We start from the raw sequence: 72,089 nt of genomic DNA, 5'->3' as shown, positions 1-72,089 counted from the left end.
ATATTATTTGAGCTTCTGGACTTTCAGTGGTAGAGTTTAAGTCAAAAAGTGAATTCATTTGTGCAATATAATATATTCAAGCAGTTTTGAGATGACGTTTATTCACTTTTGGTATATTCATGTCACTCTATGGCAGCTGGGATACCCGGAGCAGTGGTTCCCAAACCACAGCACATATTTCACATTAGAAAAATCACACGGCACACCACCAAACGAAAATGTCACAAAAAGCATATTGATCATTTTTCGCTGAGCACCAGGTATAGGTTTGTCTCCAGTGTACCTTTGTTGCTTTCTTCTGACCATGCTCGGCCTTCATCTCCAGGACTCAGGTCAGACTGACTACTTTTTCTTTTCAAATATTTATCTATTGCTATTAGGAACTGCGTCGTCTCACAGCATGACTATTACGTAATTTCTTTTTTGTCACCTTTTGTTTTACTGGTAGTTGGAAACCTGTTTAATTAGAGCAGGAAGTTGTACTGCCCTCTAGTGGACGATAATGTCCACTAGTGGGCATTATCTAGTGTTACTCACGCCGGTGGCTTAGAGTACTAATCAGGTGGAACCAGATAATCTTCCACGGCACACCTGATCATTTCTCACGGCACAGCTATGTGCCGCGGCACAGTGGTTGGGAAACACTGGCCTAGAGTCTATCACAGCTGCCATAACGCAAGTGTCTGTTGCAGACACAGCACTTCAGTCAGTTCTGATCTGGACCTTTGCAACATCTTGATTCTTTTCTCTTTTTTCAGATTTGCTGATGTGCCCGGGGTCATTGTCCTGTTGAGCCAATTTCAACCAAGTCTTAGCTGTCACTCCAAGGTGCTCAGGTACTGTGGCTGTAAAACAAGCCTAAACCATCACTGCACCATTAAAGCAGTGTGCAGCTGGTATGAGCTGTTTGTCCTGATATGCAGCGTTTTCGTCTGGTGTGCATTAAAGCCAAACACCTTGGTCTCGTCTGTCCAGACGACATTGCTCAAAAGTCTTGTGTTTTGTTCAGATTCAGCTTTGCAAATCTAAGCTGTACTGCATAGTACTCTATAGAGAAGTAGCCATACTTGTTCAAGCTTTTTCTAGTTGCACTGTCATGAACATGCTAACCAAGGCTCTGAGGTTTTCTGTGTCTCTGAGCATTGCCCGGTCAGGCCTTGGGATTCATTCTTAGGAAGATTGCTGCATGGTGTTAACACAGCAGGATGCTGCAGCAAACTGCCAGAGCTTTAGTTTTAATGAAAGTGCTCACACTTGACGATGATGAGTTAATCATGTACATTTTATTAGCAGCACTTGGCTGCTGCCTATTCTCTTAATTCATGTGGAAGCAGTAAGTGTGCACAGAGTCCTGTAAAAATCCTTCTTTTTCCACATCTTTACAAATTATATACACCATTTTATAACAAGTTTTAATTTTTAAAATCTATTTATTGTTGCAATGGTAGATGCTCATAAAGCTTCAAAGCACAAACACAAACAAATAACTGATAAGACATAAACATAGTTGGCAAATAGGTGGTGAACACAGTTGAACATTTAGCGGATTAGCAGAAGATTAAAATAGAAACCAAAAACAGAGCTTAAGGAAAGAGAGGACTTAAAAACCCCTAAAACACCTTATGTTGCTCCATAGCTCCTGGGTAGGTAAGATATAATATACAGTGTAAAATACCATCTGTGTCCTCTGCATTTTCTCTGTCCACTGCATTCATGGTTATACCAGACGTAGAAACGTTCTTAAAACGGCTCGTTCTCATTCATCATTTATACTGCTCATGCATATATGCACAAGTATAGCTATTCATAAAATATGCAAAATAACATTTATGACTTAATATTTTAATCATGTACCTAAATCAAATAATAAAGGCTGATTTGTATTAAATTCATGATTAAGGCAAGAACAAAGTGTGAGTCTAAACTGAGTACAAAATTGAAAATGGGGGGGGGGGGGGGGGGGGGAGGTATCAAAGTAGCATTTAGCCAGACACCAATATTAAAAAGAAAAAACAAGAACAGTTGTGTATGTAGAGAAGAAGTTCAGATGAAAATGAAACTGGTCTGGGCATAAAAGGAGGTTATTGGTGGATTTTCGCACACGCACTTTTTAGGCAGTTTTACCAGCTCAGCAGATTCCCATTTATCTCTTTTTTTTTTACATCCATGCATCAGCCTATCCCTAATCTCCTCATGAACAACATAGATTCTAACGCACATTTAACCGAAAACAACATCATGTAAAACGGGGGGACTCTAATCAGATATGATTAAGTGCTCCCAGAAGCTGGTAGTGCTATCTTGTAGTCATCTGTCCATTTCCCGCAGACATTCGATTAGATGAAACTTTCTGAGTTGTTGCAGCAGCAAAGATTTGGTTACTGTTTAAAAATAGAACAAATTCAGATAATTGAAGTCAGTGTATGAAAGAACTGCAAAAAAAATACAATAAATTAAAGGATGCTGCATCTTCTTTTCTCCTCAGGGAGTCTATTTATGATGAATGTATACATTGCTAAGTTGGCAGCTATACTAGCTCACATTAAACACACATACATGTGTTCTGTGACTACACTGGATGAGAGAACACATTGTCTTGAGAAATTCACTTTCATACCTCCTCTCTCAAACACACACACACATACATGCTTCCCCATAATCCCACCTCCCCTGAGTCTCTACAAACAGGTGACATCCTGTGCTGTTCCTGGTTTGAAATAATCTCATACAACAGATGGGTCTTTTTCCCCTAGCCTGCCAGCCAGCCCCACACGGCACCGCAGGCACTCATGGCAGTGAAAATACAAATGCTACCCACGCCAGCAGAGCGGTCCAATTCTCTGCCCACCATCACGGCAAACCACCGCATGCACTGCTCTGCCGGTACAGGTTTCTTTTCCTGAAACGTTTATTTCACTTCCTGTACCCTTTGTGGTGAGGCGTTAATGCCCGCAACTGTGATATTTAAATGTGGAATGGCCAGAGAAACGCAGAATTGGTAAGTGTGAAGCTGCAGCAACAGGTAGGTGGCCACAATAGCACAATGTATAAGTGGGCAAAAGGCCACAGCAGGAAGGGGACTGCACACAGGAATGTATGAGAAACACAGGTCTTTGAGGTGCTTGTTTCACCTTCCCTCTCAAGTTTCCCCAGTCAGCAAAGCCCCAGTCTGCCTTACACCAAAAGCTGCTAACATGTAAATGGAGCCATGAAAGCTTTTAAAGACAGATTTAACAGAGTGGTTTGATAAATTATGAAATCTATCATATTCATTTTCTGTCTGTATGAATGGGTAAGCATGTCCAAAACTGTTACTGTATATATTTCTTCTTGCTAAGAGTTAGATACCATTTAGCACCATCAAACATAAAGCTAAGGTCAGGGTTAGCTTAGCATGTTAGCTAGTTTAGCTTAGCATGAAAACCGCTGCTAGCTTGGCTCTGTGGAAAAGGTTAAGAATGCATATATTGACAGCTAATGGAGGTAGCAGGGAGTTTGGTAATCCCCAGCAGGATGTTAAAGGACATGTACCTGCTAAATGTGTTGTTAGCTATGGCGGTGCGGTCAGTGAAGATGACATTGAGCTCTATTAGAGTTGTGAATATTTGGATTAGCTCTTAAAGATGTGACTGTTAGCATGTTGATGGTAAAGTTAGCTGTGTGTAATAGAGATGTGCACAACTTGTTGGTTTTAGAAATACTAATTTGGTTAAATATATTATTCTTATTTTATTAATTCACAGTTAATTAATGTGCTGCTAATTAGCTGCTTTGCCATAGACTTTTATAGGTGGGAGTCTGCCAGTGGACAATGGAAAAAATGGAGGTTCAAGGCCTTTCCACGTTGCTTTGCTTTTTTAGACATGGAAGTTTTGACCATCTTTTATATTCCGGTCTGCTTCTGAACAGGCTAGCAGATCTTTTTTTACCTAGCCTAAGCTAACCACGTACGCTCTCTACCTTCATGTGTAACAGACAGATACTGTGACAGAGCGGTATAAATCAGCTCATCTTGATTTTGATATAAACACCATGCTGACTGTAGGTACAGCTGTGACCTTTTGATAAGCCTGTCCCGAAGTTTTCATTGTATCAGGCTGATACCCAGCTCTGAGAGCAGATTGATATTTGGCTTAAAAGGCCATCTTTCTACAAGTACTACATCCATTCAGATCCTGATGTGTGAGATTGTGCGTGTAAGCATGCTGACCAAAAAAGAGCTCGCTGCATCCTAAATGAATCCCGCTGCGTTAACATCTATGTGTTGTCTGCTGAGCCAGCTCTAAAGTTAGGAGTGAGTGTGAGAGACAGAAGAGGAATGCTAAGCAGCTTCCCAAACTCTTAGCATCACAAGAGAAACTTTGAGCGTTCACTTCTTTTATATCCGTCTTTGCTCCATGAACCATCGCCTCTCTCCACCTGCCTCACTTCCCCACCTGACCAACTTTTATATTTCTCTATCAGTCCCCTGTCCTCCTCCTCTTCATATCACATCTCTGTTACCACATTAATATTATCACAAGTCATCCCTCCTTCCCAATTTCCCCCCCACGTCCTCTTCCTCCAGTTCTTTTCTTACTCCCCCTTCCTCCGCCTGCGTCCTCCCCCATCGATGCCCTCTGAGCTCTGTTCTGTAACGGCTCAGCTGGTGACGGCGTGCCAGGAGACTGCTCCTTTTGTGCCCTGCTGAAAGGGACTCATAGCCTGTGAGAGCAAGTGGGAGAGAGAAAGTGTGTGTGTGCGTGTGAGCGTGAAGTGGGTGAGTGGGTCAGAACGATTGACATGGACATCCATCAACGGCAAGCGTGCAGCCCTGCCTTTCGCTATCACCGAGATTTCAGTCGAGCTTGTCCGCATCAATTATCTGTGGTAGATAACCACACACACACACACACACACACACACACACACACACACTGTTACCCTCTCCCACGCCAAATACCACCAACCAAACACTCCTAAAATTGTATTGATGCCAGCCCTCCTTTAACCACACACGCACACGCACACACACACACATAAAAAGCTAAACAACCTCAAACTCATCTCTCTTTCAGCGAGACACAAAAGAGGGGTGCATGTTTTGAAGCTCAGTAGAGCATGACGCAGGATAGAAGAAGTAGCCTTGTTAAAAGCTCGAGCAACTCTGTCTTCTTCTGTGTCTCCCACTAATGGATGGGTAAATTTAGAAATATAGTCAAAAGGGAAGACAAGAGAAGGGCGGAAATGGTTTCAGCCTAAGGAAGCTTCTTTTTTTTTTCAGTGGAGGATTGTAAAGAGCTTTCTTTAATACGCTGAAAAGGGGTTTAAAGACAACAACAATGCAACCAACCTGCACAAGGTTTTTTAATCCAGAGCCAGAAAAAAATAAGAAAAAAAACCTTCAATAGGGCATCTTCTTTTGTCAGGTCAAGAAAAAAGTAAGTTAAAAAGCATTTTGCAAAATGATGTTGTGCTGGTTAGCCATAAAATATGATAGGTTGAAAATGGCAGAAGAAAGAGAGGACCTGTGGGGGATGATATCATCATAATGACATTCATCCTAATGCACCATCTGGAGTAATGGCTTTGGGATGCTTCTTTGACCAAGTCTCAGGCTACAATGACTTAATGAGTTATTGACAGTAGTATGCCTTAAGGATATGCAGCTGAATAAAAGCGTGTAATCACGTCATTTTAAAATCATTATAATGTCTGTGGCTTGACTAGAATAGGTGGCACAAAAACTCCAAATGCCGATTTAGGACTGTCAGACTGTTTTATAATCCTTGTTGGCCGCGTATTGGTGTATTTTTATTTAGTATCTTATATAAATTCATTTATTCTGGTCAATAAATTCAGTTACTTTATGGTGGTTAACTCTGCTCCGCACGCAACTTCACAATAAATGTCACATTTTTATCAACTCAAGATTTTCTAATTTTCTTTTTAATATTCACAATATAAAAAAGAGTGAATTCAAAACAAATATATGCAGTGAAAATTTAACTATTTCAGCAGGATTAGGCCTCAGTCACACAGGTCTCGAGGCCGCTCACTGACCCCGGGGCATCTACAGGTCATGAAGGAAAAATCTTTTTTCCCTGAGTGGTTGCTGGAGTTTGCTGGCTGTCGCTGGGAGATATCAGACAGTGCTGCACATGAAAACATTCTTGCGTTTGCTTTGGTCACTAGCAGATTTACATGGGCGGCCATTATTTGCGTGCAAGACACCAGTTTTCATGCAAACATCAACTAGGAACAGAGTTGAGGTGAAACTTGAGAAAGTGCAACACAAACCAGAAATTGAGACCGTTTACGTTCAAAGTAAAAGGCGTCCCTTTTGAAATGTGTTGGTTTCAGACGTAAGGCACAACTTTTACTCTAAAGGTGAGCATTCTCCACTTCCAGTTTGCTTTGCACTCCTCACAGTTTCACAACCACTTAGCTGAAGTTCTCCAGAGGCCTGGTAACGAACTAATCATGTGATTCAGGTGTGTTGACCCAAGGTGAGATCTAAAACCTGCAGGACACCGGCCCTCGAGGCCTGGAATTGCCCACCCCTGTTATAGTCAATCCGGTCGTTTAGTCTGACGTCACTAGCCGTGTCTGGGCCTAAACTCCGCTGCAGGTCCATATATCAAACGATCACTATGGCATTACTGAGAGTTGAAAAAGTGTCTAAAGTCTTTCATCTTTAATAAAATGATCAGCGTTCTGCTCTACCAGGTGTAACAATTGAGTTTAGCATCCAGGCATCCATGAAAACGGAATTTATGACATTTAACGGAGTTAGAAGTTAGCAGGAAGTTAGCTCGCTAGCTTCTATCTAAATACAATATAGCATGTCCTGACTGCGGGGTTTTGGAAACAAATTCAAACGTACAGCTCTGTTATCACTTCCAACATAAATGAAGACAGAAAACTAAACAGTAGTGACGTTTGTAGGGTTACTGAAGTTTGGCTAGCTGGTATCTAATGATGTGCTACGTGACCGCTAGCGACACAGCTATGTTAGCATAACATAAACAAGCTAACCTTTTTTCCACTCGATAAAAGTTAACGTGAGTGTTCTTGGTGGTCAGGAACAAATGTAATCGCATGGCAGGATGCTGTAAAAGGACCAAACTTCAGCCAGGAGAACAACTGAGATAATCCATCCACAATACGAGGTTAGTCATTCATATACTGCTGCATGGGCTGGGCTGTAGCTACATGCTAAGGTTTTAAAAACTGAGCTTAAATAAATGATTAGCGGTAATAAAAGCCGAGGGAGGTCAACAGTGATCACTGACTGTTTTAGGAGCTTTTTGAGATTAAATAGAAGAAAATACAAAACATTAAACATGTTAACAACACAAAAGCCATATTAAACGCAGACTACTTTAGGCCCGGAAGTAGGATTCGTCACGTCATCACTTAACGACCGGATAGTAGTTGCCGGGTGGTTACCAACCAGTCTTGTGCCCTGTGTGACTGATTAGCTCTTGGCTAATCTGATTGATGGGGACAGATTTTTGAGTTTGTTTTGGTGTTTTAGTTTGCTAATTTGGTGGTCTGGACCACTGAGGAGTCCACGTCCTGAATAATAAACTTGTGTAAACCAGTTTTTGTTGCTCTAAGCTAAAGTTGAGAGTTATACAGTGACAGTGAGGGAGATTCTTATTCATATGACTGGTGATTGGTTCGTGGACTGGAGACCTGAAACTGCATGGTCCACATGTTGCTCCCAGTCTCATAGAGAAGGCCCTGGTCTAAGTAGAGCTGAATTCGTCAGTTAACCACAGGGAATCTGGGGCTTTCAGCTTGTAAAAGTTGGCCCAGCTGTTTAATTTGCTCTCACCCTCTTTGGTTTTTCAGACTTACATAAATCATTTTTGAATCTGTTTGCGTACCTTGAGCCACATTGTGTCAAATTCTGTAGAACTAAGGACCAGTGTGGGTGGGTCTGTAGTTAAGTATCCCTTGTTGGACGGATGGTTGCTGGTTGGAAAATTTTAATGTGACCTCCATGTTGATGCTTAAGCAAACCATATTCTGTGATAATAAAGACAATTTTGGTAAAGGATGCTTACGAGTAAATGCGTTTACTGTCAGAACAGCACAAGCTCAGCAACTTCTAGGGTTATAATGGAAGATACCCGCCACTCAAATCACGGGAAATCATTGAAAATTAGAGTTACTTGAGCCTCTTTGCTCATTGATTGAGGGCTGCGTAGCAGCATGGGTTCCATTCAAGGTGTGAACAGCAAATTGTCTTTTTGTCAATTTACACCTGGCTGATATCAGTTTCTGCACCAAAAATGAGTAGTTTAAGATTTTGTGAAATTAACTCACAAAGACTCAGATGAAGGGATCATTTTCTTGTTGGTACGTGCAGCCTAGAAACGCTCTGAATCAAAACTCAACAGTGAACATTTTATATCTTATTTGTCAAGTTATGAAGAATTACAAACATATGTTGGGATTCTGTAGAGATTATTATCTGACTTTCTTAGCTAAGAGAAATACCTCCTCAGTAAGTAACTGTTGTTAGCCAAAGGATAGCGCTTTTACACCACACACTGCCGCTGAGGTCTTCAGAAAAGCTGTATTCTTGACATTTTTCCTTCATTAGGCTTTGATATTTGGTATATACTTCAAATAACCAGAGTATTGGTTTAGAAGTTTCTAGAAAGACTGCTAGTGTGGGATTTTAAAGTTCAATTCAATTTTATGTATATAGCGCCAAATCGCAACAACAGTCACCTCAAGGCGCTTTATATTGTACAGTAGATCGTACAATAATAGATACAGAGAAAAACCCAACAATCATATGACCCCCTATGAGCAGCACTTTGGCGACAGTGGGAAGGAAAAACTCCCTTTTAACAGGAAGAAACCTCCAGCAGAACCAGGCTCAGGGAGGGGCGGGGCCATCTGCTGTGATTGGTTGGGGTGAGAGAAGGAAGACAGGATAAAGACATGCTGTGGAAGAGAGACAGAGATTAATAACAAGTGTGATTCAGTGCAGAGAGGTCTGTTAATACATAGTGAGTGAGAAAGGTGACTGGAAAGGAAAAACTCAATGCATCATGGGAATCCCCCGGCAGCCTACATCTATTGCAGCATAACTAAGGGAGGATTCAGGGTCACCTGGTCCAGCCCTAACTATATGCTTTAGCAAAAAGGAAAGTTTGAAGCCTAATCTTGAAAGTAGAGATAGTGTCTGTCTCCCGAATCCAAACTGGAAGCTGGTTCCACAGAAGAGGGGCCTGAAAACTGAAGGCTCTGCCTCCCATTCTACTTTTAAATACTCTAGGAACAACAAGTAGGCCTGCAGTGTGAGAGCGAAGTGCTCTAATAGGGTGATATGGTACTACAAGGTCATTAAGATAAGATGGGGCCTGATTATTTAAGACCTTGTATGTGAGGAGCAGGATTTTGAATTTAACAGGAAGCCAATGAAAAGAAGCCAATACAGGAGAAATCTGCTCTCTTTCTAGTCCCTGTCAGGACTCTTGCTGCAACATTTTGGATCAGCTGAAGGCTTTTCAGGGAGTTTTTAGGGCATCCTGATAATAATGAATTACAGTAGTCCAGCCTGGTCTCAGTGAGTAACTGAAAATACCAGACGTAGAAGTGGAATAAAGCTCCTCAAGCTACAATAGAGCAGTCCAAACTTTTCAGAAGCGATCTTATGAAGAAAAAGTGCACGGTTTGTCTGGCTGGGAGAAAAAAAATCATTGAACATATTCTGTCCACACAGAAACTCTTAAATGAAGTGCATGAGCTGCGAACTGCTACAATGGAGTTGCTTGAAGTCCACGGGGGCTGCAGCAGTTCCCAGGTGTGCTTAGTTCTGCCACTGAATATGCAGGACATGCTGAAAAAGAGCAGATGTGTTGTGCAAATGCACTGCAGGTTAACAGAGGCTTGAACAAGATGCCATTTGGGCATTTAGAGCACGTTTTCCACACTGTTTAGAAATCTGAAAAACAAGGCTGCCCTTTGTGTGCTCAATGCAAAAACTAAAAGATGTCACATCTCTGGAAAAGGTAAACGTGGCATGTTTCAAATCATGCCCAATGAAATGTTCCAGTGCAATTGCTATGGTTTCAGCAACAGCCTGCATGCACGTCTCCTGCCTGCCATAAGACACGCAGGCACAAAGACGCACGCCACAGCCATGCAAACAGGATTTTTACACTCTCAGACAAAATGAGATTATTTTTTGCCATTGAGATTATTCCAGGCAGGCACGCGTGTTGTGTCTCAGCCCCGCTCGAGCGTACAGCACACTTCTGCACATCTAAGAAAAAAGAAGGGGATAATATAATAAGAACAGGAGTCAATTGCCTGGTTTCACCTACGGGGCTGAGCGGGCTGGGCCAGGACTTGCTCATTATTCACATCATTCATCCTCCGCAGCAGAAATGAATCGTCTGATGGGCTTTAGTTTAAAATAAGCGAGCGGCTCTTTCAATTCTAAGTCGGAATGGTAAGCCCGGGCAATGGCCACTTAAGCCTGTGGTTGATAAGTGTTTATTGTGGGCTGAGATTGTGAATCAGAGGAGAAAACATCCCATCTTACCCAACCCCATCATAAACGCTACAATTCATCATCTTAACATCCCTCCTGTTGGGCACGACTAAATTAACCGCAGAGTGCTGTATGCTTTAACTTTGTTAACCTTTTTTTCCTCTTCATTATGTTTCCTGCACAGATTAAATCTCACACACTTTGCATTTTAACTCTTGAGATGCATCAATTGCCGCCGCGGGCGCTGTTGCAGACAGAAACACATTCTCAGCATGGTCGTCGGAAAATTGAAGTGTCAAAGTCTGGAAGCAAAATATAGTTCTGTGATTCTAAACTCTTTGATCTACGCTTTCTTTGGGCTGCTCTAATTAAAAGATCAACATCTAACAGGTATGCCTGGTGCAGACAGCAGCGCAGACGCTGTAGTAGTTAATTTCCCATACCACTCCTGTGTGGCTTCAAATTGCAGCAATTGGATTTTAATCTGTGTACCACTGATTAGTCATTTGGCTCCCCAGCCGCTGTGTAATTTGTTCCACAACAGAGAGCGGAACAGGGACGTGCACACGCACGCACACTGTACACGCAATCACCGGAGACCCAGACGCACGCAGGCAGGCAAGCATGCGAAGTAACACACGTGCAAAGAGAATGGCGGACACATGACAGAAGCAAAAAAGAAGTGAGAGAAAAACAAAAAGAAAAAAAGAAGGCTGGGGGGGCAAGAAAGAGCGCCATGCTAGTTTGTTCTGAGGGATTCGAGAGGATCTCAGCTCCCTCTCATGGCCGTGCAGCGCACCACACGAGGCTCAAAGATCTGACTGATTCGTCTACAGTGAGCGAGCGTACAGACGTCCAGACGGGATGGACAAGGTCGCTCACTTGAGTCAATCCGTTTGGACTGTCACAGTGAAGCTGGGCCTCCTCCAGCCATAGGTCAAGAGCATCGCAGGGAGACGAGGGAAGAGAGTCATTTTCACCTGACAGGTAATGAGCGTGGACCGTGTGTGTGACTGCGAGCACAGCTGTTGTCCTTTTCTCTCTGGGAAGGTTATCAAACCATGCGGTGACTTCAAAGTTACAGCATGCTATATATGATATCATTGTTTTTCTTTCAGCTTTTATTTTTGCAAACAGAACTTTATCGCAACCTGAAAGGTTTCGATTTTCTCCATCCAAAATAGCAGTTAAAAAAACAAAAAACTTGTTTTCTGGAAAGTGAAACTTTCTTTTAATGCTTTTTTTGCACTAAATTGTTTTGAAATTCTTCTAGAAGCTCTGAGAATAACTCATAACATGATCCCACAACTTGTTGAAGTGTGGTGCCATCATTGCACAGAGACTCGACTTTCAGCGACGCAGGAGATGCATCATATATTTAAAATATAATCTTCTTTTCAGTGACGGGCGAGTGTTGGGTTTCACTTCATTTCTTCTTCTGATTTTTTTCTTTTGGCTTCTCCCTGTAGTGGTCACCACAGCAGATCGTCTGCCACCTTCATGCCTAGCATGCTCTTCTGTCATGCCTTTGTAACTTCTCTAGCTTTGTCTCCAAACTGCTTAGCCTGAGCTGTCCCTCTGCTGTCCTCATGTCTAATCTTGTCCATTCTGGTTGCTTCCAACTTAAATCTTTGCATCTTTCAGTGCCATCTTCAGCCACTTAAACAGTCACTCTGACAAACAGTGCCAGTTTGACAGTGACAAAAAGGCCTCCTGCCTTTTTTGTCAGAGTGACTGTCTCCAAACAGAGCATTCTCATTCCCAACACGTAACATGCTGATGATTTGTCACGTCCCGAGACGTCTCATAGTAACGCGAAAGCTACCCTTCGAGTCCAATAGAATGATAGAATGCCGCTTGCGCCAGCCCTAACCTTAACCTTAACCTTATCCGATAGTGTTTTCCGAAGCGATTCATGATCAGAGTGTAAACCACATTTACATTTATAGATAAATTCCAAACGGCTCTCATACGTCCGAACACGTAACATACTGACGACTTGTCACATAGCGTCAGTATGCGACACGTTGGGGTGAGAACGTGTTACTCCAAACACATCAGGTCTCACTACCACCTTGTAAACCTTTCCTTTCACTCACATTCACCCAATCCTTTCCTCTGGATGGCTGACTCCGGGTATTTAACCTCATCTATGTCTTGTTTCTAGAGGATTTTGTTCCTCTCCTCTCCTGGGCACATCTCCACCTCTCTGGGCTCTCTTCCACCTGCTCCGTACTCTCACTAAAGATCACGAAAAGCAAACAACATCGTCCAAAGAACCTGCTGCACATCCTTTCCAGCTCTCTGTCTAGCCAATCGAGACAAGTTTTTATTTCTCCTTCCTTAACATCCAGCCTCATACATATCTCACCTTAGCCTTTGCCACCTGTCTCCTTGCTTTTTGCCTGCCCTCCTGTTCTCTTCTCTACTTTGTCTCTCTGCCGTTCCCCATTTTATCTTTGCCAACCTCTAGTATTAAATCCTGTATTTGTCTGCTTCCTCGTTCTGCTACCAAGTCTCCTCTGTCCATAGGATACACCAAATTTAATGGATGTATTATAAATACTATTAGACAAAATTATAGCTAAAAGCAGAGGATTTCTATTCAATATATCATAACTGAAGGGGAATTTAGGCAGTTATTGTGAGTGTACTTTACACCATATTCCACTAGATGGCAAGAGTAAACTGATAACTCTTGTCCTGTGCTGATTCACAGAAGGAAAGTGTTCACAGCTGCTGACAAGCGTTATGATACAGACTGTGATTCAAGGCTGAAACAAACCTAACCTCTCTCAGGGTTATACAGTGAACATGACAGTTAAAAGGAAAAGGATCACAGACTACACTGGCAGCTATTTAGAGTTGTTTCTCTCTGTTCTGGTCGTCACTAAATCCTAAATTTCGATGAATTGCTCACCACCTGCTGCCTGCCAATTCTGACTGTGTGTTATTTGGTGTTGGGCTACAAAATCGTTGATTTTTATAGTTTTTCCCTAAAAATGTGGCTGCTGTAAACAATAAGAGACAAAACAAACAAGAAAACTAAACTAAACACCTAATCAGTGAAGCTTAAAAGCAGAATCGTGAAAGGAGCCGACACATGGTGTGACTGCAGGATCCCACCCAGCTGGACGATCTGTGCCTGTGGGTTTATTACAACAGCTAAGCATTTTGCAGTGTTTGTTAATATAAGGAGCAGCTAATAATAAGGATCGTTTTCATTTTTGGATAGATGAGAATCCTTTTCCATCGATGACTACCTGACCTCATATCGTCTGTGTAGGCTCTCAGTCATCCAGCTAATCTGAGAAGCTTGGAAAGCAAAGTGACTGCACTTCTTGTTTCTTGAAGACATTTCTTCCTCTCCTCCCCAAAACTTCTTTACTTCTAAAACCAAATGGTGGTCTCAGGTATTTTAGGCCCCAGTGGGAGTTTTCCCTTAAGGTGATCGCTGACCTCCTATTGATCATGTGTCTCATCACATGAAGGTGTCTGAAAAAGGGTGCGGGTCATATTTAGGGATGGGTATTGTTTAGGTTTTATCCGATACCAGTACCAAACTGGTACTTTTGAAACGGTGCCGGTGTTTAAACGATGCTCAAACCGGTGCTTAAAGAATGGAGAACACAAACTTTGTCCAAAAACTTCTCATGTTCAGCTGTTTTTTTGTAAAAAGATAACAATGTTAGCCTTTTCTGCAGCTATGGGGCATATATGGTATCACTCTTGGCTGGAAGCAGCTTAATCAATGGAAAAAAAACAAACTTTGTCCAAAAACTTCTCATGTTTAGCTGTTTTTTTTGTAAAAAGATAACAATGTTAGCCTTTTCTGCAGCTATGGGGCATATATGGTATCACTCTTGGCTGGAAGCAGTGCTTAAACAATGGAAAAAACACAAACTTTGTCCAAAAACCTCTCATGTTTAGCTGTTTTCCACTTTTTCTTTGGTCATTTTAGCCTTTTTGGCCAGGGTGAAGGGAGTATCTGCCATCAAACAAGAAGACAGCTGCATGTAGCTATGATGGTGTTTGCTAGTTCACCTTACATGCATTAATGTAATAACGTGGTTAGCCTACTCAACGTAAATTACACACGAACAACATTAAGCTACTCACGCAGAGAAGAACGGCTGCTGCTGCATCATCATCCTCATCATTTCTGCTACACTGGCAGGGCTAGGGGCCAGGACTCTCCTCTTCGGGTTTTTGGGGGATGTTGCTAACTCCGGGTCGATAACAGGCACCACACCCGCAGTAGATGTGCTCGGTGTGAGGTCTCGCAGCAAGCTATCAAATACGGCGCATTTCTCTGCTTTTAAAAAAACGCTATGCGTCGCCAGGTGTTTCATCAGATTTGAGGTGTTACCTCCTTTGCACAGTATCAGCTTAAAGCACTTGTTGCAGGCTGCTGAGTTTGCATCTTTTGCTGTGCCATCATGGCACCTGATACCGGTACCCATCCCTAGTCATATTCAGCAGAGGTTCGGGTGAAACCATTGCGAGACCTTGCCTCACCGTATCTTCTTGAGATCGACTGATGCAATATGTGAGTGGGCCTTAAGGCGCCTGGGAAAGGAGCTCAAACTGGATAATAGGTGGCAGACGGTTGGTGTCGTGAGCCACAGCCACAGTAGACATAGATGGCTTCTTTCACTCATACATCCTGCACTTCAAACACAGCCACTCACTCAAACACTGGTTCATCCCAAGTCCTGCTATGAGCTGTTTCTCGCCGTCTCTGTGCTTCTTCTTACCATCATTTTGGTTCAAGCTCATCTTACTTTCATCTTTCCAAAGTTTTCTCTGGCAAGAGCAGTGCAGGCTCTTTAAGATGTTTTCCGGCTAATCAGCTCAGTGTAGCCAGTGGTTTGCATCTCATTGTAAACTCTGTATATCCATTCCTGAAGGTGATTGTAGACTTTGGTGATGATGCACATGGTTGGATGTTGAGGGAAAGATTTATGGCCAGTGCATTCCTCATAAAGCTCATAAAGCTTTCTGTCTGAAAGATTAATTTGGGGGTTTTCAGCCTAATAATGCAAGTTCAAAACTTGTCATTGGTCACAAAACAATACTACTTAAAAATGGGGTACTTAGTGTAAAAACAGCTGTAATTCCAAAACAGTTAATGCAAACCTTCTGTTAAACATCCTCAATTAACGTTATAAGTCTCTACTTCGACCAGATCATGATTGTTGGATTTAAAATCCAATGTTGCGGTATGGAAATGCAAAAGTACAAAAACATTAGCATAGTCCAAAAACCTGTGGACCTGCTTATGTGCAGTAAAGTAAAATCCAAAGACTTCAGTTTAAGAACAGCTTGGGTTTCAGAGTGTGTGTGTGTGTGTGTGTGTGTGTGTGTGTGTGTGTGTGTGTGTGTGAATTAGAAACACATTGTAAAGTGCTTTGTACAGCCTAGATAAAGGTTAAAAGTCACAATGTAAGCGCAGACCATTTACCATTTCAGCAGTCATGTGTTTCTAAGGAACAACATCAGCAGCTGTACTGTGTTTAATTATTGTCAGAAATAGATAAGGCACCATTAGTGTGAATGAATGAAGCTCTATTCAGCAGCCCTGCCACAGCGAGAACAAAGTCACTGATGACCGTTTAGTGTGTATCGCTTAGCTGCACTACACTATTATTAATTGTCTCTGTCACAGAAGCTGCCTAATATTCTGACTCATGTGGGAGTTACTAGTCGCATATAACAAGAGAGATCCTCATCATTGTTTAGCTCAAGGACGTCAAATAAGCATCGGAGACGAGGGATATCCTCACTGAACTGATGAGCATCAGCAGACATATTCAACTGTGAATATTAATTTCCTCTATATTAAAGAGAGTTTCTGGTGGATGTTGCAGACATGGAAGTTGAACTTCACCAGGAATGAACACAAAATTCATCCATCCAGTTTTCATCCCAGCTGAACTTATTATTAAGAGTTTATTGTCATTTAAAGATTTCCATCAAGTTTCATTGGAATTGGGAACAGTGGTACCTTGAAGCACATTTGACTTTACAATTTTGACCTTTAATTGCACAGCCATCATTAGGTATGTGCGAGGGAGCAAGTTTTTTTTGTCAGTCAGCGTTTGATGGGAAATTGGGCATTTTCAAAGATAGAGAATTTGACCTTTAATTATGGTGCACTGGCATTTTTAAAAGGCTGGAACACTTTACACTATAGGGTACAGGCTATCATTTTGGCCAAATACAGGGTGACCACAGATGTGAAGGACAGACAGACTGAGCCTGATAAATCAAAAATAAATTCAAATTCAAATTTTATTTGTCACATACACAGTACGATATGCAGTGAAATGCTTAGACAACTGCTCGTGACCTAAAGAAAAAAAGAAAAGGCTATGAATAAGATAGGAAATAAATATGAAAATTAAAAAGGGTAAATTTAACTAGGAAGGAATAAAATAAAATAAAATATAAAAATTTAGTTAAAAATGAGATAACTGTACAACACAAATTAGAATGAAGGGTAAATTTAACTGGGAAAGAATAAGATAAAATATATAAATTAAAGTTGAAAATAAAAGAACTGTACAACAAAATACACAGTATAGAAATATATAGGCAGTGTTGGGGAGTAACGGAATACATGTACCGCCGTTACGTATTTAAAATACAAAATATGAGTAACTGTATTCCGTTACAGTTACCGTTTAAAAAGGTGGTATTTAGAATACAGTTACTTTGTTGAAATAAATGGATTACACGGCGGTACTTCCCTGTTTCATATTGTCGCGGGTCAGGACTGTTTGGGTTTTGTTTGACAGCTACGCTCTGTTGTTCCAGGCGGCAGCGTTACGGTTGCCATGGTTACAGGGTGACGTTCTCGCTCTGCTTGTTTCCTGGGTGAGAGAGCGCCTTTTTGTTGTTGTTGTTGTTGTTGTTGTGCTAAGCTAATAGGCAGAATGCAGAATGTAGCATCATGGGCAGTGTAGTCCGTGCTGCAGGGAGAATGGACTACTATACTCGTTATGTGTCTGTGAGCGCGAGGTGGGAGAAAAAGGAGAGTCGAAAAGTACGAGCTGTCATCGAGCAAAAACGGGAGCTGGAAGCATGTAAATATAATAATAACCACTGCAGCCAAGAAGAGAGCCTGACGAGCCCAGTTGTAAGTAAGCTATTAAAACTCGACTGTACGCTTTGTTCGTGTTTTCCTCCGAAACAATAAGTTCCGTTGGAGCAGCCTTTCAACGCCTCTCTCTGTCTCTCGCAAGCAGAGTTGACCCAGAACAAAAAAGTAAAGCTATTTTTTCGGCTAGGAGCCCGACAAGGAACCCATATTAGTCAGAGGTCCCTTTACTACGGTTCGGAGCCGCGGAAATTCAGTAATAGTAATAAATAACACAGCAATAGTACATTCATGTAGTTGTAAAATGCATGATAATATGTTAAGTAATCCAAAGTATTCAGAATACGTTACTCTCATTGAGTAACGTAACGGAATACGTTACAGAATACATTTTAGGGCATGTATTCTGTAATCTGTAATGGAATACATTTTAAAAGTAACCTTCCCAACACTGTATATAAGAATGTATGAAGAAATATGAATATATAAATATATATATACACAATAACAGCAGCTGTACAAGTATTAACTGGAAATATAATGTCCAGTGTTGTGCAATCCACATTATTTAGTGTCTCGTGCAGTGCAAATATGCTTAAAGTGATTTAAGTGATGAAGTGAAAACAATGTCCAGAATGTCCAGTGTGTGTAGAACTATATGAACTATATGTGTGGGTCAGTACTGTGTGGTGGTGTGATTGAGAGACCGTATCACCTGCGGGAAGAAGCTCCTCCTCAGTCTCTCTAAACAAGTATCGCACAAATAATATATTACATATTGATTCTTTTCCGATTGTTTATCCCTCTAATGCAGCCTAAAATCATAGCAGCGGGAATGCTGAAGAATCTCCTCAAAAGTCTGTAATTGTTCTTTTCTCCAGTTCTTCATGTGTCTGCATGAATATATTTTGTATGTAATTTCCCCAGAGCCTCTGACGAGGGCTCACCTCTTGCTCTCTGTGATTGTTGAACACTTGGCATTGATCCTCGGGTCTTATAACCGATAGCCTGTGGTACCTACTTAACATGTTCCCCATGCTCCACCAGTGATCACATATCATATCTCTGCTGAACTGATAACATCAGAGTCTTTGTTGAAGCTAATGAAAACACAGAAGCTGACACAAGCTGTGTCCCAAAACGTTGGCTGCATCCTTCGGAGGACCTGGCCTTCGCGGTAAAAATCCCGGAGGAACCCACCCGATGGATTAATAAAGTTTTATTTAATCTAATAATATAATAACTTTGATCTCAGCCAAACCGATTTACTCCAGAACAAGTAAAACACCGAAAAAAGCCAAATAATTACATTGAGTGACTTATATATTATGTTTAACCTGAGTAGCGAAAGACCGCGGGGGTCTGAAAACGATGAAGCCGGGAGTCCGCTGCTCTCGCCGGCTCGAGTGACCATTGAACCCCCCGGATAGCGATCGAGCTGGTGGGTAACAGACGTCTCCGAAAACTTCGGAGCACTTTTGCAAATACGTGATGTCTTGATAAACCGAGCAGATATTTGAAGTTTACACAGCTGAAAATATGTTAAAAGTTTATTTTGTGACATAGGAAGATTAATAAGAGTAATATTTAAACTTAGTAGCGACCGACATTGTTGGAAACTGGAATTCTGACTTTTTTCTCAGAAGAAAAAAGAAGAAGAAAGAAAAGACGTGCCCAATCCTCTTCCGTAAAAAATGGAGGCTTGCCAAAACAATGACACATTTTAATCATACGATGCAGTCACGTGACCAATTCAACTAAGATGGCGGATGGCACTGTACAGCTGTTGTTTTGTTTGCTCTCAATTCTGACAGCCCTGTTAAAGATTAATATCAGTTTGTACTCTTGCAGCAACAACATTGTGAGTCCATTTAAAAAACTCGGTGCTTTTCCTCAACGTTTTGCCGCGACATTTCAAAGAGCCGGAAAGTAAATGAATGGAAATGACGCAGGTCAAATCGTCTTACGCTTCACGCAGGCGCAGTACAGGAACGTAAGTGTTTTCAGTGTGAAAAGGACTGAAAACGATGTGGAGTGTTTTTAGACGAAAACATCGTTTTCAAATGTATCCAGATTAGTGTAACTTTTAGATCGAGATTTGTTACAGTTGGTGCAAAGATTTCAATTTGCAACCTTTTAGACTCACCTAATCCACACAGTCACGCTCACTCGCCGAACAACGTTAAAGACAGAATACAATCAGTCACCACTGCCCGTCATTTGAGTAGCTTCAAAGATCTGTGGAGACACTTCAGACCCTGCGAGCCAATCATAAGCCTTGTTTTTCTCCCACAATGTGACAAGAAGATGTTAATGAGGCAGGCGGTTGAGATGGATGCCTAAAAATAGCACTGGCGTGGTGACACCGTTGACAAAATGTGCTGAACTCCTTCAGGAATAGAAATACAGGCTTCTAGGGGGGGAAGAAGAGCTAGATTGCACTTGTGGCTGGAATGTGAGCTGCTTTAAACAGTGCAATCACACACACACACACACACACACACACACACACACTCACACACACACACACACACACTCACACACACACACACACACACACACATTTCCATCTGCAATCTTTGGTCCTTGAGGGGCAGACTCATTTCTCCTGTATGGGAGTCATTCGTGCCAGCCTCTAAGCTCTCACTCTCTCATAACGATCACTTGTCATCTTTTGAAATTGGTTTCTCTTCATCTTGTTATCAGTTCTGTTTCTTCTCAGCTCGTTGCTAAATTTCCACTTTGAGTCCCGTAGTGCTCCGCAACTTACCGAACTGTTGAAGGTAACAAGCCAGCTGATGGATATTGCCAAAGAGCCAATTTATGTCTCACTGAGGCAAATTGATGGCAGCGGGAGTGGCGGGCATAAGCTTTTTTTCTGAACTAAAGGTATTACTTAACTGTGGAGCTGGGATTCAATTTAATATTCTCTCACATTCCTGGCACTTTCCTGCTCACCTGGCTTTACCCTAAAAGCCGCTGGCCATGACATCACTCCTACTTACACACAGATGCGTCTTCACCTCAGCTCGACCCCATCTTCGGCCCCTCCGTGGCTGCTGAACCTTCTACCCCAAGGTTGCCAGGGAACGGTGTCCCCTTGAATTTGCATAGTGGGTGGATGCATGGACGAGTGGAGCAGTGGATGGAGGAAGATGTGTGGGGTAGGGGAAGATTAAGGGCCTCCAGAACGCTACTCTTTACGCTACATTTCTCTTTGATCTTCTAACTGTCCTTCTTGGCAAGCCGATGCTGTTTGAGCCCAATTAGACTGTTACAGTAGCTCTCGCATGTCTTTGTTCTACGCACCACTACAGACACTAATGTTTCTCTTTGTACATATTCATGCTCTACTGAAGAGAATGGAGTTAATGAGTCACTTGGTGTATTGGCTGCGTCAGATGAAAAAAAAGAGAAAAAACTATGAAAGAGTATAAATAGTCTTGTTTATGTGAAGTCAGCAGACGTGACCTGTCTGAAAACAGTCCTTGCTGAGCACTATTTAAATATACAGGCTTTTTTTTTTTTTACAAAGCTTTCCATCATGACCTTGGATGATTTCCCACATAGCAGACAGGTGTGGCCCGGATCTGGTGTCAGTCCGGCACTGCTTGCTGACTTCTGGCATGGTAAGTGGTATGTCGTCCAGATATGGGCCTGGTATAGATGGCACTGTTTATGTGATGGCATGCCATATCTGGCCCGATTATTGTTTGGTTTATGTGGCCCAGGCTCATAGAAAACAGGTCTGGCCCGGATGTGGCATCAAGCTGGCACTTCTGACTGACCGGTGTCATGGCAGGGTGTATGTCAACCAGATGTGGGCCAGGTCTGACAATGATGGCACTGTTTATGTTCCTATTTTAGTTAGAAGACCCAAATGCCACGTTGCAATACTATACTGCTATGGTAGCCAACGCTTCAAATGCAGGTTTGACTGCATTTGAAATGTGCATAGGCTGATATCTGGGGCCAGCACAGGGCCAGCAGTATATCTGCAAATGCCCTTGTGCTGGCCCATGTGTGGGCCACCTCTGGCAAACCAGGTCTGGGCCACCAAAGGGCCGTCATTCTTTGCGGTATGTGGGCTACGTGTAAGCACATTGTGTGGGCCCGATCCGGGCCATACAAATTTTGCTATGCGGGAGGGTTCACTTCATGCATCATTACTATCCACCCCAGTTCATTGAAGGGTTTCTGTGTATAAGTCCACCTGCAGGGCCGAAGTTGATCCCCCATTGTGCATTTCAAGTATTAATCTCTGTTATTTTTTTAGTTATTTGCAGTATATTAACAGTTTATCCTTATAAAGTTTATCCACTTTATCCTTCAAGCTAGGGTCTTTAAGGCCTGGGAGCTTCAAGGTCCTGCGCAGTATCTTAGCTGTTCCTAGGGTTGTGTACTTCTGGACAGAGATCTCCGATGTTGTTCCTTCTGCTGGAGCCACTCGCCTAGTTTGGGAGTCACTAGACCTAGTGCTCCGATTACTACTGTGACCGCTGTTGCCTTCACCCTTCAAATCTCGAGCTCTTCTCTGAGCTCTTGGTACTTCTCAAGCTTCTCGTGTTCCTTCTTCCTGATGTTCCTGTCATTTGGTATCGCTGCAATCAGATGTTTTCCTCAACACCAGATGGCGAGCAAAACAAAGCAAAGAGTGAAGAAATATTTCCAAGTCCAACTCCAGATGCAGGTAAACGAATGCTCGGTGTTTGCTGGATAAGTGCCAGGGCATCTGTTGGCTAACACGTGCTTGAATGTGTTAGAAACAGAATGCTTGTTGAACATACTCATGCTCTCAGTGATTGGTTAACTAAACTAACAGAGCTCACAGCTAATGAATGGCGACCCTGTGCAATTCGTTATGAAGCACAGCTTGTCAGCATAAATGGTGTCCGTGGCAGTTCAGACAGCAACGGCACGACTACCAGTCTTAGTGCTGAAGCCAAGTCCATATGAACATTTGAACAAAGAAATCCTGGCAAAAATCCCTCCTTTTAATGAAATTTTAATGCAAATTCTGCCCAGCAGCAAAGTCAGAATATCAGCTAGACTGGCAACCGAGTTGGAACAATCACACTGAGATGAAGCATCCAACCGGTCTTTGGAAATTTTTGCCAGTGAACAACGGAGGCAAGAAATCATCACCAAAGAATAAGATGGTGACTAAAGTGCCACAAAATCTCCTACAGAGCTGAATTACATTTATAAACTTGCATGTTTTAAGGCGTCCTGCTGGTGTACGTGCTAACGGTATTATACCGTCATTCTTTTGGTGAGGTAAGTGGAAAACAGTAGATAAGCATCTACGGCATAAGGCTTATCCATGAAACATTCGATGTGCCTTACTGTTCAAGTTAAGCAAAAAGGATGAGCACGCTGAATCGACAACCAAGAGACACACAGACTTAAAAGAAGGGGAAGCAGGTAGTTTGGCTCTGCCCAAAGTTCAACACAGCCCCCCAAGGCTCCCTAACTGACATGTTATATCCTGTTTGTTGCATCAGTACACAAAGTCTCTGCTGCTGGTTGCCAGGCTACCAGACTATCAGACTCCTGGAAGTTCCCAACATGTAACTCGACCCTGAAAAACACAATTTATTTTCACTTGTTAAATAAATGAGATAAAGTGTAATAGAGTGAGGACATTTATAGCTTAATCGCTTATAACGATATTGGGATGACAGTGCACTCACCCTCCTATCAAACTGTCTGCAACAGTGTCACAGAAATCACTAATAGCAGCTGGACGATTGCATCCATGAAATACTATATAAGTAACCTGTGATGTCACATTGTGGAAGTTACGTTTTTCAGATGTAAAGACATTAAACACACCCCCTCAAAAAAGTAGATCTTTTGTTTCAGTCGTTTCCACTGTGCAAACATGTCCAAATGTAGCTGTGAAAGAGGTGACACACGGTGGCAATAAAAGCAAAAGACGCAAATTGTCATGACTACACAGACTCCCCACCCCTCTTTCCAATATCAGCAATAGCTTTAGATCCCCAGGTCCCTGACAAGGTTTATTAGAGTGTGGTGCTGCTGGCTAACTGCTGAGAGGCTGAATGAGGAAGGGAAAAGTGTTAATTTACAGCTGTTGCAGTGACAGCATAATCACAGAGGCTGGGGGGGGGGGGGGGGGGCACGGATTGCTTTTTTACCAGCTGGATGGGGTGATGATGGTTGGTTGGTTAGTTAGCGTGTGTAAAGTTAATAATACAGCTTGGCAGTGTAATTGATTTGTTGTTCGTTAATTAGTTGTTTATCATTCAGAAAGATGCCGTCTGAAGCAGAGCCAATCCGCTGTGAGCGCTGCTGCTAATAGGTCATTACCAGTACAGTGTTTTCAGGCAATCTCATTTAACATGCATGGATGTTCTATTTCAAACAAAGCTTGTTTTTCTGCCTTCTGTTCAGTTATGACTTGCTTTGCAATATGAAAGCAGGGCACATACCATTCAAACCATTAGCTTATTTGTGTTTGACATCAAACGCACATCTTTGTGGACTCTGAGCACTTTCACCTCATCCGGTCTGTAGGAGATGACCGCAAGGCTTTTATGCTGACCTGCTGATTCCTGGCAGTCTGGGAAAGTATATCAAGTCTTTTTTATCACTGTGCTTTGAAAAGAGAGCAGAAAGGAGTGGGCTGGGTTATTTTAAAAATGGCCCTTGTGGAGCATTAGCGGATTTTATCCAGAAATCCCATTTGAGGAAGTAGTTGGTGACAATAGAGAGAAAGAGCTCCCCGTTAACTGGGGGGGAAACAAACTTGAGCAGAACCAGACCCAGGACAGGCCAAGGGGAGGGGGCAAGGGCGGAGAAAGACCAGAGTGAGTATAAAAAGGTGAGAAACATCACACAGCCTGACAACAAACACCACAGGAAAGTAACGTGCAGAGTCTGGACCCTAAGACGAAAAAACCCAGCATGTAGTGTTCACAGAGAAATGCAAAGAGACTGAAAAAGAGTGGAGGACAGGTTCCCTTTGGATTACAGGAGCTCCAACTGCGTTCACTCAGGCTGTTATTTCTTTTTCTCATGTGTTGTAATGCTTTGTATCTGGTTTTATTTAACATAATCAAACCCTTAAAAATATCAGTGGTGATTGTCGGCTTCCTTCATGTGCATCGCCTCTTTAAGGTCAGTTTTTAAAACCTTGTGATGTCCCTCCAGCCTATGTGCTCACAGTTTTCCAGACAACAAAATATTGGAAAGCTTTAGAAAAAGAATCACTCTGATGTAAACTAAGATTTCCAAGGACACATGAAGATGAGGGTCAGGAATCTTTCATAGCAAGTCATCCAAACTAACCTCATGCTGCGGGTGAATCATCTCACGTGTTCTCTTGACTTAAGCCTACAGGGTTTTCAGCATCATTTCACTGCCATGTGATTGCACTTATTCCTGTCACACTGACTTAAAGTTATGCTAACGTGTTTACAATATTCTAACCATTTGCTCTTTAGCTAGACATCACTATATGTCAGTTAGCCCAACTTTAATAACCTCCAAACATCGCTGCTGTGTAGTTTTTTTATTTGATTCATGTCTGTGTTTTGGCTTTTTATAAATCCAACATGGTTTAACATCATTAGTTGGGAACTAGCACAAGCTAACCTCCTGCTACCTTCAAATTCTGTTAAACTTCGTAAATCCTCTTTTTTATGGATGCCTGGGTATTAAACTTTATTGTAACACCTGGGAGAGCAGCAGCACTGATCGTTTTATTAGAGATGAAAGAATTTGGCTATTTTTCAACTTTCAGTAAGAAAGCAGAAAAGAGATGGTTTATTATCACCTGACGCTCAGTGTTGGGAAGGTTACTTTTAAAATGTATTCCATTACAGATTACATGCCCCAAAATGTATTCTACATTCTTTAGAGCTATACCTGTAGCATTCTGCCTATTAGCTTAGCACAACAACAACAACAACAACAGGCGCTCTCTCACCCAGGAAACACACAGTCGCAGAGAGAGAGCGTCACCCTGTAACCATGGCAACCGTAACGCTGCCGCCTGGAACAACAGAACGTAGCTGTCAAACAAAACCCAAACATTTCCTGACCCGCCACAATATGAAACAGGGAAGTACCGCCGTGTAATCCATTTATTTCAACAAAGTAACTGTATTCTAAATACCACCTTTTTAAACGGTAACTGTAACGGAATACAGTTACTCATATTTTGTATTTTAAATACGTAACGGCGGTACATGTATTCCGTTACTCCCCAACACTGCTGACGCTGTCGCCGTGGCTACGTGCTTGAATGTGGGAAATACACTATAAAGATCGTGCATCAGCTTGTGCAGCCTGAAATCATGACCCTACCAGAAAGGTTATGAATGTACATGCAAAAAGTGGTTCACGTAGTTTGGCCCCAGTCACACATGCTCAGAAGCCAGTTATGCTGCCACTTATTATTATCTGGCAGCAACCAAACTTATCCCAAAAAGGTTTTTTGGTGAAGCTCTTTGCGAATGAATTCAGCAATCAGTTGTCAGCTGATCAAGTTGACAAATGGTGGTTGGCAGGGGGTTGCTGATCAGTCTCTAAGACTAGAAAAGCTCTATTATATACCAGTGATTTCGATGTAGTCTGCTATGCAATGATTTACCCAATGAGCCATTATTATTGGTACAAACGTTTGTGTCCACATCTGTCATCATTTAAAGGATATGCCTTTTGGCATGTTGCATGTAGAAATCAAATCACCATTTGCCCTCCTGGATGACGTCATCACACCCACCCACTGTATATCCCACCATGTAGTTGTTGCTTAAACTGGTGGATCAATCAAACATGAAGTATAAGTAAACAAACTATATTAATTTGTGTAATAATAAAAATTGCACTGATAAATGTGATGCATATGTCACTAACATATGCATCACATATGCATATCAGCTCCATAGACGCACACACATGCACGCACACACTGGTGGGCTGCTCTAATAAAGTGTCTGATTTTCACGCTGCGTAGTGGAAAAAGAACCATCTGCTACCTCTAAATCATCAGAAAATGAAGAGCATCTGTTTTTTAACACTTCCTCTGAAAAACAGCAACTTTTCAACACCTCCTACTGTGCATGAGCTTCAGCTTGAAACCATGGTGATGGTATTTATTATTAGGATGCTGGGTGAAGTGTTAGACTACAGTGGCACAAATGCTGCTAATCTAGTACTTTCTATTTCTTTTTATACTTAGTTTTCCTCTTTTAATCTGAACACAACTATTCATTCATCTTCACTTAAACACAGTTCTACCTACAACACGGATGTGAAAGCTTGAACAGAGGCTTGCCTTCCTACTTCCTACTGTTCCTACTGTTCCATTTGAGAGGCAACTCTAGTCTTCTAGTTTGCTTAACTAAACACACATGTGCATGAAAGTGGTTTAAAAGCTGCATCGCTGCCATATCGATAAGAACCTGTGTTGGAGTCACAGGGCAGGGCGGTACAGCACGGGTAGGAAAAGCTGCAATGATACATCAAAGGGCCCGTTACTGGAAATAGCCATGGCAACCAGTGTGCCTCACCATGACATCCCCACAGAGGGCAAAAACACCGTGCGTGGCCTTTCGGATTTTTCTCCTGCTACGTCTGATTCACTGGAACAGAGGAAAGATAAGAAAGAAGAAGAAAGTATTTGATATGTGTCCCTTTGAATTTGCAAGATCATTTGATCAAATGGATGACAGGTAATAAATACGCAGCCCTGCTGAAACATGATCCGCTTTATCTGTGCAGTTTCTGTCACAGTCTTCAGGTAACAATCACAGTTCTCACAGCCAGCACTAGTATTTCAAATCGCACTGATAGAGCTGAATGCACATAACAGCAGAATAAAGAGAATCTTTCGTGAAACGGCAAAAAAATAGCGTCTGCAGAAAAAGTTCTGCTGCACAAATGTGCAAATCAGAAATGCTGTGGCTGCGTTCATCACTGAGAGGACAGCAGAATAATGTTCAAGGTCAAGGCAGATGTTAGAAATCGATTGGCTTCACTGTTTTTATGACGTCGAGTGAGCGATAACTACTAACTGACTTTTTTAAGAAACTGGAAAACTTCAAGCTAACAAGCACATCTCACACTTGAGGGTTGGCTATTGGTAAAATTCAGATTCAGACTACAAAGTCAGTCCGAAGCAGTGAAGTAATTATGTCACGGATCGAGGAATGACAGATTTTCATTGTGTTTTTTCAGTTGCTCTGAATACGATTGCCTGTCAGCATTCACGCAGGCCTCCCAACATCGCTGAGCCATTCATTTGTACAGTGTAATTGCCTCATTATGCGCTTATCGCCACATAATGACTCGTGCACGTTGCCCCAAATGTTAAAAAATGAGCTCGCCACGTGTTGAGCAAACATCTCCGATGTGTTTGGATCTTTGCTGACCAGCAGCTGCAGTAAAATCCCAGAGAGGCAAAAATGAATCGACCTAGCAGCAGAGCAACACTGATCTGTTGCTGCAGTTTTTTTGCCATCTTGGCAAATTCTACCTGCTGTAGAAAAACCGAATAACTGTTTCCTCATATGAACTCTTAATCTGTCGTAGTGAATAACAGGAGATACTCTGCTTTACAGGCGCTCTCACTACAGGAGAACTGTGATTGGTGTAGGCGAGGCTGCTGACAGTGTAGAGCTCGCAGGAGGCGGGGTTACCCTTAAAGGTAGGTTTTTACATCCTTTACTGACCTATGATGCAGGGCGGGTTCAAGGTTTATTTTAAATGTGGTGGCACGTTCCCATCTGCCTTAACTGTAACTATCCAACAAAGGCCAAAAGGTCAGTAAATGTTCCCGTTCATAGTTGATACCTGGTGTTGTGTCTGCTGCAGCAGTCCATCTGCTGCAGGGTTTGATGTGTTGTGCATTCACAGAAGCACTTCTGCATACGCTGGTTGTAACGGGTGGTTATCTGACATACTGTTGCCCTTCTACCAGCTCAGAACAGGTGTTCATTTTCAATCAAGAAGGTATTTTCACCTGGATGTTCACTTTTTCAGACCATTCTCTGTGAACTCCATGGAAGGTTGTGTGGGAAAGTCCCAGTAGATCAGCTCTTACTGCTACACTCAGACTGACCTCTGACCTCTAACAAGACTGATTCTGTGAGAAATACACAATTTAAAAAAAAACATCAAAAATTTTATTCAATTCAATTCAATTTTATTTATACAGCGCCAAATCACAACAAAAGTCGCCTCAAGGCGCTTCATAGATACAGAGAAAAACCCAACAATCATATGACCCCCTATGAGCAGTACTTTGGTGACAGTGGGAAGGAAAAACTCCCTTTTAACAGGAAGAAACCTCCAGCAGAACCAGGCTCAGGGAGGGGCGGGGCCATCTGCTGTGATTGGTTGGGGCAAGAGAAGGAAATTTGATGACATGCAAAGAAAAGTGGAGCAATCTCTAAAATCACTGCTGACACGTTGTCGTGCACAGACCCACGCTGGTATTCAATTCCCACATGAGTAGCCTAAAGCTGATGAATAGCTCCAACAATATTGCAGTTGCTGCTATATACTGTCCCTGTTTGTGATGATTACCAGCTCATAATGCACACGTGCGCTCTTTGCTTTAGAAATGAAAAGAAGAAAAGGCGATACAGGTGGGAGACGTTTCATCGCTATTACAGACCACTAATAAGCTGCCATCACCTTTCTCGATCATGAATGATGAATCATTTTATTGACACTGTTCATATCAAAGAACCAGTTTGAAGGGCAGCTCTCTGCGAGTCCGTCAAAGTTTCCCTTTTTCTGTGGCCAGCGATACCTCCGCAAATTGAGCAAGCTCTTTATCCGTGCACGAGCAGTTACGCCGGGCTTGTGAAGCTGCTCTACTGGCTGCTGATTGTCACGTGCCGCAGTGTGAACCCCCCACCCCCTTACAAAAGAGAGCAAAAAGCTGTGAGCATCAAAGGCATTGCAGATGAAGGCCTTTTACACTAATACCCAGAGTTGCACACAGTCACACAGACTCCCTCAAAGAAAGCGTCTCATGGATACACAAACTAATTGGCTCGACAACTAATCCCAGCTCTGTGTGGCTGCTGATACAACTCCTGTGCAGTAAGAACATGAAGTGAGCAGGCCAGGAAACAGGGATGCAACCCTGAAGAACAACACATTCAGTCATTTACACGAGCAAATGTGAACATTTAGGGAAAGTTTGCAGTGGAGAAAATGAAAGCCATAAGTCAAGGGGCAAAAGTTGTCATTCACCTTTAAGGGTCGGACTGCTTTGCAGCAAAGACCAGTGCATTTATTTAATAAACCTAGTTATTTATTTTTACATGAACTTTGTGCGAGTGTGAATGCAGCTGGTTTTTAGATGGATGCAGATTTATTTCATTATTTTTAAAAAACAAAGCTTTAGCACTTATTAGAGGATCTGAGGCGTAACAAATGAGTCTGGCAACATTTTGTTTCTTTCAGCCCAAAAGATGAAAAGACTAAAACCAGCTGGGTTTGATAGTCTTTGATGCATTGATTCCTTCAACAGAGTAAATCTTTAATCATTCAGTTTTTATTGTTTTGTTTATTCTTTTATAAAGAGACTGTGAGCAAACATCACTCAGACAATAAAGACAGAGAGAGACATGGTTACACTATGGAAAACTACATTGATTGACACCATTCATGCTGAATGAAGAAACATATCACTGAGTGTAAAGACATGTTTCAAATTAAGCAGTTTAAAAAGGTCATAGTATTGTATCCCTCCATAAAAGCACTTTGCCTTCACACTGCTGCTTTTCTTGTGTTTCCTGGAGTGTTTAGAAGTAGAATGGGAGGCAGAGCCTTCAGCTTTCATGCCCCTCTCCTGTGCGACCAGCTCCCAGTTTGGCCTTCCCAGTTTAACAGACACCCTCTCTACTTTTAGGATTAGATCATCCCCAACTGGTTGCAGCAACATAAAGTGCATTGAGTGCTGTTATTGTGATTTGGTGCTTATTAAAGTTGAAGAAGAACTGAAAATGATGAAGTGCGGCCCAGTTTACCACAGGCCTGTCGCTAAGGAAAAAAAGAGTGTTCCCCAATCGGCTTTAAGTAATTGCTGGTAGTTGCTAGCATGAAATCACAAACAGACATACAGTGCTGCAGTGAAAACCTCCATGCAATTGTTTTGTTCAATAACAGGGTGTTGTAGTCACCTGTAGTTTGCATGGACGACATCAACTTGTGTGCAGTGACTCACAAACTACAAATAATGAAAGCAGAGAAGATTCGTCTTCAAAGTAAAAGTTTAAAATGTGACGGTAAGATGCAGCTTTTACTTTTGCAGACAAACATTTCAGCTTAGAGACTAAACAGCAAGTCTTTGCAGATAGGTCAATAAAGTTTATGCAAACTATAGATGATTGTGGAAATCTGCCAGCAACCAAAGCACCTGCAAGTGTAGCTTCTTCTTCTTCTTCTTCTTCACTATCTGAAACAAGCTGTTTGTTGCAGTTTGAAAACAAACAAAACTGACAATAGAGATGGTCATCTATCTGTGGAGATGATAGATCTGTCTAAACTAAAAGGACTAAAGATTAAATCACACAATGCATCATTTTCCTGAAAATGATTAACTATGAATTCAAATCAAAAATGTCACTTTTTATATTGGACGTTTTTAAATCATATTCCTGATGATGTATCAACTTGTTTATTGGTTGACCAGCACCAGGAAGTCGCTGAATATTGTTTTCTGGGCTTAATCTGATTAGTCAGTCACATCCATTTTACATCTAAATTTGAAAGATGAAAAGTGGTGTTTTCAGGCCATTATAACGACTACAATGTAACCAATTTCTCACTGAGTAATTTTCCCTTGATTAAAAGTCTAAAAAGCATCTAGGTGGTACACAGCAGTCAAGGTCAAAATCAGATTATCTTTAAAACAGAAAATGTGTTTCTATATAAAATGTAAACGTGTTTTCCGTGCGTCTGGATTTTAAATGATTTGATTTGGTTGTAAAAGACGTTCAGATCAGCCGTCTCACAAAAGTTGCCTTCAGTGTCTGAGTTTTTGCAGATTAGATTTAATCTACAAAGCGCTCACGCTGGTGATTTCCATTCAGTATTCACTGTAGCTTCTGTACAGGCAGACTGCCTCATGTTTCTTTAAACAGCTTCGCAGCCAGAGATGCTGTAATATGTGAAAGTGAGTCAGACTAAGAGAGACAAAGCCAGACACACATCCTGACAAAGATTTCTATTGACTGATGTGAGACAGTGCGCTCTACACTCCTGTGCACTTTACTGTTGTTTATATACTGTACTTTATAACCTAGTTTCTAGTTACTATGGTTACCTCATGCTCAGTGGATAGATGTCTCACTCCAGAGCGATCGAGTGAAAGAGAGGGAGAGAGAGAGGGAGTTGGTTTGTGTCTGTGCTCAGCAAATTTAGAATAGAATAGAATAATCCTTTAATTGTCCCACAAGGGGAAATTTGGTTGTAACAGCAGCCAAAAAGACAAATATACAAACAAACAGTACACAGGACACGGAACAGTAACATACACAATTTTTCTTACATATTTACATTAAGGACAATGGTTACTATAAACAGAGAGTACTGTACAGTTATTAAATTAAATAAAAATAATTACAGGTAAGAGGCAAACCAGGTTGTAGTGCGAATTGGTTAATTAACTAACTTATTGCAGTTACAGCATTGATGTAAACATCTATGTTTGTTGGGAGCAGTTCAGATTGTACAGTCTGATTTCACCTTAATTCAGTAATTTAGCCAAAACGGAATAAAAATTGTTCATTTGCCGTGTTGTCACTGGCTTAAAATTAAAGTCCAGAGACAGAATTATTCAAATGCAGATGTTAAAGCTCTGCAAGTAGTACTCAATATCCAGTGATTTTATGATTATTTCTATGATTAAATTATAAACAGATTTTATGTGCTGAGGACTCTAAAGAAGAAAATGATTGTTATATGTATATATATATATATATATATATATATATATATATACACACACATATATATATGTATATACATATATATATGTATATATGTATATATATGTATGTATATGTATATATACGTATATATACATATATGTATATATATGTATATATACATATATGTATGTGTGTGTATATATATATATATATATATATATATATATATATATATATATATATATATATATATATATATACATACACACACATATATGTATATATATATATATATATATATATATATATATACATACACACACATATATGTATATATACATATATATATATATATATATATATATGTATATATATATATATATGTATATATATGTGTGTGTGTGTGTGTGTGTGTGTGTATATATATATGTGTGTGTGTGTGTATATATATAATTTTTTTTTCTCTGTTTTCTGTTTGCATCATACTAATTCTACTATCACTTAAGGGTTTATTAACAAGTGCTTGCAGACAAATTGGTGTCTTTCATGCAAACTATCATTGACTGCAATAATCTGCTTGCAACCAGAGCAACCACACGGGTATTTTGGTGCAGCAGCCTTTACGTATGGCACTGATTTCATCCACCAGCAATCTCGAGCAACTATTCTCCAGCCAGAAAGATAATACATATTTTTTTCCTGGTGATGTGAGGTGGTCTCTATGCCCGTGTGACTAAAATCCTCAGTAGTTCAGCTTCTTGCTAAAACTGATTTCAGCAAACATTTTTCACTCTTATTTTGCTACACAGTGAGGTCAAAGGTCAGGATCAGCTAAATAAGAGCAGCTACCCTGGAGCAGCTCGAAATGTTTAGATCCTCGCTCAGAGATATTTCAACGATGCAAATGAGTGTGGACCCACAGGAGCTTAAATTACAGCTGTGTGTGTTTGTGTGGCAGTTATTAGCACACTAGCCTAATGATGCTGCTTTTAAACTGGGGCAAAATAAGGCGAAGTGGCCACTTAGAGCTCGAGAGATGATGACAAATGGCTCTGACCTTGCCAAATTACAGCGTTGCTAATGTTGGAGTCAAAGTAAAGCTTCAAGGGTGTCATCGTGTCAACTTGTAGAAAACAAAAACAACAACAAAAAAGGAAAACCTGGACTCGTGCACTTTTACACTTTAAACAAATGTTTTGGGATTTAAAAAATGACAAAAAAGGTTGTTGTTAGGATGGAGCAGGTCTGTTGCTGTGGTTACAAAATGTCGTAACGCTCATGAATAACCAGTTTGAATATTCCCAATTTCCATGGAAACAGATCTGATTCCTACCACAAAATAACAACAACAGTAAATTACATGAAGTAATTACATGCTTGTGGATATGTTAATTATATAAATTAATAAAGCCCACAAACACATCTCGCAGGTTAATTCTTCTTCTTCTTCTGAATCTATACACACACACACACACACACGGCCATAACAACTGCATCAGAAATTTAAAAAAAAATTATATTCAAAATATATCTCATATGAATGAAATCATTATGTCTAAATTATTCTGCTGTGTGTCTAAAACTATAATTTGAGTCGTTCGTCCGTCTTCTTGCTGAATGTAAAACAGGTTTTGATGCTTCAGTAGCCAAGTTTATACTCAAATGATTCCTGAAAATTGGCCAAGGAAAATACCAATTAATTTCTCTTCATGTTCACTTGCTATGACGGAATATCAGGATTTGAGTGCATCAAGATAAACAGCAGGTTCATTCACTGCAAGCCAAATCTCAGCGGGTAGAGGACCTGATGAAACATGATGGAAATACAGCAGATTTTGTTTTACATTTTCAATATTTTTTGTGTGCAAAAGAAACTAATAAACAAAGTTACACTAACAAAAACTCAAATACTTTATAAACTGTTTCTGTAAATATAAAGTAAAGTATTTTCTCACAGTTTAGAACAGGCGACATTAAAGATTTGCGATCTTGGAAACATCATTGTCACCTAATTTTATGCAGTTACATTTTTGCAGTGACTTTGTTTTTCCCATGACTACGTAAAGCTCGATTTTTCAGACTTTCCAGAAAATATCAGCTCACTGAGTAGCCATTAAAACTTGGTATTTGTTTTATTTTTACTACTAACCGGCTCATAAACCTGCTATTATCCATTGTAGTCGATGAATCCAGATCGAGTAGGAGACTCGTAGCCATGTGAAGAGGTCCATATAAAATGGTATCATAGCTCACTGTGCAGCTTTGTAGCATGTGCTGTCAAAGGATCAATTTTGCCACACATTGTAATGCTTGCTTTAAGCTAACCAAGTAGATTTGTTGCCTAAAACTAACCAAACACATGTTAAAACAAAAGGCTACACAGTACTTAGCCTACAGTTAGCCTCCATCCATCAATCTCATCTTCCAGTTGTCCAGTTCAAAGTCACATATAGTTACATAAATGTGATGTATGTGATATCTGATGTAAATCTACATGATATGTGATATGTCATGTAGATCATACAGAGTTACATATAGTCATATAAATGAATACATCACATGTCATAGAGAGTCATATATGTACTGTATCAGATCTATCTCAGATGTGCCATGTTTTAGACCAGGGGTGGGCAACTCCAGGCCTCGAGGGCCGGTGTCCTGCAGGTTTTAAATCTCACCTTGGGTCAACACACCTGAATCACATGATGAGTTCGTTACCAGGCCTCTGGAGCTAATTTAGCCATTTAAATCAGTTGTGTTGGTTCAAGGACACATCTAAAACCTGCAGGGACACCGGCCCTCTGGGCCTGGAGTCCCCCCCCCCGTTTTAGAGCCATGTTTTAATTCAATTCACAACATTTGGAGCTTTGTGACAATATATTATGCCATCTTTCAGTCACAAGCGCACAACAGTGTTTAAGTTTTGTCCTGAAATTCCCATCATGCCCACTGATGTAGAATATGCAAGTTTAATTACACTCACATGATAAATATATAAATTCATAACAAATTTACTTTTTAATGAAAGAGTATGACAGACAGCAAAATAAAAACCATCACAGAAAAAAACCATTCAAAAAAAAACTTTATTGAGAAGTCGTCATGCAGTCCAAACTGGAAATTAAACCTTTTCTCTTTTCCCTGAGAAAATTCTTCTTCCCATCGCTTTGGCTGGTCTAATTGCTTCTGCTCCTATAAAAACAGAGATGAAATGTGATGTTGCTTTTAATTTAAATGTCTTGCAACAGGACTGGTTACATCATTCCTCTTAATGGAGCTCCTGTACTCACTCCAGAGATACGAAACAAGCATACCACGACCTACAGAGCTCACATAGTTTGGTATTTTGCACACTTTACACAGACACAGGGTCGGTCTTTCTATCTGCTAGCCTGAATAAAAGACTCTTTGCTCCTGCTCAGCATTAAAAGCAGTTGGCAAATTTTCTAAAATGCTGAAAAGCTGCTGTAAAAGTGCCAGCTGCTTGTGTCAGCGCTGCTTTACCTGTTAAAGGTAAGACAGTATTCACGCAAGTAGCAGAATTGCGACCCTTAAAGCTTGAGTCTTAATGACATGGTACTAAATGTCAAAAGAGTGGTCCAAGCAATCCATCCAATCATCTAATGCCAAACCATCTGAACCGGCTCCTCTCAGTGTTGAGGAGCAGCGGCTCTGTACTCTGAGCCTGTCTCGAACAGTGTTGGGGAGTAACGGAATACATGTACCGCCGTTACGTATTTAAAATACAAAATATGAGTAACTGTATTCCGTTACAGTTACCGTTTAAAAAGGTGGTATTTAGAATACAGTTACTTTGTTGAAATAAATGGATTACACGGCGGTACTTCCCTGTTTCATATTGTGGCGGGTCAGGACTGTTTGGGTTTTGTTTGACAGCTACGTTCTGTTGTTCCAGGCAGCGTTACGGTTGCCATGGTTACAGGGCGACGCTCTCTCTGCGTGTTTCCTGGGTGAGAGAGGCCTTTTTGTTGTTGTTGTGCTAAGCTAATAGGCAGAATGCTACAGGTATAGCTCTAAAGAATGTAGCATCATGGGCAGTGTAGTCCGTGCTGCAGGGAGAATGGACTGCCATACACGTTATGTGTCTGTGAGCGAGGGAGGGAGAAAAAGGAAAAGTACGAGCTGTCATCGAGCAGAAACGGGAGCTGGAAGCATGTAAATATAATAATAACCACTGCAGCCAAGAAGAGAGCCTGACGAGCCCAGCTGTAAGTAAGCTATTAAGACTCGACTGTACACCGTGTTCGTGTTTTCCTCCAAAAACAAGTTCTGTTGGAGCAGCCTTTCAACGCCTCTCTCTGTCTCTGCTAGCAAAGTTGACCCAGACAACAAAGTAAAGCTAGTTTTCGGCTACGAGCCCGACACAGAACCCACCGTATTAGCCAGAGGTCCCTTTACTACGGTTTGGAGCCGCGGACCTTCAGTAACAGTAATAAATCACAGCAATAGTACATTCATGTAGTTGTAAACAGCATGATAATATATTAAGTAATCCAAAGTATTCAGAATACGTTACTCTCATTGAGTAACGTAACGGAATACGTTACAGAATACATTTTGAGGCATGTATTCTGTAATCTGTAATGGAATACATTTTAAAAGTAACCTTCCCAACACTGGTCTCGAATGACTGTACTCTTCACTTTATCTCTGGTTGAGAGGCGCGCTTGTTTGTGTCTTCCTTTCAGTCACAACCCAAAGCTAGCATCCATGGTTAAGGTTGGGGACATGACTGACTGATCATAAGCTTCCAAAACAAAACGCACAAAAAATGATGGTCTTTTCTATACATGGGGCTATTTTTTCTATTGTAAGTAAATATTGTGGACTGTGACAGTGACACAGTCAGAGCCTTACTAGGCGGTCAGGTCTTTGCATTTAAAAATATCAAATGCACACCCATAACGTGCTAGACCAGGCTAGGTCACAAATGACCGCCTCTAATCGAGGCCATAAAAGCACAAACACGAGATGCAAAGTCCTGTTAGTAAAGCTGCTGTTTGGAAAATCTACATTATAACATTTACATTTCATTCACAGTGGGCAGAAGGGTGGCTGATCATGCCTCTGCAGTAATGGACTGCTAATGAAACATTTACTGCTTGAACTAATATGCAGCGACTCCTGTCTGAACCCAGAATTAAAAGGAAGATTTTCAAATGTGATGTTGGTTCACTGGACTCTACTGTGATTTATTTTATTCATTAATCCACCATCGCTCTGCTATTCTTCCATGCTTCATGAAATAAGACCAGAATTGTTAAATGAATCGAATTTTATTTATGCAGCAGCTGTCTGTTAGTGCTGCAAAATCAGAGTATTTAAAAAAAGTATTTAAAAAGAAATGAAAGTGTTCTGGAAGAACAAGATTTGAGTTGCACAAGCATAAATGTGGGCGAGGAGCAAAGGAAACTGCAGCTGAGAGCATTTTTCAGATTTTCAGCTAAATTGTACAGCTTTGAATTGTTACTAGATCGCTGTCATTTTCTGCTTTTAGCATTTGGGAAATTACTGGAGCGAGACAGTCAGTTTGCCGTCTCTGCAAGGAGCTACTTTTGCAAAAGCAGACTTTGCTTTGATTCAGAGGAAGACGTGGAGAAGCACAGCTCCTGACAGCTCCTGCAGCGAGTTCTGTAAAACATAAATGTTTAGGGGCAATAAATCATATTTATTATCCCGGTCCCTGGGGTGCAAAGTCATAGAATAATTAACAGCTCGCACTTTAGTGCAAAGGGAGCTTCAGCTGTTATATTTCACTGTGAGAAACAAGATACGACACAAATTTCATTAAATCAGAACCAAACATATGCAAACAGAGTTGATCAGTATTAAAGTTTAATTTTAGGTTGTCAGTTCAGTGCAGCATGGTTTAGCATAGTGAATAGTAGACTGTATTATCATTTATATATTTTTATTTATACGTAGGGGATGTAGTCTAGTTTAATCAAATTGAGGAATGTTTGTATGTGCACTCGTCTTTCTCTCCGGTCTCAACATCTGTTTATCCTGCTCACTTCAGACTTGGACGTGTCGTCAAGTCAAGTCAAGTCAAGTTTATTTATAAAGCAAATAAATAAATAAATCCGTAAAAACAACCAAGGCTGACCAAAGTGCTGTACAATAAAATACAAATATAAAATACAATAAAACACAAGTACATAAAACACCTCACTGATAAAACAATAAGTTAAAACAGTAAGTTAAACCTTGCTAAAAGCCAATGAGAAGAGGTGAGTTTTAAGAGCAGTTTAAAAAGTTCCTAGGCTTGTGGAGAATCTGATGTGAGGAGGTAAACTGTTCCACAGTCTGGGTGCAGCCACAGCAAAAGCCCTCTCTCCCCTAGTCTTTAATCTGTACCTGGGAACATCTAAAAGCATCAGGTCTGCTGACCTCAAAGATCTCCTGGGGCGGTAAATGCTAAGAAGCTCTGCCAGGTAAGGAGGTGCAGAACCGTTAAGAACCTTAAAAACCAGCAGTAAAATTTTAAAATCAATCCTAAAAGCAACTGGGAGCCAGTGGAGAGAGCAGAGGACCGGAGTGATGTGGTCTCTCTTTTTGGAACCGGTCAGCATGCGAGCAGCAGCGTTCTGCACCAGTTGGAGGCGATGCAGACAGGAACGATCTAAACCAGCATAAAGGGAGTTACAGTAGTCCAGCCGTGATGTAATAAAAGCATGGACCACCCTTTCTAGATCGTTCCTGCACAGGTAGGACTTGACTTTAGCTAAAATCCGTAGATGATAAAAAGATCCCTTGACTACGGAGCTGATTTGTTTATCAAATTTAAAAGCACTGTCAAAAGATTGTGCTGGATACATGAATATGAACAGCACAAAACTGAAGTTTTTCGGATGATTGGCGTTTTTATTTGCTGTCTGTTCCCTGTTGGAATGACTGGGTGGAGTCAAACTAATTCTGTCATGTGATAATGTCATCAGGTGTGTTGTAGCATTTAATTGTTGGAAGCTTCCAGAGGATGTCACAGAAACACCTGCCAGGGAATTAGAAGATCTGACTGACACAAATGCATAACCAAGAAGAAGCTAAGATTTACTTTATTTATCGCAGATTTGATCAATTATATTATCCACAAAAGAGTCCTCTTCATAAGAGTAAGTGTTATCACTCGGCAGCCACCTTGAAACTCCCACAGGTGCTTGTGTTGTTGTTGCTGTTATCTTCGAAATCTGTTGTTAAAACTTAAAGGTTTTGCTGATGTTGCCTCCCTGGAATTTATACTTCTAACACAATCTCTGCTGCTGTTGCATTTTCACAGATTTTAGCTCAGCTTTCTTTAAGTGTCTCGACCTTGTATCAGTTTTCCTGTCTTTAGTAGTTTGATGTAACTACTAAAGAAAGGAATCTCTGTATGTGTGCTTGTTGCTACTGATGTCAAAGCACTGACCTTGGAGTCTGCATGTTACCCCCTGTGCTGTGTGGGTTCTCTCCCACAGTCATGCATGCTAGGTTACTTTGTGAGTGTAAATGGTTGTCAGTCTCTCCGTGTTATCCCTGTGATGGACCAGCGATCAGTCTGAGGTGTACCCCTCACCCAGTAATAGCTGTGATAGGTTCCAGGCGCCTTAGGATGATACTGGATAAGTGGTTACAAACAAAAAAGAAAACAGATGGATGGTAAAGTATTTGTCAATAGAAAACACGGACGAACAATCTGTGTTATAGTTTCAACCCTGAGTGTGAAGAATTGCAATTCGTATTTTGTCTCAGTGACCTAAGAGCTTATTTATCACTCGTCGATTTCAGATCCATATCAGCTTCTATGAGTGAAGAACTCCTTGTCAACACTAATCTCCAAATAATTGCCTGTGAAACATCAATAATTTGCTGTGTTATGGATTCAAAACTAACAGCGCGTAATGATGCTGTGAGCCGTGCATGTACACGTAAAGATTCAAGTCCATAATATTCAGTTCTGTTTGTTTTATTTCAGGTGTCTCCAGAATGTTTTCTAATATTTAAAAAAAATATTTAAATAAACATTAATATTAATTCGAAGCAGCTCTTAGTTGCTGCGCATGTTAAAAGTTCAGATCGAGGCATTTAGGGAGCGATGCTGCTCTGTCCGTGGTTCTGAAACGGCCTCGACTCGTCATCTTTTTGTTGAATTCCCATATTTTACAGAAATAGCTCCTTTGTTGTCCCTGTGATCCTGAATTATTTATTTCGGACCGTCGTTCCGCTGTGACATTTGCTCACATCGTCCCCGGGTAAGCATGTGCGGGAGCATGAATCCCCCGTCAGAATTCGGAAATGTCAAGTGATTGATTTCACTATGCAAACACGCTCTATATTGTCAGAGTCAAACCTCCAAAGTTACGGATCGGGTGGAACATGACAGGTGACATCGGGGCTCATTGTGAGTGTTTGCTCTCAACGTGCAAACTGAACGGACAGCTGTTTTAGGTTTACGCACATGTAAGTGGCCGATCCGTGATGCGTAAAAGGTGCGCTCCGGGGTGGGGACTTTCTCTGGAGAGGCAGCGGTAGAGAGCGCAACAGCACGACTCTCTGCATCCACAGGTTGCCGCGCGCATCTCTCCTCTTCTCTGAACATCTTAGCAACCCGCTGCAGAGTGCAGCCACAGGACATGAAGTCATTTGAGCACGCGCCGGGCTGAGCACTCCACTTCTGCAAACAGAAGCTCGCGAGCACGATGCCAAACCCAGGAAGAACTGCAAGACCTGATTCAACAATTTAAAAACGCATCTTTCTGATTTATGTTGTCATGTGAGCGTCTCGTCCGAGGACTGCGCGTTTGTTCGAGAGCACCATGCAACGGGCCCCTCACTGCAGCGGCACCACGGAGACAACGGCGGCATAATGGCATGCAGGAGCGGCTGCTGCTGCGGCTCCGGTCCGATAAACGAGGATAACGCGCGGTTCCTGCTGCTGGCGCTGTTCATCGTTGTCTATCTCCTGTGCGGGGCCGCCGTCTTCTCTGCGCTGGAACACCCAAAGGAGAGAGAAGCGAAGGAGCGCTGGGCGCAGAGGTTCGAACATTTCAGCCAGAAGTACAACCTGAGTAAGAAAGAGCTGAATAACTTCCTGAGGAACTACGAGGAGGCGAACGTGGCGGGGATCCGCGTGGACGCGATCAGACCTCGATGGGACTTCACGGGCGCTTTTTACTTCGTAGGAACTGTGGTGTCAACCATCGGTGAGATGAAGATGCTGGCCTCTGCAAACTCAGTCAGACGCATCACTTTTTTCGTTCTTTTACATAATCAGTTTCTGGGTTTTTGTTTCGTGACTCTCTGTGTGGATGCAAATAGCAAACTCCCACATCAATGCATCTCTTCATCACTTTATATTCCTTTCTCCCGGGAATGTAAAGACTGGCCAGGTTCAGTTTAATCAAACTTTTATACAGGGTAAATGAAACGCAGTAGCAATCTTTACTGAAAAGTAGGCAGATCCACTTCAGCATCAGTTTAGAGAGTTGACTCAGTGCTTACAGTGGGTTCAACAGAACTACACACCCTCTCTCTCACACAAACCTTTTAATGCCTACTTCAGAGATTTGTCCTTGACTGTTATTTCTCCATTTCAGGACTGGCTGACCGTTTGAGAGCATTCAAGTCTTTAGTGTCAGTGAGGCAGACAAAAACACAGCCATCACTCACCGTTCTGCAGCTGATCCTCTTTTTTTTTTGTCAAAACTGCTCCTCTGATTTGTGCTTTTTAAGTCTTTTCAGATTTTTCATGTTGTGCACAGGTCATGTTTGCAGCCATTATAACAACCTGATTGGAGTTCATTTGTTTGTAATGACTGTAACTGGCTTAAATGAGTGGACTAGCTGAACATATTTTATATAGAAGTACTCTCCTTATACAGCTTAATTCTTTAGGTTTTCAAGTGAAAGTGCCTCAAAAACAGACCTGAAATCAGACTTTCCTCTACTCGAGTGTCAGCCGTTGTGCACTTTTCCCTCTGACAGTGCACAACAGCTTTATTTAAACAGACATTTAATCCCACCTTAGTTTAGCTTCTAAGGATTAAATAAAACAAAACAGGATTGTCTCTTTGAGGTATGACTTCACAGTTATTCATGATCCAAGCGCAGGGGGAAACAGCACCTTTGATCATGTTATAAGTAATAAGAGACGATCTCTGATCTTACAAATGACCTTAAAGTAATTTGATGGGATATTAATCGCTGTGTCCAGCCACTTCAAAACAATCATATGTAAATTGTTATAATATTGAATTCTTCCCCAGTTTCATCAGTCCCTCTTCATCTTTATTTTCAACAATCACCTCTCAGTGTTTGCCAGGGAAAGCCCCATCAGGAACACATCATCATTTTGCATCTTCTCTGAGAGCACTGTGTGTATCACAGCTTGGATGAATGTGTCTCGATTATCAAAGAACAGCAGCCCGAGTGTATGCGTAGGCACAAGAAGTCTATTTCAAAGGCATCTCGTATGTGTGCTGAGGAAACCAAGTATAATTCATTATAATAATAATAATGGATTGGATTTATACAGCGCTTTTCAAGGCACCCAAAGCGCTTTACAATTCCATTATTCATTCACTCTCACATCCACACACTGGTGGAGGCAGCTACAGTTGTAGCCACAGCTGCCCTGGGGCAGACTGACAGAAGTGAGGCTGCCATATCGCACCATCGGCCCCTCTGGCCAACACTAGTAGGCGGTAGGTGAAGTGTCTTGCCCAAGGACACAAGGACCAGGACAGAGAGCCCAGGGATCGAACCGGCGACCTTCCGGTTACAGATGCACTTCCCAACCCCCTGAGCCCCTTATGTTTAGAGATCGACTTCACTGAGTAGACTGGTGAAAAAAATCCCTTCTCTTCAGTTTCATCTGAGTATTTGAGTTATAGATATGTAATAATGTCGTCTGTTGACTGGTTAACTGTCAAACTGTCAAGCATCACTGCGACGTTTAAGACAGCGGATCTATTATTTGATGGAAAACTAGATGACAGTGTCAAAACTATATTAAACAAATTTATGAGGTGCTTTAGACTGTCAGGGGGAACTGTACAAAAAAGGTAAAAAAAAAAGAGCATAAACATTGTGAACAATTTATGAGTACAACACATTAAAAACTGGGTAAGAAAAAACAAGTGTATCCAGAAAGGAGGCCGTTACAGTAAAGTAAGTAAGTAAAACTTTATTTATACAGCACCTTTCAAGATAAAAATCACAAAGTGCTTCACAGAAGCTAAAACCTAAAAATCAAAATCAACCAAAAGCAAGTTTAAAAAGATGAGTAACAGCTGAGTAACTGCAGGCTTAATAATGTAGCAAACATCCAATCGCAGTTTCAATTTGAATCCTGAGTCGAATTTACAAATGTAGAAGAAGTGATGTGATGTTGGACTCCACTGTGGCAGGACTCCCACAAATTAGTGGCTTCACTGTAGGACTTTGTCATATTTTATATCCTCTGCAGTAACACTGGTATAATCACTAAAACACATTCATAAAGATCCTATGCTCTGATAAAAACACATGTTTACATTTCTGTTTTTCTATTTGTGGAAAAACTTGCCAACTAAGCTAAAGTGTTGTTTCATGCTGCGTACATCCTGTAAAGACACAATCGAGTTATTATTTAATGATAATTATTGGTCAAGAAACTTTAGCTGTATATGTTTGCAGAGTGCAACCCCAAATAACCCCGACTGCGTCCTGAGAGCGCTGTAATGGCGCTGCAATTTTACCCTTTTTCTTTGAGGCGCCGCGTATCTTGTTCACGGGACTCATCAACATCAAATTTACAAAACAAGTGGAAAGAAAAACACATCTATAAAATCCAGGCCATTTGGCTTTATTGTTGCATTTGGATGAAATCTCTGTTTCAATTAGCACCTTGAGATCCTTTCTGAATGTGAAGGCAATCAAACCCTCCACACGACGCCTGCCTCTGGCATGGAGGCAGTTAGTCATGCTGCACCGTGTTTTTCCTGAGTGGATACAGTCATGTTTAACTTTGTTTTTAGTAAAAAGGACGATCATATTGTTCAACAATAATTTGTCACACGAGCGCGTATAACTATGACGTTTCCACTCTAAAATAAAAGCCAGAGTTCAATTTTTCAACAATTGGTCAAGAAGAAGAAGAAGAGGAGCAGAGAGACAGACATTCATGAGCTTTTAGTGTTAAATGAGGGATGAAAAGACATCAGTGAGAGCGGTGCAGCTGAAAGACCTCATGTTCTGACTTTCTTCATCTGTCAGTTCAGAAGAGACAAAGTCAGTCACAGAAAAACATTTTCAGATCCTGTTGGAATAAAAATCTGCAAAATCTGTTTGACCTTTAAAAATCTGGAGAAAAAAAGCTACACCTGAGGCGTGGGGTGTCTCCACTGCATCTTTTGCCAAAATAGTGTGGAAAAAAAATACAGTGAAATGTGAGACTGGAACACCTCGGCTCAAACTGAGTGCTGCTGCACAGAGAGACAAAGCGGGTGAGCATGTCACCAATGGCAACCCTGTGGAGGAAAGCGGTCGCATGAGCACATTTTTCACTTAGTAGGAGAAGAGAGTTGTAATTGGCCGTCTTTGTTGATGGCAGATAGGAAGAGAGCTTGATTTCAAAGATAAAGCAGCTGCAGGTTGGTAGCCACGTTTCTCTAGTTTGCTTGTGTGTAAGAAAAAAACAGAAGTTATGGGCAGGACTCGCATTTTCAAGTGAAGGTGACGTTTTAATGTACGAGAACTCTTTTAATCTGTCCTTTCATTCAAAGATGATCCGTACAAGCTGAGGATTTAAAGTTCTCTCATTAATCATTTTTCCTCTGACAATGTCCTTTTTTACATGTACACTCAAAAAAATAACTCTTTAAATGAACATAAAAAAATCATGGAAAGAATTTCCACGTAATTAAATTGCTTTATTTTAGCATTATGCAATTCTGTATTTCCAATTTAATGTACTTGAGTTGGACTAACTTGATTAATTAATGATGAATCAACTGTTTTACTACAGTTGAGTCCAACTTAATTTAATTGATTTGATCCAACCCATGCAAATTACGTTAGTGCAACAAAACCTACTTATTCGTAATAGAAATCAATTTATTAATCCATTTATTTTAAGTTCATTTAAAGAGTTATTTTTTTGGAGTGTTCAACAAAGTCTAGAGTCTGGTTAACATAAAATGTTAATGGATTTATAATAACTTGCACTCCATCCATCCTCTTATCTTTACCAGGGTTGCAGTGAGGTTGGGACCTATCCCAGTGATAGGGTGGGAGTCAGAATACTGGACAGGTCACCAGTCTATCACAGAGAGACAGACAACCATTTGGCCTCATGTTCACAGATATTTTAGAAACACCAATTAACTTAACCCTAATTACTGCGGCAAGAAACCAGAGCACCCAGAGAGAACCCACTGCAAACTTGGCCAGATTGCAGATTTGAACCCAAGACCTTCTTGCTGTGAAGCAACAGTGCTAACCACTGTGCCACCGAGCTGTCAATCTAGACTTCAAAAAAATAGGGAAACTATGATTACAAGGCTTTATATAGAATTTTAAAAACCACGATAAATAGCTGAGGCATATACGTAGTGTGTGTATGGTTGTCTGTCTCTTCTAACCTCAGTGATTTTCCTGTGGTTTGAACTCTTGTGTGATCTTGTGAATTTTGTGAATCCAGGCAACTAACCACTCTTACTAGATTGTATCAGGTCATCTCAACAAGAATAAATTAAGTTGCTGGATTTCATGCAGATCCTACATGATTTAATTACGTTCACCACAGAAACATGAAATTATTTTGTTCACATTACAAGTTTGAATTTTGTAAATTTAACAACCACCCAATTTCATTTTTTTGAGTGTAGCACAGTGTGCGTGACAGCATGATGCTGCTTTGCGAGTGAAAGGAAGGAAACAAAATAGCCTCATACAGTTTTAAACTAGTTTCATGAAGTAGACGTGTGGTTTGAAGCCTTGGTTATACTCTGCTAACAGCATGACAGCAAAGCAGTCCTTCCTGTTTAGTCTCAGTTACACTTTCCGTGTCCGTGATTTAGCTTCGGTCCAAATGTTGTTATCACACGGAGAGTGTCAGGGTCTGTGTGGATGACCTCACAGGTCTGACCACACAGAGTTTAGATTACAATGCTCCCCAGTCAGGTGGCAGACTTCAAAGTGGGCGCCAGCAGAGTTGGCGAGCTTAGCTCCTGGCATCGTTGCAGACATGGAAAGTCAAATCGAGAGTCCACAGATGCGACAAGCCACAGCTCAGTTTGTCATCAACGCCTTTGGTAAAAAGAAAAAAAAAGAAGCTTGATGTTTGTGAAAATGTGCATCAAACCAAATTCTTTTAAGGTTTCTGTCTTGATTTTAGTTGCTGATGATGATGAGGATGATTTTCCTCTAAGAGTGACCATAAAGTAATCTTATCACATTAAAACATTATCTTTTCCTAAACTTCAAACAGATTTGGTGTCTAAAAGTAACAATAGTGTAACATCCATCAACGAAAAGCTCGATCAGACTCTGTTGGTCTTTATATGACGTCTGGCTTCTGTTAGTCTGTTTTAAAAGGCTTTTGTCAGAAGGTCTTTCTGCTAAAAAGCATTGATGCAGACTTCTACCACTACAATCTTTGTCAGTGTCGCTACAAAGCTCACATCACAACACTGAGAGTGTTCGGTTGTAGTACCAGAGAGGGTAAAGACCATTAAATGTGAGCTTCCACTGCTATTGACATTTGTGTTTTATCTTCTAATGATCGCAGTAACACTGTGTAAATTTACTCTCACTGCGTGATCTATTTCTCTGTGTGTGAACGTCAGGGTTTGGAATGACAACCCCGGCCACCATTGGAGGAAAAGTCTTCCTGATGTTTTACGGCCTGCTCGGCTGTGCGGCTACCATCCTGTTCTTCAACCTCTTCCTGGAGCGTGTCATCACCGTCATTGCCTTTGTCCTTAAGTCGTGCTACGAAAGACGTCATAACAAGGCCGTGCTGCCACAAAACGGACGTCAAGTCTCTGAGGGAAACAGAGCAAGTGGAGCCGGGGAGGAACTTGCAGGCTGGAAGCCCTCAGTCTACTGCGTTATGCTCATTTTAGGAGCGGCAGCCGTTTTGGTGTCTTGCTGCGCCTCGCTGATGTACTCCGCAGCGGAGGGTTGGGGCTACCTGGACTCGCTTTACTTCTGCTTTGTAGCCTTCAGCACCATTGGGTTTGGAGATATGGTTAGCAGTCAGCGAGTCGCCTACGAAGGCCACGCTACGGTTGCGTACAGGCTGGGCAACTTCTTCTTCATCCTGACCGGCGTCTGCTGCATCTACTCCCTCTTCAATGTCATCTCCATCGTCATCAAGCAGGTACTCAACTGGCTGCTGAGGAGGCTGGAGGCCCCCTGTCGCTGCTGTTTCCCCAGGAGGGGTCACCACCCGCACCGGCATCCCCGTCGGAACGTGGTGGCCCCGGGCCACCTCCGTGCACGCAGAGACCCATCCATCGAGACAGATGCCATTAATGAGAGCGAGACCGACACTGGACGCAGGTTGTCTGGGGAAATGATTTCCATGAGGGACTTCTTAGCAGCCAACAAGGTGAGAGTAGACTGACCACTCGTGTGACGCTGCACCTGGTGAATGAAATCACACCTGTCTTTACAAGCAAGCAGTTCATTCTTAGAGTAATCTGATGACTGAGGCGAGTAGTGGAGGGAAAACTCCTTTGTCCTGCTGCTGTCAGATGTCTCTTTATGCATATGTGCATATATGTTATTATTAAAACTGATCAAAATATTTGTATTCGCTGTACATATGAGTGAAAAAATACGGGTGAGAATTCCTATTTTGATACAAGCTTGTGCTTCATATTCAGTGGCTTATGTTTGGCTGCTGAACTGCTGCATGCATATGCAGTGTCAAAGTTCTTTGAATATCAACAGCTAAGCAACCACCGGCACTGCTCATTCAGCAGCTCTTGTGGCCCCTCAGGAGTGTCAGTCGTCCATACATTTCCATATCTACTACTCCACCATGTAGACAAGACTAATGAGCAGTGTGAGCTGCAATTAAATGTCAGAAGTGTGCGCCCTTCTGCACTGGATCAGAAATCATTCTTAGATCTTTCTTTACAGGTCCTGGAAGTCCTGACTGAGAGAATTAGAAGGTCAAATGGTTTAATTCTGCTGAACTGACACAACATTTTTGTGAAACCAAGAATAAGTTAACTGTCTTCTATGTTCTTTGTTTCACTTTTCATGTTGTGTTAGGCAGTGTTGGGGAGTAACGGAATACATGTACCGCCGTTACGTATTTAAAATACAAAATATGAGTAACTGTATTCCGTTACAGTTACCGTTTAAAAAGGTGGTATTTAGAATACAGTTACTTTGTTGAAATAAATGGATTACACGGCGGTACTTCCCTGTTTCATATTGTGGCGGGTCAGGACTGTTTGGGTTTTGTTTGACAGCTACGTTCTGTTGTTCCAGGCGGCAGCGTTACGGTTGCCATGGTTACAGGGTGACGCTCTCTCTCTCTGCGTGTTTCCTGGGTGAGAGAGCGCCTGTTGTTGTTGTTGTGCTAAGCTAACAGGTAGAATGCTACAGGTATAGCTCTAAAGAATGTAGCATCATGGGCAGTGTAGTCCGTGCTGCAGGGAGAATGGACTGCCATACACGTTATGTGTCTGTGAGCGAGGGAGGGAGAAAAAGGAAAAGTACGAGCTGTCATCGAGCAGAAACGGGAGCTGGAAGCATGTAAATATAATAATAACCACTGCAGCCAAGAAGAGAGCCTGACGAGCCCAGTTGTAAGTAAGCTATTAAGACTCGACTGTACACCGTGTTCGTGTTTTCCTCCAAAAACAATAAGTTCTGTTGGAGCAGCCTTTCAACGCCTCTCTCTGTCTCTGCTAGCAAAGTTGACCCAGACAACAAAGTAAAGCTAGTTTTCAGCTACGAGCCGACACAGAACCCACCGTATTAGTCAGAGGTCCCTTTACTACGGTTCGGAGCCGCGGACCTTCAGTAACAGTAATAAATCACAGCAATAGTACATTCATGTAGTTGTAAACAGCATGATAATATATTAAGTAATCCAAAGTATTCAGAATACGTTACTCTCATTGAGTAACGTAACGGAATACGTTACAGAATACATTTTGGGGCATGTATTCTGTAATCTGTAATCTGTAGTGGAATACATTTTATAAGTAACCTTCCCAACACTGGTGTTAGGATTGTTAGTGAAATATAAGATGAATGAAATTTTGTACAGTTCAGGAAACTGAGTTTAATCGTCCGATTCAGCCTCAGAACAAGCTGATGACATCAGAAACCTGCGTGAATACTTTTTATCAAGCCGTAGGAACTCGTGTCTTTGTTGGTTGATGGTAAAATTTATTGCAAATGATGATATTTCCCTGTTAGTGTGAAGCATGGTTTCTAACCTCTGAAGCACCACATGTTCATTTGCGCTTCTTTTTTACGTAAAACATAATAATTTATGGGTAATCGATTTCAGTCTGAAAACGTGAGCCTGGAATTTCACTGGAGCACCTGTTAAATCTGAGAGACCACCTTTGAACGTTATGTACTGCTAATACAACAATAACAGAGAGAAAAAGCGGCGGGGGGATATATCACAGAAATCAGCAACTTATAACAAAACTTATAACTTTCTTTACAAGTACAAACACTTTATAGTAATTTCCACTGCACAGTTATTAAGGTGGAAATGCTGTTTGCACGATAAACCTGCAGCAGAATAATGGGCAGAGCTTTTAGGCCAGCTCCCTGTAAGCTCTGCTTTCATCATGACAGTCCGTCTGCCACTGAGTGCCAGTCTCAGGGGAAAGCAAAGGCTTAATTGTGAAACCAAAACAGGAAGAGGACAGTGCGTTTGTGTTCCCTGGTGTCTATCTGTAGCTTTCCCCAGCTAGCTAAAACGGTGGATGCTGGAGCAGTTGGAGTAGCTGTGAAAAGTCTACGAGATAAAAGAGAAAGAGTCGAGGTAAACAAGGCGAAGCGAGCGAGGGAGAGAGTGATGGTATAATAAGACTGTACCCCAGATGGGTATTCATTCATGGAGAAAGATCTGATGGTTTAGAGGGTTCAAAAGCTCCGGTGGCGTGACTTCCACGAGCTCATTAAGTTACAAAAGCTCTGTACTTATTAACCTGATACAACTGGGTGTTTAAAAACTGTGAGGTCTCTGTGAGCAGCGAAGGGTGTGTGTGTGTCTAAGGCATGTTAATGTAAGTCGGCCCGTTCCACATCAAAGCGTTGCTTTCACTAACAGCAAAGGAACAAGACGGGAGGTTGAGCCTTGGAAATTCAGCTGGAAATATGTACATTTGCAACATTTTTCCACATTTCAAAGGATGATTTTGTATCCAGATTAGGAGGTGGCTGATGTAACTTGTAGTTGGTAACACAAACAAGCTTTTGCTTTGGGGTGAATATTTCAAGGAACGAACACCATCTGTGAACCATACATGACAGCAGGCCTCACTACACTCGTCTCCACCCACTCCACCCTACCTGTGCTCTTTGCTTTCCATGGTTGATCTCAGGCATTTAAACACATCAGCCTACATCTATTGCAGCATAACTAAGGGAGGACCAGGTGACCCTGAATCCTCCCTTAGTTATGCTGCAATAGACGTAGGCTGCCGGGGGATTCCCATGATGCATTGAGTTTTTCCTTTCCAGTCACCTTTCTCACTCACTATGTGTTAACAGACCTCTCTGTATTGAATCATATCTGTTATTAATCTCTGTCTCTCTTCCACAGCATGTCTTTATCCTGTCTTCCTTCTCTCACCCCAACCAATCACAGCAGATGGCCCCGCCCCTCCCTGAGCCTGGTTCTGCCGGAGGTTTCTTCCTGTTAAAAGGGAGTTTTTCCTTCCCACTGTCGCCAAAGTGCTGCTCATAGGGGGTCATATGATTGTTGGGTTTTTCTCTGTATCTATGAAGCGCCTTGAGGCGACTTTTGTTGTGATTTGGCGCTATATAAATAAAACTGAATTGAATTGAATTGAATCTACCTTCACTATCTCTACTCCTTCCATGTTCAACTTTCCACCTGTCTCCCTCTAATCCACAGTCTTGTTTTCTGTCTTGCTTCTACTGCCCTTCATTCCTCTTTTCTCCGGAGCATACCTCCACCTCGCCATACTCTCATCCACCTGCTCCCTACTCTACAGATCAAAGTGTTATCTGCAAACATTACAGTCCACGTCTGCCTGGCCTCATCTGTCAGTCTGTCCATCAATTTTCAATTCAATTCAATTCAATTTTATTTATATAGCACCAAATCACAACAAAAGTCGCCTCAAGGCGCTTCATAGATACAGAGAAAAGCCCAACAATCATATGACCCCCTATGAGCAGCACTTTGGCGACAGTGGGAAGGAAAAACTCCCTTTTAACAGGAAGAAACCTCCAGCAGAACCAGGCTCAGGGAGGGGCGGGGCCATCTGCTGTGATTGGTTGGGGTGAGAGAAGGAAGACAGGATAAAAGACATCACCACTGCAAACAACAAGGGGCTGATTGAATCCACTTGTTACTCCTACCTCACCCCTTTCTTGTCCTGCACCACCCTCACATACTTCTCTGCACCTCCTGACTTCCTCATACAATGCCACAGTTCCTCTTTTGGTACCTATCATAAAGTTTCTCTAGTTCCATAGAGGCAGAGTGAAGTTTTTACTGACCTCTATACTTCTCCATCAACACTCTCAAAGCAAACATTGCATCTGCTCTTTCTCAGATTAAAGCAATACTGCAGCTCACTGATTGTCACCTCCCTTCTCAGCGTAGCTTCAACAACTATTTCACACGTCTTCATGGTGTGTCTGATCGGTTTTATCCTTCTGTAGTTACTACAGCTCTTCCCATCATCCTTGTTCTTGTAAACTGGTACCAGTACACATCTTCTCCATCCTCTCATTCTCCTCATAATAAACCATGATGTGCCAAAACAAACAAAACAGTCTAAAAATTGTGCCTCAATTTGGATCATCTGCAGGAGCAGCTTTTGCAGCTTTCTAACCTCTGAGCTAGCATACACACTCACAATATATCCTCTTTCTACTGGCTGAAAAATGTATCCTTTGATTGGCCTCTTGATTTCTGCAATAAAGCCAAGATGGCAAGCAACGGGCATCAGAGGTGTGTGGTGTTTCAAGTGTTTGTGGTGCACTTATTCACCCAAAACAGTATGGAGGTGAACGTGTGCCAGGTTTGCCAAAGTCAGCAGATACACTGTATTCACTCACCATCCAGTTCATTGAATTCAGGTGTTCCAATCACTTCCATGGCCACAGGTAAAATAAAGCAGCTGGGAATGGAGAAAGTAAAGTCCTTAAAACCATAAAGTCCTGACCTGACAGTGGATACATTTACACCCGATTATATACAAAACAAGCCTGTTGCATTTTCTGCTCTTTGTTGTGCAGAAAAAAAATCAAAGGTAAAAGTTGCTGAGTGGCAAAAGTTAAATCACTGACATTCGCGTCAATACTTTTCACCTTGGTTTGCTTAAAGCAGCCCACTAAAGAAGAAATACCATCTGTCAGCTTTTTAATGCACCTGTGAAATCAGATGCTGCCGTTTGATCTGAGTTTGTTTGCCAAGACTTTGTAGCTTGAATGTACCACTTCACTTTCCACAGTTTTCTGCAGATTTCCTCTTGTGCTGATTTTTTTAATCTCTTCCTCTAGGTGAACTTGGCCATTATGCAAAAGCAGCTTTCGGAGATGGCAGTCGGGAACCAGCGCCAGTCCAGCTCCAGTTCACGTCAGAACGGCTTCTCGGGAGGGGTGGGTGCACTGGGCATCATGAACAACCGCCTGGCAGAGACTAGTGTGGACAGATAGGGAGAAACAGCACGAGATCCTTTTAAAGGAAACAAAAGACACACGAGAAAGAGTATGACACTTACACTGAGCGCCGCCTCCCCGAGGAAGAAGAAGCTTTGATGTTGGAGGAGGAAGGCTGACCCCAGCAGCTACTGCTTAGACAGAAACCATCTCAGCCCAGCTTCTCGCCAAGAACTTGGCTAGATGAAAGATGCACGATAGCGTGCTGGATTTCCACATCTGGACCCGGCTCCACGTGCCGGAATGTTCCCCTGTGAGGAATCCAGTTTCCATGGTGATAAATAAAAGCCTGCCTAAAGCCTGTATCTAAGCTTTAAAGCCTGATGCACTACGTGCTGCTTCACATAGACCTGCAACTTTCACTCACTTACTACGACTCTGCCCGGTCCATGAAAGGTATTATTGTCAGAGAAGTAGCTTTAATAAAGTTGGTGTTTCTTCAGTCTCTCAGCAGTCATTGCACAAAGCCCTGCGTTGTGTTTGGAAAGTAAACAAAAAAGGGAAAACATGACTAACTAAAAAGATTTTAGTTCTACGCTCACAGCATTTGTGGTAAATGTTTCACAGCCATGTTGTTACACTATTCAGTGGCTCGCATCCATTCATTATAACAACAAATAGCAACAACAAAGACAGAATCTCCCTCATTACAACCCTGAGCAGCCCTGCCCTCTGCAGAATCAGAGTAGGAGTCCGCACTGACCCCCATTATAAAGGATTTCTGTTTACTCCGAGTTTGTTTCACGTTAGTCAAGCACAAATACAGAAATTATGGCATTTTCATATTTTGTTGTGACACAGGCCTGCTGGTGTTTGGTACTGATACAAATGAGGTAAAAACATGTAGTTCCAGGGCTCATTATTGAATTTTGGCTCAGTGGTGCTCGCTGTTTCTTTTTTCTGTTAGTCTGGATCCACACGACAAGTCAAAGACAATTCCTTGTGTTGCAAATTTAAAACCAAAAGTGATCTGCAGCAACTCCAAACTGTTTTACCTCCAATGTTTTACCTCCTCGCCAGGTTTCATGAAATGCGGCCTGATGGTTTTTGTCTAACCCGGCTGACAGACGACAGGCTCTGTATCCTCAGCAGAGCAAAATAACTGAGGTAGCCATGTAATACTTCTGACTCGGCCTCAGGCACAGAGTCAGCATTGTGGAGGATCAGAAATTGGCCTGGTTGTTAGTGGTTTGGGTTCTAAGGAGAATATTATGGATCCAAAATGTAGCCAAGCATACAGCAGGAATTATATCTGGGATAATTTTCCTCCATTGAGATCTGATGAGCTTTCAAAGTGCTCCTTTAATTTATTTTAGCAGTTTATATTTTGATCATATTAAGATATTTTCCCTTCAACATGTATTACAATAATGGTCCGGCTTTCTGCACTGAAATTACAGGGTTGCTATCCTCCGGGCTCCACCTCTGATAGTACCTGCTGTAAAGCGTGTAGAAGAGGCTCAGCAGAAATGTTGATGACATGAATTCATTTAAATGTCAGTATTTTAAAATAGGCATGGCTTTCCCTGCAGCTCTCTCCTCCACTTCACATGGGGTTCAAATCTCAGTCTCTCCAGGGAGACGTCCTGTACACGTTGCATCTACAGAATTATTTTTTTCTCTTCAAGCTTCTTTCAGCTCATCTGATTTGTTCTGAAAAGACCTGTTTTTTTTCACAGACTTTCTGTGAAAAAGTGGGGGTGCAGGAGTGTAGTTCACTCTCAGACCACTTGAATTACAATATGCTGAAAGGTTATTATGGATGTTTTTGTCTGGCCCAGCTTTAAGTGCATCTTATGACCGAAGATGAAGAGCAGAGAGAGAATACTCTTGAGTTTTGTCTTGATGAGATGACAGCCATGCAAACCTGCCAGGGAAGTAAGATCCCTGCATGTAGTATTAGTACAACACAAACTGCCAATTGTAGTTTTTTTTTTCTGTCTACTTCTCTTTGAAATAAAGAAAATACCCAAAATTTAATAAGGTGCATCTACCATTGTACATGTTGGTTTTTGGGTGTCACTTGCTTCAAAGAATAGCCGTGGTCCTGACAGCAGACCACTGTGCTGAGTTTCCCCACTGAATGCCACCTGATTTTAGCTTCACCACAGACTGAGTGAAAGCACAGAGAAGTGGGGGTGGGGGGTGGGGGGGGGGTGCAAAAATTTAAGATGGTAAAACTGGGAGCACACACTTTTTTTTACGAAGCCTGGAAAACTTGTCGCTGTAGAACAAACAAGGACATTTCTATATTTTCATCAAGTAAACTAACCTGAAAATACACATTTAGACTGATTCTTTGCTACGGACACACAAACGCAATCGCACACTGCAACACACACAAACTATTCAACCGGAGAAGAATTATGAATATGTCATTATGGCTACATGGATAATAACAGCTTTGAAGAAATGTGTGTTCCTGTTCGTGTGTCTCAGAGTGCACAGATACATTTGTGAGTGAGACAGCAGAGCCACGGGCAGATGTAGACGCACAAAGACTCTTTGTCAAAGCTCTTTTTTTTTAAACAAGTCACGACACCACCCAGAGAGTGACTGATACCACTGTCACATCCACTCTGTTTGATACGCACTCTAATGGAGGAGCCATGTGGGAGGTGACAATGTGGTTGATTCCACACTGCTGCACGGGTGGCCTCAGTGTGCTCCACCTTTCATGCTTCACTGAGAATAAACCTAATAGGTGGCTATTTTATTATTATGCTTGCAACAGGTGATAAAACGTTGTGTACCAACCCCATCATTTGTGAATACAGCAATTTTGGGAATAACTGAAAGTGGCTGTAGTTATCAGACTACAGAAAATGCAAATGATACTAAAGAAAGTCAATAAAGCCTCAGCGTCAGCATTATACAGGTACTTTAAAGGACAGCAGCTGCCACGCGGTGACTTTGCACATGTTTGACTACAGGGATTAGCAACCTTAAACTTTTTAATAAACTTTTTAAAGCATATGCATCGTCAGTGTGCACATAACTCTCCATACGTCATGTGCCTGAGTGTGTCAGGGGAGAGTAAACAGCAAATCAGCCAATTAAATAGTGTCTGTGAAAACCAAGGCTGTGAGACTCAGCCGGTGCTACCTAAACATATGCAGAGTGAACGCTGCATGTTCACAAGCAGCATCTTAGAAAGAGCGAAATCTCTACAGCTCCCTCCAGTTGACTGCAAGGACGTTAATGCTTCTCTTAATGCCGTGCATACATCAAAGTCTACTTTCTGTTTGTGTTCTTTGTATATCAACCAATAAATTGACTTTTTGTCTTTCTGCAAACACGGGACTCTACTCACTCTCTTGCCTATTTACGTGGCTCACAAGATTAATAATCAGCCACTCTACGCAGTAATGTGCGCTTGGAAACACACGACATGTGATGTTCATTAAAGTTAATTTAATAAACAAAAGTGACACTTCATTAAATGAATATATTACAGCAGAGTGCAGTCAGTAACCAGCAGAAAGTCAAAGAAATGCTAATAATTACAGATTGAACAGTAAGATGTTTAATAATTAGAGGTTTGTGCTGCTGTTTAAAGTCAACTAATGGTCAGAGAGTCATATGGAGTTACATATACATATACACAGATCAGGTATAATATTATAACCACCTGCCTCATACTGAGTTTGTCCCATGGACTCCATTAGATCGCTGATTATGCTCTGGTATAGTCCAGAGCATAATCAGCATAATAAGTGGCGATGTGGGGCCTCCATGGATGGGACTTGTTTTTCAGGCACATCCCACAGATGCTTGATTGCATTGAGGTCTGGGGAATTTGGAGGTCAAATCAACACCTCAAACTCGTTGTTGTGCTCCTCAAACATTCCTGAACCACTTTTGCTTTGTAGAAGTGTGATTTATGCTGCTGAAGGAGACCTCAGCCACGAGGGAATACTGTTTCCATGAAAGGGTGTACATGGTTTTGGTAGGTGGTACATGTCAAAGTAAGATCCACGTGGATGGCAGGACCCAAGTTTCACAGCAGAACATTTCCAAAAGCATCACACCTGCAGGTTTTCTTCCCATAGTTCATCCTTGTGCCAGGTGTTCTCCAGGTACGCACATGCACCCGGCCATCCACATGATGTAAAACAAACCGTGATTCCTCAGAGCAGACTAATTACTTCCATTGCTCCATGGTCCACTCTGATGATCAGGTAGCCATTGTTGGTGCTTTCAGCAGTGGACTGGAGTCAGGATGGGCACTGCAGCCACACACACAACAAACTGCGCTGCTCGGTGTATTCTAGCACAGTTTTGGTATCAGAACTAGTGTGAACTTTGTGAACAATTTAATCTACAGTAGCTCAAATGTTGGATCGGACCACACAAGCCAGCTTTCATTCTCTATGTGCATCAGTGAGCCTTGATCCTCCATGCTTTAGAGACTTATTTGCCTTACTGATCATTGCTTTTAGAAATTAATGTGAACAAAATACCATGCACAACAACAAAAACAATAAAACTGAACATGTTTATGCTAGAAAGATTACCATAAAGAAAGTATGTTTGTAAAAACCACAATTAGTTTCCCTATAATACACTTGGAGGTATTCATAACACTTTCTGGTTGTGAGTGTTGTCAGGAGGTCCAGCAGGTCAGCTACTAAATCAGAAGGTTGGTGGTTCAATCCCTGGCTACTTCAGGCTGCAAGGTACTAACCCCACTTTGCTCTCTGATGGGGTGTGAGTGTGTTTGAATGTTAGATAAAAAGCACTTACATAGAGAAGAACTGGTGAGTCAAGTGGTGCAAAACATTTTGAGTAGTCAGGTAGAGTAGAAAAGCACTATATTTACAATTCCACATACTTCACTTCTTCCACATTTGTCATGTTACAGCATTATTTCAAAATGAATTAAATTAATTTTTCACCTCAATACTCTACACAAGATACACAGAATGACAAAATGAAAAAAGTTTCAAAATTCTTGCAAATTTATTAAAAATAAAATACAAAAATATAACATGTACAGTATTCACAGCCATGACAGTCAAAATTGCATGGAGTTTGCCAAAAGTCACCTGAAGGACTCTCAGACCATTAGAAACAAAATCTCTGCTAAGCCTGAATCGTTGGCCTGAATGCCAGGCCTCATGTCTGGAAGAAACCAGGCACCACTCATCACCTGGCCAGTACCATCCCTACAGTAAAGCATGGTGGTGGCATGTATCATGCTGTAGGGATGTTTTTCTGCAGCAGGAACTGGGAGACGAGTCAGGGTTGAGAAAAAGATGAATGCATCAATGTACGGAGATGTCCTTGATCATAACTTACTCCAGAGCACTCTGGAACTAAAGGGCAATGACCCAAAGCACACAGCCAAGATAACAAAGCAGTGACTTTGCTACCACTCTGTGAGTGGTCCAGCAAAATCCCAGACTTAAAACTGATTCAAGATCTCTGGAGAGATCTGAAAAGGGCTGCACAGCTCCGATCCAGCCTGATGGAGCTTGACTTGTTCTGCAAAGAAAAATGGGAGAAACTGCCCCCAAAGCTTTTAGCGTCATCCTTCAACAAAGTATTGAGCAAATGACATGTGGGACTTGTTTTTTAAAGTGGTTTTGAACAAAATGTGGAAGAAGTGAAGCACTGTGAATACTTTCCAGATCCACTGTATGTAATAACACTTGAATTAGATGATGTTTTTGGCAAAGATGTTCAAAATTTGGACTGGAGTCTGCAAACATCGCTGTCCCTAAAATGAATTGTGAACAAAAAATATCGGTGTCCTTATTAAAATGCACTAAATTGGTGACTTACTTTCTCTACTTATCAACTGCTAAGTATTCACTTTAAGTATTTCCATGCTAATCAATAAAAGAAGGACCAGTTGTTTTTTGTTTTATTCCACAGTAACTACATAATAATGTTTAATATCACGTAAAATTCGTTCACGGCTTTTGTCGATAACCTTATACAGAACGTTAAATAAAACATAGAGGTTTTTGCCAACTCACTTCTCCATGCAGTTAAACTCTTCCGGCTGACACATTTTTGTCCTAGAGTGTTGCCGTACTGTGACGTCACTCGATAGCGACGAGCAACAATGGTAAGTGAGCAAGCAATTTTCTCTACGGCTCTTAAAATTAAAATATTGAAACCTGTTATTTGCTACTTAAACTTTATTCTTCTAATTTTAAACTCCAGTATACGCGCTGCCACGTTCTTTCAGACTATTTTATGTATAACCTGTGGAGTAAAAATGGAATTAAACATAAACATCAGTCTGCTAGCGAAAGGAAAGGCTAGCGACATTTGCTTTTTTCCTCGGTTGCCGTTGTCGAAGCTCTCAGCCATCTAAGCCATTCATATTTTCGATCGATGATTTAATCTATTTTTCCAATGTTAGTAATGTTTTAAAAAAGGACAACGGGTTCTCTGTTAAAGTTAGTTTTTCCCGTGGTGTAAAATAAAGTGCTAGCACTTTCCAGTTGCCTGTGAGGCGCTAAATATATCGCTGAGCTAACTGGCGATTTTGGCTTACAGATATAATCGTCTGTAAGAGACAAAGTGAGCTCGTTCTTTAATTTCTACTGTGTTAACACAAGTGTGTTTTTCCTCTAGGGACAAAGCCAGAGTGGAGGCCACGGTCCAGGAGGAGGCAAGAAGGATGACAAGGTGAGAATGCCAGCTGATTGTTTTGGTAGCAAAGGTTTATCTTCACAGTGACGTCTGAACAAGTACCTCGTACCTTCTTGTCACTATTTTTTTTATTTCCAATACTGTGCAAAGGTTTTCATGCCACATTTTACTTCTAATGAACCAGACTTGTTTTTAATGTGCCATGGTAATGAACCCAACACAACCAACACAGTAAAAGCATTTGTGGATAGAAAATTACACAATGGAACACCACCAGTCAAGGATTGGCCTCCACAGAGCCTGGACTTAAATATTATTTAAACTCTGTGGGATAATCTTGACAGAACAGAAAAAATATGTGCATTTTTCTTCATGACTTTACAACAGATGACTGACAAATTAAAGACATAAAACTGAATTCTTACCTCTAAAGTGAGGGGATCTGGTGGCTTCCTTACATAGTGGGTTGCATTTTGCTGGCGTCATGGTTTGAGGAAATGGATTGTATGTATTGGTATGTATTCAAAGGTCCTACATAATAGGCTGATAGGATGTGTTTATGTTGTTACACAAGTATTTTGAGCTTTGAAACTGTATATAATGTTCCCCACTATTAATTTGTTCTTTTTCTGCTAAATGAAGGATAAGAAAAAGAAGTATGAGCCTCCAATACCCACCAGAGTTGGCAAGAAAAAGAAGAAGACCAAGGGACCAGATGCTGCAAGCAAACTACCATTGGGTAAAAGAGTGAAAAGCTTTGCACTGGGAACAGAAATCTCTGCTGCCAGCTTGTTTTCCTGTAGATCAGAAAATTTACATTCATAATGACATTTTATTTCATGCTTTTATTCAATATTCTGTGTGAATTCATTGGATGCATCCCTGGACACTTTGTTTTTACTCAAGATATCATGCATAATTGGCAGTTTCTAAAGTTGAAATCTTTTCCTTTGTGTGACATAATATTTGTGGTTGTGTCAACTGGGTTATATTCTGTGCATCTTTTTGACATTCTGCTTGTTTGCTATTAGTTACACCTCATACTCAGTGCCGCCTGAAGCTGCTGAAGCAGGAACGGATCAAAGACTACCTGCTTATGGAGGAAGAGTTTATCAGGAACCAGGAGCAGATGAAGCCCCTGGAAGAGAAACAGGAGGTCAGCATTTGCACCTCAAATACCACACTTCTTTCTGTGTTGCAGGTCTGGGTCAAATGAAGTTACCAAAAAAAACAAAACGGTAGTGTTGGGCATCTTGTCAAAATTAATTATTAATTTAACTAATTTAATTTGACCTCAGAATTCAAATTCATCATGCAGTACCACCTGAATAGCATCTGACTTCCAATGACTTCCTTTTTCAAAATGACAATGATCACATTGCTGTGCAGTAAAAGCATATCTGGGTTAAAATCACACAATGGAGCTTTAATTATGCTGAGGTCTGGCTTGTTTTTGTAACCCAGATACCTCAGCATAATTAAAGCGGCGTGGGATCATCTTGACAGGATTTGTACCTGACTTTGTTTTGTGCTCCATGTCTGGATCAAATGAAGTTACTCCAGTGCTGTTTGTGTTTACAGGAGGAAAGGTCAAAGGTAGATGACCTGCGGGGGACCCCCATGTCTGTAGGCACTCTGGAAGAAATCATAGATGACAACCATGCCATCGTGTCCACCTCAGTGGGATCAGAGCACTACGTTAGTATCCTGTCCTTTGTGGATAAGGATCTTCTGGAGCCAGGCTGCTCTGTCCTGCTCAACCACAAGGTAATATTAATATTTTCTTATTTACAGTGAAGACCAAAAAAAAATTTGTTAACGAACTTCCCAGCAGTGTTTTTGACCCAACTCCACCACCTAACTTAATACTCATTAACCTTGGGTCAGTGAGTATTAATCAATTCCCCAAAACTGAATTTAGCCGACCTCAAAAATTCACACTAGTTGTCTTGTATTTGTATATTATTGTAGGTTCATGCTGTGATTGGGGTACTGATGGATGACACTGACCCCTTGGTGACGGTGATGAAGGTGGAAAAAGCCCCACAAGAAACCTATGCTGACATCGGAGGACTGGACAATCAGATCCAGGAGATTAAGGTACACTATGACAAGAAGCCAGAAGCCAAACTGACATCTTATAGTGAAGTGCTTCTTTTTAGAGATTAACTGCATTTTTAAACACATTTCTAACAGGAGTCGGTGGAGCTGCCTCTTACACATCCAGAGTATTATGAAGAGATGGGCATTAAGCCTCCCAAAGGAGTCATCTTATATGGACCACCTGGCACAGGTGAGTCTCTGAACTGTGGGTTTAGGCTCTTAAAAATGTTTTCTCCTGCCAGCAAACATTAGTGTCCACACTGATATTAGTCCTGCTGTAGGGAAATAATAACCTATGAAATCATTTTAGTGGTTTTGTCCATTCATCAGACAGATGAATGGACTGTCCATTCATCGTGCTTCTTAGAAGTTTTAAGATCCTTTTCAGATCTAACCTTTAAACATTAATACTTTTCTGTAATTTTCAAACTCCATTATAAGGCACTGTAATATGATACTCAGTGTGAAATCAGCTGTTAAATCTGGTGTAATTTGAAAGAAAAACTCTGCCATCAGTTCTTTTTAATAAAGTGTCCAAAGATCAGTTTCTGCCTTTAAAAAGAACTGATAGTCCTGTTTACTGTTGTTGTTGTGGTGATTGGTTGTACAGTGAACTCCACCACATTTAAAAGTGTTTATAATATTTTAATCGCTTAATGTCTGCTCAGAAATCACACGACACTGAATTTTATGAGTTTACATAAAATCTTTTCTTCACTGAAGACGATGTCAGCAGGTGAAGCAGATGGACTGGGACATGCATGGTGCTTTGACGTGGCTGTAAATTTCACTGTCGTGTCTACAGCTCGCTGGTGTTTTTTATGAGGCGCTGCGTGTCATTGCCGTTTCACATAGAAAGATGCTTTGGGCTGCTTTCCTGCCACGAGGGGTCGCCACAGCAGACAGCTCTGCGTGTTTGATCTGGGAGAGTTATACGCCAGATGCTCCTCCTGACACCTCAGTGGGGCTTTGTCTCTCCAGCTAGAATTGAACCAGAGATGTTGAAAAGCACAAAGCTGGAGCAGGGAGATATGACCAAAAATATTTATCACGATATACATTTGAAAATTTGCGATAACGGTATAACTGACGATATAATTGACACGAGACAAAATACTTTACAACTCCACAACTGTATTAGTGCAAAAAACAAACAAACATCAAAGTATTTTCACTTAAACAAGCAGCTGTTTTTATGTGCATTAAAGTTATAAACATTTAACAGTGCAAATGCAAATTCCTTCCTGACAGTTTAACCAAAAGACATTTCCAGTGGAAACTGGTCGACATATCCTCAGCATAACCATGTATAATATCCACAAAACTTAAAAAGAGGTTATACACACACAATATGGTAACATTATGTTGAAGCACAGTACGTATCACTCTGCGAGGCTCCGCCTACGATAGCCGTAACGCTCCAACAATCCATCAAGCGGTGCGGCTTCGTAGCTTAGCAAAGTCGTACTGAAAGATCTGACAGGTTTTCGAGCGCCGTGTACATAAAATCGTTTCGAGGTCAGTAAACACAACCAGGATTCATACATAAGGCACACGGGATTATAAGGGGCTCTGTCGATTTTCAGAAAAACCAAAGGATTGATTTTAAGTGCGCCGTATTTTCCAAACAACACGGTAATAACGACGGCCCGCTAGCATGCGCTACCAAAAATAGTGCTTTGTTGTGTATCTGACGGACGAAAGCTAAACCAGTTCCACACCAGTGAAGTTGCAGCATTTTAACACACCAGTTCTGGTTCATCCGTTTCATTTAACGATCCGCTTTCGCCGCCATGCTTCTTCCGACGTGTGCGTATGAAAACAAAGGCAGTGCGCATGCGCGTTTTACCCATATTCTATCGCGATATTTCATTTTTCTTTCGTTGCCCAAAATTATACCGGTATTACCGTGAACGGTATGATATGGCCCAGCCCTACACAAAGCTATGTATTTTGGTACACTTCATATGTTTGGCTATTTATTCTGTAATTTTCAAGGGTGTCCAAACAAACATAGCAACATAGTTTCACAATTTCACTTTAAAAATGGTTGTCTTGAGGGGATTTTGAGAAATATCTTAAACAGAAAAATAATAGTACGGCGACTGCAGAAAGTTGACTTTCTTTCAGTGTGTGAAGGCCATCGTGTCTGCGAACTGTGCAGATGATTGAGTTCCTAATTTAGCTGCTCAGTGTTTAATATTTTATCTTCAGAGTTCATAAAATCCTTTTAACTTCTAATAAAACATTTCCAGTAATGTTAAATACATAATGCATGGAAAGCGATAAAGCTAAGTGAGTAATACAAGCGAGTTAGCTGTGATTATGTTATGGAAAGCTGTGTAACTCTTTCCCCTATAAAGATTCCTTCTGATGATCTCCCGTCTACCCGTAATGATGGGTTCTGACGCCTCAGGATAAATCAATAAAAACGTGGTTTGAGGACAATTAGAATAGAAAATTTACAAAAACATTTTTAAGGGTAGCTGCAGAGATCACCCTCACTAACTTCTGATGCAAAGTCGTCGTGTTCTGTAAGCAGACACAAACTGCACAAAGCTTAAAGCATTACTTTTAGTAGGCTTTCATAGGGGTAAAGAGTTAAGCCTTCTTAGAAACTGTAGCTGGTGATCTTTCTGTCAGCAGCCACAGGAAATGACATTTGTGTAATGAGCTCTTTGCAACGCCATTTTTACTGGAAATGTCCTCAATTGAATGCAGCCTCATGGTCACAGACGAACTGTTCTTCATGTTGCATTGAAATGAAAGATTAAGGTTCAAGTGAAACAGAGTCCAGTCCTACGCTGGACTCTTTCACTTGGATTAAACTAAACTCTTTTGGCAGGTATGTTTTACTCTTTCCTCTGTTATGCATGTAACAGGTAAGACACTCCTCGCCAAGGCTGTAGCCAATCAGACATCAGCCACCTTCCTGCGTGTGGTGGGCTCAGAGCTGATCCAGAAGTATCTGGGAGATGGGCCCAAGCTGGTGCGAGAACTCTTCAGGGTAGCAGAGGAGCACGCCCCTTCAATCGTCTTCATCGATGAGATCGACGCCATTGGCACAAAGAGGTAAAAAGAAGCTCTGAAAGCATCGGCGCAGCGATGTTTTACCTGCGCTGCTGAGGAGCTGGAACGGGACGCCAAGGTGTTGATTAGTATGTGTGATAAATGGCGGCGTTTTCATTTATAACAGTTTTTATATACTTTCACTGCACATTAACAGTGCAAGGTGATGTGCTGCTGCAGGGTTTTTGTCATCTCAAGTACAGGATGCTGAGTTTATCAGTTACACTGCACAGTCCTTTCTTACACGTTTTACACTTCATTTTGCCTCTCACCCTGCTGCAGCTTGTAATAGTTCAGGGTGTCGTCTTTGCAATAGGAAATGTGTTTCTATGACCACAGGCAGCTTGCACAAAGTGGTGGCTGCACAGTGTAGTGCTGCTAGGAAAATATGGCACTACTTGACATTAAAAGCAGCACAGTTCCCTGATTCGTTTGTCCAAATACTTTAAGAAGTTTTTAAAGGATAAAAAAAATTCTGAGCAGTGTGTGTTACTGTTTCCATCCTCTGCCCATGTGTCTATCGTAACTGTTTTCCTTTTCTTTGCTTGCTGCATGTGCTGCTCTTGTTGAGCTGTGAGATCACTGCAACAAACAGACTTTGTTGCAATCATTTGTCTTATTACACATTTGTTGTATGAACCTCAGTCTGCAGGTTACTAGGCTGCACTATCGACAGTCAGTGCACCACCTCCTCTTCTCCTCGATGAAGGTCTACATTTTGTTCAGCACATTCTCCAGTTTTTATCTTGATTAATTCTCAGCCTTCACTTTAAGCTGTATAAATGAAGCCTGTTTGATGGACCGTAAACAAGCCCATGACGTGAGACGATGTAGGAGATGCCTTTGATTTTCACGTGGTGTGTTCACTGCCTGTGTTGCGTAGGTACGACTCTAACTCCGGTGGTGAGAGGGAGATCCAGAGGACCATGCTGGAGCTGCTCAACCAGCTGGACGGCTTCGACTCGCGGGGAGACGTTAAAGTTATCATGGCCACCAACCGGATAGAAACGCTCGATCCGGCTCTCATCAGACCCGGTCGGTACCAGTGTGACTGTCACTGGCCTTCCATCTTTATCCACATCCACAGTCCTGTAAACTAGACTGACATTCAGGACATGGCTGCATTTTGTTGAGTCACTGCAGCGAGTGGAAATGTCAGGTTTTTTTCTGCTTTTGGAAGCGACTGTTCATATTTTGTTCTTTCTAATCAGCCACAAGCAGTAAAATGTTCTTCCTCAGACTCACTGCTGTCTAAGCTTTAGCAAACACTGCTCCAAGTCCTGCTTACGAACAGTGTCGGGAGTGTTATGAGAAAAGTAGCTCCATAAATATCTTCCCTGCATTATTAATGTATGATTGATCACCTGAGTTTGATTAACAAGACAGTTTTTGAGCGAGACTCATTGATCTGCTGAAGACGAACAGACTTGCAGCAGAACAGAGTCACAGTCAGTTTGTGATGTTTTGTTTTCTGTCGTACTCCTCAGGGAGAATCGACCGTAAGATTGAGTTTCCCCTTCCCGATGAGAAGACCAAAAGAAGGATCTTCCAGATCCACACCAGTCGTATGACAGTAGCAGATGATGTCACCCTCGATGACCTCATTCTGGCAAAGGACGACCTGTCGGGAGCAGACATCAAGGTAAGAGAAGACTACAGGCTTTTTTCTCTCTCTTTGGCACTCACACTTTTTTCTTCAGAGTACAAAGAAGCACAAAAAGCAATAACTGAAGACAGAAACTGACACATTCTAGCTCAGCACAAGTTTTTCCCTCCCAGTCCTCCAGCTGTGATGGTTTGACCAAGCGAACGCTGTGAGGCTGAACTCGAACTGTATTGAATTTTCTGCTCAATGCAAACTTCAGTTTGCTCATTTTTTCCCTTCCATGCACACTCTCTGCCGAACAGGAAATCCATTTTTAATTCACTGGGAAAATAATTTTTCACACAAACTATTTTTTAAAACTTTAAAAATTAGTAAACAAATAAAACTACCATGAAATGACTTGTTCAGTGTTAAGAAACGACCCCACAAAGTTTGCAGTTCACTTCCAAAAGCTGAAACTGTGGCTGTACTTGTAGACCTGACAGCTTTGGCTACCATAGTCTATTAACCACTTTACTGCTTTAGCATTAGCTAACACCAAGCTTTGTCTGCCAAAGCATTTAAATGCTTTTTAAATGTTTCACCCCATTAAATTTTTTGTGCATTTGTGTGAAAAATAGAAATCAATAAAGATGCTCAACCTGAAATCTGAATTGGCGTAATCTCTGCTGTTTAAAACATGAGTGAAATATGAAGCATGTCCAGCCTCTTTGCATCCTAGCAGAGGAGCTGTGTGCTGCTTTCTTCATTTGCTCCGGCCTCGCTCTGATGCTGCAGCCATTTATTGATCGTGTGAGGGCTTGGCGGCGAGCCAGTTCACACTGTGGCTCAGCAAAACGGGGAATAAAATGAGCAGAAAAGGCTGCTTGAAGCAAAGCAAGCGGGGGTTGATTTTCTAAATGATTTTCACATCAACACTTAATTAACTTTATTAAGTTCCCCGTTAAAAAAAAGACCTGGCCCAAAGTGTTCAGATCACTCGCACAGCTTTGCTGCCCTCGTGTGGAGCGTGGCAGAATGACACGTGGAGATTTCTTGGATGACATTTAAATGTAATGTTTGGGAAGCAAACAATGAGTTTGAATATTAGGGATGTCCTTTCTTTCCTCAGACAAACATTAAACATTAAGGCTCTGTCTGACTCTGACTGACATGACTGTTCATGGTCAGTTTGACATCAAGTCAAGCCACAATCACCCGGCTGTTTATTGATTATAGCTCGTACCGCTTTGTCACATATTTGTATCAAATTCCTTCAAGTAAGCAGTTTTCACGTTCTATTTAGATGTTCGTAGGTTTTGCCTGAGATTATTCAATGAAGCATTAATCCAGGAAGATAAACTTAAGAATGTAAATAGCAGCACAAATCAGTCTACGTTATTTTTAGACTGTGTAACGTGCTCGTTTTTCCTCCAGTTTGACTCTCGTTGATCTCCCTGTTTCCTCCTTTCATCCTCCAGGCCATCTGCACAGAAGCAGGCCTCATGGCTTTGCGAGAGCGCCGTATGAAAGTCACCAACGAAGACTTCAAAAAGTCCAAGGAGAACGTTCTGTACAAGAAGCAGGAGGGCACGCCAGAGGGGCTTTACCTCTAACCTTGAAACATTTTTGTTTTCTCTCATCCTCCCCACCCCATCACTATCTATCGCTGTGTGAAAGAGAGGAGGCAGCAGCTGAGTCGCCTCCTCAGAGAGTTTGATATATTTTGTGCATGTCATGTCTGGCTTATCCCGCTCTCCTTTAACCGTTACGTGTTAAAACAATAAATGACAAAATATAATATCTAATCACTGCGTGTTCTCGTCACTTTTTCTTTCACTTTGCTGCAGCAGCATCTACTTCCTGTAGTCTTTATTGGTTGGCTACAACATTTTGAGATATTCACATGAGTTATGAGACTTCTCATGTGTCATAAACAGTCCTGTTAATACACAAAGTCTTGTTTTGTGCGTTCCCCATACGCAGCACAGCACACTGGCTATTTAGAGATTCTCAGAATGTTTGTGAAACGCCCTGATTGTGATGTTTCACTCAGCCGTCACCTCCAGGAGCTGCGTAATGTCACTGCACTAATGCCCAACTTTTTAAGTGTTTAGAGAACGCAGAGTGGGTTTTGGTACATGTTTGTTTGTGCGCACAACCCCCTCCCCTATTTAAATCAGCCTCCAAGTTAAGTAAATCCAGCTAAGCTGCCCTTGCTGCAGTGTGACACACGGAGAGCGGCAGCGTTGATTTAATTCCTCTTGATGTGGAGCCATGTGTAACTCGCTGCTCAGCAGAAAGTGGCCCCATGCAGCACGGGCATCAAACCACTCACCGGGCTCCAGCGAGGACCGAGCTGCTGCTGCTGTTCTGCGGCCCCCTCCTCGCAAGCTCTCTTGCCTTATTAAATCAGTCACGCATTTCAACTGCAGCTCATTCAGCAAATGGAAGAATTGAAGGGGGTAAAAAAAAGAAAAACATTTAAATCAAGCGCAGCGCGTTTGGGTGCCGGCAGATGGGTGCCGTGTTTTATAATGAGACGTTTGCCCTGTCAGCTCAAGGCTGGGGTTGGGTATTAACAGCCCCCGTGAGCGCGTGCACACACACGCACACACACACGCACCAATATGAGCTGATGCAGCTGGGTGTCGACACACTTTGATAGTTTCCATTTAATGCGCTCTCACAAAAAAACAACAAAAACCCAGAAGTTCCCGCATATTAGAGAAAAAAAGAACAAAATGTTGCATCAGAAATGCCTTTAATTGTCTTTGTGTTGGTTGGAATATTTAAATGCTCACTTATTTGCCTTGCAAATCTTGTATCAATGTATTTGTATATTTTAAACAGCTCAAAGTCTTTCCTAATGGCTGACTAATCATTCTCTGATACTGTCTCAGGTAAGCCCCAGATATCCCCCCTCCTTTACTTTTTTTAAGAATATAAAGGTTTAAGGTGAGAAAAGGGCATACATATGAAACAGCAATATTATGTTTCATATGCCATTTGTGCTGGAAAACGCGGTCCCAGTAAATAACCAGCAGAGCTCATGCTTTCGCCTCTGTGATTCTGCAAAGAGCAAACAATTTAAAGAAAAGACACAGATGCAAAGCAGTAGCAGGAAAAATGTACATCTGCTTATGTAATGGCCATTTCTCCCGTTAAACAGGGCGAAACACTGAACAAATTCAGTAAGAAGTCACGATTAGTTCCAGCAGATTAACAAATGAAACGGCTCAACTTGAGTTAGAGTTACTCGACCTGATGAGAGGGCTGCGAGGAGCCCGCTGGAATACATAGACGCACTATGCTAAAGCTTCCACTAAGATATTTAAGAAGATATTTAAAGGATGATCTGTCTTGGTGACCAGTTCCACTGCTACTCTGTAACTGTAGATATATTAATCATATCTAATTATAAATACAGTCATAATGACTGCTGCATCATGTTTTTTTGGGGGGAGGTTGTATGGAGAAGAGTCTTAATGTTCAAAGTTCTGCTGTTAAAATAGCTTTGACTGTGATTTAAAACATTTTGGGGCCTTGTATCAGTTTAGTCTCAGGATACCAAAGGTCTTCTGTCTCTAAGATCAAGGTTGAGAAACAAAGCTGCGACTGATGAAACATTTCAGCACGCTGTCATCTCATTGTTAGAAATGGTTTATGAAGGATTCATACCCTTCATACGAGGCATTTTTTGTCCTTATGAAGTGTGTGGCGTCCTCCTGTTACCCGCCTGGCTGCTGTAAACAAGCGTCCAACATTTCTCCACTTTGTCCGCTGGGTGGTGCTTTGTTGTCGGGCACGCTTCACACTGTGGCGGGGGTCTTGGTGGTGTGTGTGCGGACTCTTGTGACAACACTGCGATGCCGTCTGCTCTGCCAAATTCTGCACCGTCATTCCCACCTGCCCAAGTCACAGTGTTATACCCGGGAGTCAAGCACTGCTATTACTAAGAGTAATAACACAGGACGGCTCACTTTAAACCCACTCCTCTTTGCTCGTCTGCGACCGAAAACAAGCAGCTAGCAACCCCGCCGTGCTTTACTGTTAATTTCGCGCAGGCCTTCCAAACCTTTGTGGCAGCCAATAGCAAATGTGCGCACTTCCCATATCGAGCCTATTAAATGTTTACCCCTCGCCAATGAAAAGCCGTCGCTTCTCCTCTCGCCTCAGTCAAATTTATTATCATACAAAATAAATAATTGCTTAAACTCCTCGAACAGCGAAAGCGAGGCTCTAAAAGGCGCGTTGTTTTTAAGTTTTATGTATTTGTACTTATTCTGTTTCCATCAAGTGCCACTGCCTGGTGCAATGCAGGTCCCGTGTAGCCAATCGATGGTGCCGACACATGGAGTATAATATTGCAGGTCTGCAGCGGCCAATCAGAAGCGACCTCACACACCGGCACAGCAAATCTCCGGCGTCAACCGGGCTTCCTACACTGGCGGTATCCTTCCGCGACTGCAAACTAGTACCCATATTAGTAAAACATTCCTGCCCCTAGAATAATAATAACAATGTAAATCCTGAGCTATAGCTGGTAGCGTCAAAATTTCTTGTAATTTTTACTTTACAACTCATCATTATATAAAACCAGTGAAGTTGCCAGACTTCAATTGTTCCGATCTTTTTTTAATTTAAAGACACAGTTTTTTTTACCACCACATCGTGAGTTTTGAACATTGAATGCTAGATTTGTTACCAATAATAAAATAAACTTTTGGTTAACGCTAATTATCAAACTGTAGGAAAGGTTTTTACAGTGTTTCCAGATAAGTATCAATCACTGGAAACAATTTACTAGTGCATCCTATCCTCTGAAATGTGGCCTCATCTTATTCTTGATAAAGATGAATGGTTTGCTTCACACTCCTTCTTTTCTACTTAAAGTTAATTATGGTCTTTATATGCATCTTAATGGCTCCATAAATAGTTGGGCTTAACTTTAATGTGCTGCTTTACTGCTGCTTCGTTCAGTTATTGCCTAAAAGCTCCCAAGGGGAACTAACCATGTAAATCTATAAGCAATATTAGTCTGCATTAGTCAGCAAACATCCAAGTGAATAAAAAGTAACATCTAGAAATATTTATTCAGATCATGTTTACTAGCAGGCTCAGGATTTCAACAACATGGGCAGCAGTGTTTGTCTGCATCAAAAAGAAAAACAACAACACAAAACGTAGAATAATGTGTAAAATAACTGCATGTCTGCCACATCCCAAGTTGTGTAGTTTGACACGAGTGCAGGGACGCTCTCTCCATGTACTGCAGGCGTTTTGGCCCTAGTGATTGACGTGTCCACTGCTGGA

General features: G+C 41.5%; 2 protein-coding genes and 1 long non-coding RNA gene across 3 annotated transcripts; 2 read left to right on the top strand and 1 right to left on the bottom strand.

Annotated features, from left to right (window-relative positions):
• Positions 1-39,663: 39,663 nt before the first annotated feature.
• On the top strand, positions 39,664-60,053 carry LOC146501279 (potassium channel, subfamily K, member 13-like). Its single transcript, XM_085133223.1, has 4 exons — positions 39,664-41,724; positions 47,350-48,116; positions 53,249-59,483; positions 59,999-60,053. Exons 1-3 carry the CDS (start codon positions 41,388-41,390, stop codon positions 53,402-53,404), a joined length of 1,260 nt encoding a protein of 419 aa, XP_084989349.1. The 5' UTR covers positions 39,664-41,387; the 3' UTR covers positions 53,405-59,483; positions 59,999-60,053.
• LOC146501280 (uncharacterized) lies at positions 45,651-53,254 on the bottom strand. Its single transcript, XR_014869399.1, has 2 exons — positions 51,571-53,254; positions 45,651-51,111 (listed from the first exon to the last, which is right to left on the bottom strand). It is a non-coding gene; the product is annotated as an uncharacterized LOC146501280 (long non-coding RNA).
• Positions 59,415-68,581, top strand: LOC146501278 (26S proteasome regulatory subunit 4). Its single transcript, XM_085133222.1, has 11 exons — positions 59,415-59,483; positions 59,999-60,052; positions 60,659-60,755; positions 61,048-61,172; positions 61,598-61,783; positions 61,988-62,116; positions 62,213-62,309; positions 65,002-65,191; positions 66,072-66,223; positions 66,676-66,830; positions 68,255-68,581. Exons 1-11 carry the CDS (start codon positions 59,481-59,483, stop codon positions 68,387-68,389), a joined length of 1,323 nt encoding a protein of 440 aa, XP_084989348.1. The 5' UTR covers positions 59,415-59,480; the 3' UTR covers positions 68,390-68,581.
• The last annotated feature ends 3,508 nt before the right edge of the window (positions 68,582-72,089 follow it).

Source organism: Neolamprologus multifasciatus, chromosome 15, assembly GCF_963576455.1.
Source record: "Neolamprologus multifasciatus chromosome 15, fNeoMul1.2, whole genome shotgun sequence".
Lineage (NCBI taxonomy): Eukaryota > Metazoa > Chordata > Actinopteri > Cichliformes > Cichlidae > Neolamprologus > Neolamprologus multifasciatus.
Note: the sequence above shows the minus strand (reverse complement) of the source record. Positions and strands in the feature narration are given on the sequence as shown.

Coding starts and splice junctions, on each gene's coding strand:
- LOC146501279 (XM_085133223.1), top strand. CDS start 41,388: ATGGCATGCAGGAGCGGCTGCTGCTGCGGCTCCGGTCCGATAAACGAG. Junction 41,725..47,349: donor AACTGTGGTGTCAACCATCG/GTGAGATGAAGA, acceptor TGTGAACGTCAG/GGTTTGGAATGACAACCCCG. Junction 48,117..53,248: donor ACTTCTTAGCAGCCAACAAG/GTGAGAGTAGAC, acceptor CTCTTCCTCTAG/GTGAACTTGGCCATTATGCA.
- LOC146501278 (XM_085133222.1), top strand. Junction 62,310..65,001: donor ATATGGACCACCTGGCACAG/GTGAGTCTCTGA, acceptor TGCATGTAACAG/GTAAGACACTCCTCGCCAAG. Junction 65,192..66,071: donor GACGCCATTGGCACAAAGAG/GTAAAAAGAAGC, acceptor TGTGTTGCGTAG/GTACGACTCTAACTCCGGTG.